The 71,585-nt window shown below is 38.7% G+C and overlaps 4 protein-coding genes across 7 annotated transcripts; 3 read left to right on the plus strand and 1 right to left on the minus strand.

The window, feature by feature from the left end:
- Positions 1-221: 221 nt before the first annotated feature.
- On the plus strand, positions 222-18,217 carry HORMAD1 (HORMA domain containing 1; the record flags this gene model as incomplete). Its single annotated transcript, XM_081025693.1, has 14 exons — positions 222-278; positions 1,248-1,392; positions 2,762-2,825; positions 3,245-3,281; positions 5,093-5,113; positions 5,370-5,396; positions 6,868-6,935; positions 7,445-7,596; positions 11,809-12,068; positions 13,862-13,928; positions 14,008-14,084; positions 14,783-14,899; positions 16,792-16,863; positions 18,137-18,217. The coding sequence occupies exons 1-14, from the start codon at positions 246-248 to the stop codon at positions 18,215-18,217; spliced, it is 1,221 nt and encodes a 406-aa protein (XP_080881819.1). The 5' UTR covers positions 222-245.
- Positions 18,218-20,131: 1,914 nt separating this feature from the next.
- Positions 20,132-47,526, plus strand: GOLPH3L (golgi phosphoprotein 3 like). Of its 2 annotated transcripts, XM_081026573.1 has the most exons (5): positions 20,132-20,328; positions 22,119-22,316; positions 37,181-37,312; positions 38,476-38,590; positions 45,344-47,526. In XM_081026573.1, the coding sequence occupies exons 2-5, from the start codon at positions 22,131-22,133 to the stop codon at positions 45,769-45,771; spliced, it is 861 nt and encodes a 286-aa protein (XP_080882699.1). In that variant the 5' UTR covers positions 20,132-20,328; positions 22,119-22,130; the 3' UTR covers positions 45,772-47,526. The 2 variants fall into 2 exon arrangements, with proteins under 2 accessions (XP_080882699.1, XP_080882700.1); XM_081026574.1 differs by lacking the exon at positions 37,181-37,312 and having other exon boundaries at positions 20,141-20,328.
- Positions 47,527-54,003: 6,477 nt separating this feature from the next.
- LOC308487825 (ubiquitin-conjugating enzyme E2 E3-like) lies at positions 54,004-54,639 on the minus strand (the record flags this gene model as incomplete). The annotated part of the gene is made up of 1 exon (XM_081026575.1): positions 54,004-54,639. The coding sequence occupies one exon, from the start codon at positions 54,637-54,639 to the stop codon at positions 54,004-54,006; it is 636 nt and encodes a 211-aa protein (XP_080882701.1).
- Positions 54,640-61,300: 6,661 nt separating this feature from the next.
- On the plus strand, positions 61,301-69,206 carry ENSA (endosulfine alpha). 3 transcript variants are annotated; one of them, XM_081026576.1, is made up of 4 exons: positions 61,301-61,499; positions 63,225-63,350; positions 64,598-64,764; positions 67,395-69,206. In XM_081026576.1, the coding sequence occupies exons 1-4, from the start codon at positions 61,443-61,445 to the stop codon at positions 67,408-67,410; spliced, it is 366 nt and encodes a 121-aa protein (XP_080882702.1). In that variant the 5' UTR covers positions 61,301-61,442; the 3' UTR covers positions 67,411-69,206. The 3 variants fall into 3 exon arrangements, with proteins under 3 accessions (XP_080882702.1, XP_080882703.1, XP_080882704.1); XM_081026577.1 differs by lacking the exon at positions 67,395-69,206 and having other exon boundaries at positions 64,598-66,665; XM_081026578.1 differs by lacking the exons at positions 61,301-61,499; positions 67,395-69,206 and adding an exon at positions 61,984-62,181 and having other exon boundaries at positions 64,598-66,653.
- The last annotated feature ends 2,379 nt before the right edge of the window (positions 69,207-71,585 follow it).

Below are 71,585 nucleotides of genomic sequence, written 5' to 3' on the forward strand. Positions count from 1 at the left end.
TAACCCATTTATGTAAGGCTCACTAGTCAACTGGCTTAAAATTTGGACCTTCCTCAAAGGAGTGGTACAGCAAAATGACAATGTTTTTGAGATTCCGTTTTCAGTAAAGGCATCCTCTCATTTAGTCACAGAAAGTTCTTTCTGACTTTACGTGTAGTAAATTAGAATATTAGGGGTAAAAATACCTGAAGTTAAAGCGTGTGTTTGTGTCACAGGTTGAATTAAAGAAAATACTTTATCAGAAGATGGCCACTGCACAACTGAAGAGAACTTCCATGGTATGGTTTCTTGTATTTTAATATATTTTAATTTAGCTAATTTTTTGGTTTCTTGAAGTCTCAACTATTTTTATATTTGAAAGTTAGAGTCAACTATTGGAGGGTTTAGTGATATGAAGAAATGCCATGTTTTAGGAAATGAAGATTTTTGCTAAATGGTTTTGAATTAATGGAGAATTCTATTGGCTGTTTGATGCATTGCATTAAATCACTGGTTCAGATTCAATTTACATTAGTCATTAATGAATGCTGTTCTGTTGCTTTGATGAAATTATCATTCATACCAGCCCACTCCTAGCAAATGAATATCCGTGCTCCACAAAGATAAAATTATCATTTTTGCACAGATCTTGCATTAAGGATGTTATCTTTCCATGTATTATGCATTTACAAACAGTTAACCTGCGAGGGGATATTTTTAAAGATTTTTTTAAAATTAAAATTTATTGGGGTGACAATGGTTAGTAAAGTTACATAGGTTTCAAGTGTACAATTCTGTAATCTATACATCATCTATATATCACATTGTGTTCACCACCCAGAGTCAGTTCTCCTTCCATCACCCATGTATTTGATCCCCTTTACCCTCATCAACCACCCCCCTCCCCCCTTACCCTCATCTACCACCCTCCACACCCCTCCTCCATTACTAAACTACTGTCTGTGTCTATGAGTTTTTGTTTCTTTCTTTGTTTGTCTTGTTCCTTTGTTGCTTTCAGTTTTATATCCCATGTATCAGTAAAATCATAAAAAGATTCTTAAGCACTTCTTGCATATTACCTTTAGGCTGCTATCTTGGAAACACCCTCATATCTTAGAAGCCGTACTGACTTTCTGGGGATTTCTAAGCACTGTTGTTAGAAATTCTTTGGGAGAGTACCATGCTTCTGCAGAATTAGATTTACAAGTTCAGGAAGACTTTGTTTTTAGCAAATCTAAGTAAAATGTTTTAATTTCCCTTGAATTTAGAGTGCATTAATATTTCCCAGTAAGATATCAACCGAGCAGCAGTCTTTGGTGTTAGTGAAGAGGCTCCTAGCAGTTTCAGTATCCTGCATCACGTATTTGAGAGGAATTTTTCCAGAATGTGCTTATGGAACAAGATATGTAGATGGTAATGTTTATTTTAAAACTTTCAACATAGTTATTTTTACTGGCTTGCTCTAAAACTATAATTTTTGACTTAAAGATTTCGTTTTTTTAGTAACAGCTCTATTCACACACCTGACAATTCACTTATTTCAAGTGCACAATTCAGTGATTTTTAGCATAGTCAAAGATGTGCAAACATCACCACTATCCATTTTAGAATATTTTCATCACTCTAAAAGGAAACCCATACCCATGAAGTCACTCTCATTTCCCTCAACCTCCCCAGTCCTAAGCAATCACCAGCCTGCTTTCCATCTCTATGGGTTTTTCTATTCTGGACATTTTATATGAATGGAATCATACAATATGTGGCCCTTTGTGATTGGCTTCTTCCACTTAGCATCATGTTTTCAAGATTCATCCATACTGGAGCATGGATTAGTACTTCATTTTTTATTGCTGAATAATATTCCATATAGATATACACCACAGTTTATCCATTCATCAGTCGATGAACATTTGAGTTGTTTCCACTTTTTGGTCATTATAAATAATGCCACATACATGTACAAGTTTTTGTGTGGACATCTAAGTGGTTTTTAAAAAGTATATTCAATGCCTTTGAAAGCACTTAATCATAAAAATTTTTCTTCATTTTCTCAAGTATAACTTCATCTCACATTACTCTTACAATAGTGAAGTAAACAGATAAAAATATTCTATTATTTATAGCTGTTTATAGTGGTGGTGTATGTTCTTATGTGAAAATAGTCCATTTATATATACTACAATAACAACTTACTGCCCAGCACACAATATATACATAATATTATGCATGATAATGTGCGCAACTATGTGCTAGGTGAAATGCAAAGCTCTATGTTATGTGTGATATCTTCTCATTCACATTACAGACCTATGAGTTAGATATTAATCCCTAATTTTCAGATAAGGAACCCGAGACAGAGAGATCTTCTCAGTCCTTTACATGGTATTACATATTGCTTCTTTGCAGGGCTCTATCCAGTTAATTTCTTGGCCTTTTACAAGTATTTTACTAGGATAAGCGTCCATAGCAAACATTCTAAGACTTTTGGATAACAATGGCATAAAAACATTATATCTAACTTTAAGTATTCTAGCTTTTAAAAATGAAAATTTCTATCTATTGACATGCATACTAATCATTTATGATGCCATTTTGTAATAAGGATAAAAAGATTGTTTCCATTTTGTTTAATTATATTAATACTGATTACTTGGAAGTTAATTGCCATTAATAATATAATGATAATAAATACACAGCTAAAGAAAATAATCTTCATTTTAAATTTCTAGTTGTTTACTAATCTTAAGTAGCTCTATATTTATATTGTCATTTTTGTGTGTAGATCTTTGTGTCAAAATTCTGAGAGAAGATAAAAATTGTCCAGGATCTACACAGTTAGTAAAGTGGTAAGTAAAAGAATACCTAACAACAGAATATTCTTAAATCACATTTTTTTGTACCTTGGATATGTTTCAGTGTTTAACCCAGTTTTAGTGATTGCTCCTTTAACACTGGATACCATTTTTGCAGCTCTTTGGATTTTTGCATTAAAATTTTCCACATGCTCCATGTGAGCAGGCTTCATTTTCCCATTATTGTCCCCCACAAATACTAGCAGTCACACATTTTATATCTTTCCTCCATCCCTATCAACATTTTTTCTATTTCTGCCACATTGTTTTATTTTAATCTAGTTGACAAAGAGGGAGCTTTAATAAGAACATTTTATATATTATTTAGTAATGAGATAATATGGAAATTTATTACAAGAACTATTTGCTGGAAATGCACTCACTCTAAAAATGAATCCTTGATTATTTTTCAGGATGCTAGGATGCTATGATGCTTTACAGAAAAAATATGTAAGTCAGTATCTCTTCATCCTTTTTTTCCAAGTTTATATTCTACAAATGTAATATCAATGACCATACACTAAAACATTGATTTAAACTAACTTGGGCATAGGCCAGTCCAATTTACTGAAAAGTCTGAACATTTGAATATTTTAAAGACTAATATTCAGCTCACTTAAAGCCAACAGAACTAATACTTAAATTTTGCCAAGACAGTTTGGGTTAATAGTTAACACTCATTTGTATTAACAACACATATTAACGTACAAAAACTTAATTAAAAAGTCAAAATAGTTTATTCATTAGTTTCATTTGCCTTCTATAATCTTTTTTATAATAATTTAATAAATTATTTCTTCACAAGCATTCAAAAATAAATTTCCATTTAGTCTAGGTTAAATTGTCACAAATTCTGAATTAATGAAATTTCAATTAATAAGGTTTCAGTATAGAGTATACGCCTTTTTGTATGCTTAGCATATGTATATGTCAACATATATAAAGATGTTAAACAAATTGTGAAAAAAATTAATTTTATCTATGGTCACTAACCTCCCTCATTAAAGCATTAAGTATTTAATGTTCATTAAATATTGAGTACCTGTTACATGCTAGGCACATATTCTAGCATGTAAGCTAACAGTGATCAACAAGACAAAGAGAATCCCTTCTATGGGTGGAAAACAGACAATAAAACAAGTCAGATTAATTTACAATAGTGTTAAAGTGCCATTGAATTTTTAGAAAAAGTATGTGACAAATGGGGAGGTGGGGTAACTTTAGACGAGGTGGTCAGAGGAGCTACTGGAGGAGGTGACATTTAAACTGACACTTAAATGAGAAGAAACCAGCCAGGCATTCATTTTTGGGAGGGAATACTCCTAGCAGAGCAGCAAATGGGAAGAGTTGGAAAGGAGTTTGGAGAGCTCAAAGCCAGTATGATTGAAGTGCAGTGAGCAGTAGGGGTGAGTGGCATGAGATGAGCCTGGGGAGATAGGCTGGGCCAGAGCATATAGGGCCGTGTAAGTAAGGAGTTTGGGTTTTATGTTAGGTGCAAGGAAGTCCTTTGAAGGTTTTTAATAAAAATGTAACAACAGCATTTGATTTATATGTTAAATTAAAAGAAAAATCACTCTGGCTGCTATTTAAAGAATGTACTGTAAAAAAAAAAAAGAATGTACTGTAGAAGAACAAATTGGAATTAAGGAGACTTGAACTTAATTTGTTACTGCAGTACTAGTAAAAAAAAAAAAACGATGGCTTAGAACAGGATGGCAGAGGAGGAGGAGAAAAGAAAAGATTTAGGATAAGATTGGCAGTAGATCTGATTGGACCTGTTGATGGATTGGTTGTGGAGTATAAGCAAAAGATCCAAATCAAGGACGGCTCTTAGATTTTGGCAGGTTACCTGAGTGACTATTGCCTGTGAGTCTCTGTTCCTATGGTCTCCAGAGCCTCTTCCCTTTATTAAATGAGCGGGGCTCTGAACTCTGTACTTTTTCTCCTTTCAAAATCAGTTATATTGATAAGCTTTAATGTGTTCTTTCACAATATGTATTTTTCCTTATAACTGGCAGTAATCCCATTTGCTTAACTAAACGATATGAATTTCAATCTTCAGTAAATCAACTAGAAATAGATATTTTGGGAAAAAGAGACAAATATCTATTGCTTTATGTGCATCATACAAAGTCTATATGTTGCAAGATTATTTCTTTCTAGGAATAAATGTTGAAATAGGACAAAATTCTTATAATCCTTCATGAAAAAAGTATTTTACACAGTAAAAGTAAGGTTGTTTTTTTTTTGTTGTATTTCAGCTAAGGATGGTTGTGCTAGCTGTAAGTATTTTTAAATTGTATATTTATTAAAGACTGTCAAATTCAGCTTTGCTTAATTAAATAATACTAAAACCATCAATTATGTCATTTTTTTCAAACTATTGATCTGTTCAATGGAAAAAAGTAACAAATTAGTACTTGGAGGTGTCATTTTGTATTTTATTTTGCTGAGTTCGTTTAATAGTTTAGCCTAAACCTTTAGTTCTCCTTGACTAGTTAGCCTGGTATAACGCAATTATAAATTATTTTTAATTAGGTATACACCAATCCAGAAGACCCTCGGGTAAGTGTGCTTAAGTTAATAAAGAAACGCAATGCCTCTAATATCTAAAATTAACTTAAAAATTAGAATATAATATGCTTTTAATTATGCTTTCATCAATGTACTTTTACGGTTGAATCTCAGACTTTTGAGGTAAGACAGGGCTTGTATTGTTATTTTTAAACAGATTAATACACTGACTACAAGAGACATTATGTGACTGATTCTAGGCTACAAAGCCACAGACCACCAGAAATAACCTAAATCTCCTGACTTCTAGTTCTTTACAATATTCTTTTTAATTAGAATTATGAAAGGAGTTGAGTTTGAGAAAAATAAGAAACTCATCCTTAAACTTTGAATATTCATCCCAGTCCAGTCATATCCACCTGTTCATGTAACAATTAAAGTAGAGATTACAAGAACCCATAAGACAAGACACAAAGGGGGAAAATCGATTGAATCCTTACTGTTATTAGGATCTGTTCTTTGGGGCTTTCTGTGCATTATCTCATTGATTCATCACAACCTTCATGAGGTAACTACCATTATCATCTCTACTTTATAGATAAGGAAACCTAGGTACAAGGTTTTTTACCTGTGTTCACAGTGGCAGAACTAGAATTTGGATCTAAGAAGGCCAGTTCATGATCTGGGTGCTTAACCATTACACGAGGTGTTACAGTGTTTCATTCAGTCAGGGAGAAGCAGATTTTTTAAAAAGAAAGAGCTGATCCCCATTCCTATCTGAGCACTGAAATGTAAAGAAAGCAATATTAGAGCCTCAAGAGGGCTGGGAATGTCTTTTCTTTGATACTCATGCCTGCAATTAATGCTTAATATATATCCATGGCGACAAAAGAAAATCATATGGGCAAAGGCCTATGAATTAGTTGATTGTTCAGAAATTGATTGTTCAGGAAAGTGTTCGCTTATTTTCAGATGTTTTACAGTTGCATGTTTTTTCTTTCAGTAAAAGATAAACCTTGCTGATGAACTAATATTTACTGAATGCTTGGTGTGCCAGGCCCTTTATTAAGGACTCTGTATAAATTATCCCATTTGATAAGTATTCACAACCACTAATGAGATAGGTACTATTTTTATTAGCTGGGGAAACTGAGACTTAGAAAGCTTAAATGACTTGCTTGTGGTTACAGCACAGCAAGGATTTAAGCCCTGTGCTTAGTTATTTTACTAAAGTAGGAGAAGAGATATGCTTCCTTCCTTACCTGCCTGCTAAGGAGTTCCTTCTGTCTGGTATACATGATTGCAATGAGTAAGAGAATAAATCTCTCTCCAAGATTGAAGCCCCAATCCCAAACCATGGGAATTGACTATTAGGACTTGAAAGTTTCAGTGGACCAATAGGGATTAACATAGCAGAAAAAAATTGTTAAGCAAATGTTAAGAGTTCTACAAAAATAGTATATAACTACTTGGCTGCCAGTTCTGTATACCAGATATGTAACTGCAATGCTTTCTATTTAAGACAATTTCAGAATGTTACCAATTTAAATTCAAGTATACCAATAATGGACCAGTCATGGACTTCTTAAGGTATTGTTCTATAGTTTTCTTTTTTATATAGCAGATTACCATGTATTTGTATTAATACTATATAGCTAAACTTCAGGATTAATTCTGAAACTCCTCAGACATCCCCAATTAACCATCAAGGTATAGATGTATTAAATATCCTTGGAGTAGCTGCGAGCTAGTAGTCTGGCTAATTATATTCTATTTTAATTGAGAAACACAGAGTAGGAAAACTATTGTATGCTTGAGTGATTATAAATGTAACTAAAAGGCTTCATTTGTTTCCTTTAAACATCTTATATAAAATGCATATTAATTTATTTAAAATTAAGTTATTAGTTTATAATAATAATATTAAGAGTGATATAGTGATATTAAAATTTTTGTAATAATGACATTAAAACACATTTTAGGGTAGCTTTCAACTTAATGCTATAATAGAAATAAGAATCTCAAATAGTAAAATATGAAGTTATGTTATTAGAAGCTACAGGTGTCATAAAAGAAATCAATGTATGATTCTCTTCTAGTAAAAACCAAAGCAGTGAATCTAGTATGTCATCTTCTGACACCAAGAAAGCAAGTATTCTCCTCATTCGCAAGATTTATGTTCTAATGCAAAATCTAGGACCTTTACCTAATGATGTTTGTTTGACCATGAAACTTTTTTACTACGATGAAGGTACTATTTGCAATTCATTCTGTTTCACTTGTGTGTATGTTTTATTACCATTGAAACAATTGATTTCTATACCAAATGTATTTAAGAACCTAAATTGTTATATATATTTCTTATTATTATTTCAGGTGTGCAAAACTACATAGTGATTAGACAATTCCACACCTCACAGAGTGATAAGCCCAACAGGTCTACTACCCATCTGACACCATATAGAGCTATTACAATACCATTGATTATATTCCCTATGCCATACTTTATATCCTGTGACTATATATTTTTTAATTATAGTTGACATTCAGTATTATATCATATTAGTTTCAGGTGTACAGCATAGTGGTTAGGCATTTATGTAATTTATGAAGTGATCCCTCTGCTAAGTCTAGAACTCATCTGACACTATATGTAGTTTTTAACCACATTATTGATTATATTCTCCATATGGTATTTTATATCCCTGTGACTATTTTGTTTGTAACTGCCAATTTGTACTTCCTAATTCCTTCCTAATTCTGAAACTCCTCAGACATCCCCAATTAACCCATCTTTCTCACCCATCCCCCCAAAACCCTCCCATCTAGCAACCGTCAGTTTGTTCTCTGTATCTATGAGTCTATTTCTGTTTTGTTTGTTCATTTATTCTGTTCTTTAGATTCCACATATAACTGAGATCATATGGTATTTGTCTTTCTCAGTCTGACTTATTTCACTAGGTCCATCCACGTTGTTGCAAATGTTAAGATTTCATTCTTTTTTATGACAGAGTAATACTCTATTGTATAAATGTACCACAATTTCTTTATCCATTCTTCTTACTGATGGGCATTTTGGTTTTTTTCCATGTCTTGGCTATTGTGAATAGCGCTGCAGTAAACGTAGGGGTGCATACATCTTTTTGAATTAGTGTTTTGAGTTTCTTTGGATAAACACCCAGAAGTGGATAAACACCCATAAGGTAGTTCTATGTTTAATTTTGGGGAGGAACTTCCATTCTGTTTTCCATAGTGGCTGCACCAATTTGCAGTGCTACCAATAGTACCTGAGAGTTCCCTTTTCTCCACATCCTCGCCAACATTTGTTGTATGTTGAGTTATACATATATTTTGAAATTATATAATTTACATTTAATATCGGTATTTGAAAACGATTTGAAAGAATGGGCTTTAAAATATACACAAACATCTCCAGTGATATGAACCTATCCATGAGAGGTACAGTCTCACTTATATTTAAAGAAATGAAACAGTGAGATACTATTTTTCACTTACCAGATCGGTAAAACTTGTAAACCCGGATGTTATTGACTAGGGTACAGGGGTGGGGAAAGGAGGCACTTTTATACACTTGTAAGTGTATGGGTGTAGGTGCAACATTTTTAGAGGACAGTTTGGCAGTATCAAAATGTTAAATCCAGATTCTCTTTAATCCAGAAAGTCTATAGCGAGAAAGAATCTTGGGACTATACTAACACAAATATGTGAGGTTATATGTACATAAGGATTTTCATTATAGCATTGGTTAAAATAGGAACAAACTGGAAAGAGCCTTGAGTGTCCTTCATTGGAGGATTGAGTAAATAAATTATGGTGCATCTATATAATAGAATACTATGCAAGCTGTTAAAAAGAATGTGCTGATAAGTTATCCAAGAAATATTAAAACATTTAAAAAAGATGTTAAAAACACATAGGTACAGAACAATATGATCTCATTCATGTTTTTTAAGGACCTATATATAAAAATTACATATTTTACAAGCACAATGTCTTCTAGGAGAACATAACAGCTAACAATTACTGAATACTTACTATGTGCCAGTTCTGTTCTGAGCATTTTACACAATTGAATTTATTTATACTCACAATGACCCTAATGTGGTACCATATTTCCCCGAAAATAAGACCGGGTCTTATATTACTTTTTGCTCCAAAAGACCCATTAGGGCTTATTTTCAGGGGATGTCTTATTTTTTCGTGTACAACCATCTACATTTGTTCATGTACAACAATCTGCATTTATTCATGTACAACAATCTATATTCATTTATTCATGTACAAAAATCTACAATTATTCAAATACAGTCATGTCATCTTCTTCTGGAACATGGTCATAACTCTTCAAACCCCGAATTCCAGCTTGAATTTCTTGCGACGCCATTTCCTGTAGAACCATTGGCCCCAATCTCTCATGTCCAGCAATAGAGCTCTCCTCAAATGAGCCCTTCTTGTCGATGTAGCCTCCCCGTAGTGCATTGGCAACACGGCTGTCAGTGATTTTATCCCATGAATTCTTCACCCACGTCACGACCTCTTGCAGGCCAGGCTTCACCAAGTTTCCACGCTGATTTCTCTCCTTTCTATTTACAGTGGAGTCATTGATTTCCATGCGCCAATCCTCCTTGAATGCCTTGTTCATTGCAATATCAAGAGTCTGGAGATAGGCAGTCCTTCCTGCAGAATCATTATTTGACCTATTCTTCTCTCTGCAAGGAAGTTCATGTCTTTAGTGCAGTGCGTGCTGGCTGAATCCCAGACTAGCAGACCTCTTTGGCCACCTCACAAAACAAGTGGCAGCATTAAATTGACCTACTTCTTTATAACTCCTTGTTTGCACCTGGCTTTTCGGTTTCAAGAACATAAATGCCTGAAACACGTTCAACCTTATCTTTCTTGCCTTTAGTGATGATTAGAAGTGAGGCTTTCTTTCCATCCAGACGAATTGCCAAAATACAGGTAACATGTGCACTTTTGTAACCAGTGGAAGGAATGTAGATTGACGAGGCAGCCCTCTATCATTTGTCGTTTGAGATCCTTGGCCCAGAAACACTGCAGTTTCATCCGTAGCAATCCTGTTGGAGAGTTGGTGTTTAGAAAAGTCGATGCCATCGACAAAGGACTTGAATAAAAGTGCACGTTTAACAATAACTTCAACATCTTCCAGCTTGAACAGTGTTGTCGATCTTAGAGGCTGTTCATATCGCTAAAGGAAGCCGTCCAGCCAGTGTTGTGATGCTTTGAATTCTTCTGGGGATATTTCTAACTGTGGTGCCATTGCCTTTGCTCTCCTGTCAGCAATCCATTCACAAATGATGCCTTCCAGCTCAGGAAATAATGGTTGCCGACTGATCCACACTTGTGCTTCTTAACATTTCCCTCATCCACTTGTTGACTGAGGTTACTGTACTCTGCTCGCCATTTTCAGACCATTCAGAGATCCAACTTCTCTTTGCAGAAAGCCGTAAGATTCTTGCCCCGGGAATCCTGCACGATTCCTTTCTTGTACTCGATGGAATAGCTCTTTCTTTTTGCACTCATCTTGTCTGGGGGTCAAAATTTTAATCTCTTTAAATCAAGTGTTAATTGAAGACTTATGAGACAGGCGTGGCAAAAAAATGATGACAGTTAAGAATGATGGTCCACACATAAAAGCAACGAAAAATTGCAGGCATCAAAATTCAGAAAACATTTCTTTATTTCACACAAGTGCATTAAGTACGTCCCTTACAACACATGGCATATTGAATTATGAAGATTCATGTTAGACACAACCATGTCCATTGGTTATCAAGTGTGCACATTATTCGTGCGTTGTGTCTGTACTCCGATTGGTCATACAGCAGTAAGTCTTGAGTTCATCTGTTTACCTCTCATCCAAAGGCTCCCACTTGGGTATTTACAAATAATTATAACTTACATTATCATCTATTTTACGTATTGATGTCAATAATAGTATTTATTTATATTTAATTATATGTTAGCATTATTATTTTATAATTGAATATGTCCGTCGTATGTTGCAACAGACATACTAAATGCATCTGTCTGGCTGATGATCTTAACTTGGGTTCATTTTTGTGGTAGGGCTTATATTACACGCATCCTGAAAAATCATGCTAGGGCTTATTTTCCGGTTAGGTCTTATTTTCGGGCAAATACGGTAGGCGGGATTATTTTCCCCATTTGACAGATCAGGAAACCGAATTAAGGCTGATCAATAATTTCCTCAAGGTCACACAGCCAGTCAAGTGAAGAGAAAGAAAAGGTTACCTTTAGGGAATAAAACAAGAACTTGGAGATGGTAGGAGAGTGATTTTTCCTTTTTTATCGTATGCCGTTTCAGAAGTACTAGTGGAATTTCTTCAATCTGCATATATTTTTATAATAATATTTTCTTTAATTTCATGAAAAGCGCAGTTTATACTTAACTCTTTTGCAGTCACACCTGCAGATTACCAGCCTCCTGGTTTTAAGGATGGTGATTGTGAAGGAGTGATATTTGATGGGGAGCCTATGTACTTAAATGTGGGAGAAGTCCCAACTCCTTTTCACACCTTCAAAGTAAAAGTGACTACTGAGAAAGAACGAATGGAAAATATTGATTCATCTGTATTATCACCAAAACGATTAAAAACACCACTTCAGAAAATTCTAGTGGACAAAGATGAGGCAGAATATGAAAAGGAGCAGTATATAAATGTAAGTATATTTAAAGAAATATAAAGTCCAGTAGTAATAAATGTTTGACTCAATTTTGAGGACTTTCTTCACAGCTCTCATTAATACCTGTATAAATACTGTCTCATAACCATAAACTCAAGATTGGAAGGGACGTTGAAGGTATAGGCTGATTTTAAAGAACAAATGATAACAAAATACAATTTTCTCAAAACGCATGATGGTTGTGAGAACCCTTAGATCCTACGGTTGTTAGAGGGCACTGAACTAGACATGTCCAACAAATCTGGAATTTCCATACAGATGTTAGCGTATGCTCTGAAGATGCCGCAACCCAGTTTAAAACGTCAGTTTCAGAGGTTTTTATCTGGGTGCAAACAACATTATTCTCAGAAATTTAAAAGCGCAAACTACTGTGAATGAAGCAGGGAATGGTCGTGGAGACCGAGCCACTGTCCAGGTCACCACCTGACCTGCCCTCATAGTGGACTCTGCAGAGACCCCTTGGTCTGCAGCATAGTTTGAAAACCTACTCCAGTCCCCCAGCTAATGCTAGAACCCTTTTTACAACACCCCTACTAACTGTGCTTGAACTTCTTCAGGGCCTGGACAGTCAGTTCTGGAAGGCGAACTGTGCCTACCACTTAGATTTACAAGTGTGCATTCTCAGTATTGGTTGAATGAATGGATGAATGTAAGTATAAAGCTTTTGTTGTTTACTCCCGGAAAATCTTTCATCATTAACATGATTGTTCCTTAATCTCATCTTTGTTTTATCTCATTTCATTCTAAATGATGACCACAGTACACATATAGAGAGAGACTGACAATTTTGATTGAGGCTCTGTGGCTACACCCTTACAAAGAGAGAATTCAATTTCGACCAATACAGTCAAAAAAGAAATCTTTTTCCTAAAACCTAAACTCCAGTCTTGCTTTATAAACAAATATGTCTGGGATTTATGTAGCATTCTCATATTTAAAGATCTTTGACACATCACAAGAGAATACTAATTATAAAGTAGACATTAGGGACCGGCCTGGTGGCTCAGGCAGTTGGAGCTCCGTGCTCCTAACGCTGAAGGCTGCCGGTTCGATTCCCACATGGGCCAGTGGGCTCTCAACCACAAGGTTGCCAGTTCAACTCCTGCAAGGGATAGTGGGCTACGCCCCCTGCAACTAACAATGGCAACTGGACCTGGAGCTGAGCTGCGCCCTCCACAACTAAGAAGGACAACAACTTGACTTGGAAAAAAGTCCTGGAAGTACACACTGTTCCCCAATAAAGTCCTGTTCCCCTTCCCCAATAAAATCTTTTAATAAATAAATAAAACAAAGTAGACATTAAATCTGTTGCTATTTCTACCATACCACAAGTGAGTTTATCCTTCGCTAACTCCCTGAAGAGGGCTGGGACATATTAAGAGCGTACGCTAACATCTGTATGGACATTCCAGAGTGAAGTGGCGGCTTGTTGTGTGAACGTGTCTAATTCAGTGCCCTCTAACAACAGTAGGAGCTAAGGGTTCTTACAACCATCATGCATTTTGAGAAAGTTGTATATTTTTATCATTTGTCCTTAAAGCCATCCTCCAAAGTAAAGCAATGTAGTATTTTATACTTTGGGTAAATAAATTGACTTGTTATTGTGATTATAGAACCATTTTATTTCTAGCAAGCATAAGGTAGTTTGTAGTGTTATGTCATATTTAGCCTTCATAGAAAACAAATTTTGTTCATAAATATTTTTACCAAATTGTTTTAGGGTTTTTTTTGAAATGTATCCATTATTGGTTTTTCATGTAATTACGTAGGGTGATTCTGACATTGAAACTAAAATGGAAGAGCAGGAAAAAAAGTCTGGATCTTCTGAACTTGAAGGTGAGAAGTTAATGAAAATGTAGATTAATTCACTTCCCATTCAGTTTTATACTATTTTAACTCTTTTTTTAAATTTCAGAACCAAGTTTAGTTTGTGAGGAAGATGAAATTATGAATTGTAAAGAAAGTCTAGATCTTTCAAGTTCTCATTCTCAGGTATAAACTTGATAGTTCCATCTTACTTTTAACTTGTTGTTTTCAAAAAAACTGTTGCTTGCATGGTTAGTTATTTCTCCGATTTTATTATTATATTCTAGGTCTTTTAGAAGAAAATTAGGTAGTAAGAATGCTTATTAACAAAATCTGGGAATTATATGTTGGAAAGTTTTAAGTATATTATTGGTAGATTTGCTTAGTAATAAATCTGAATACTGTTCATGGAATCTGTGTATTTCAGAGCTAGATAGTCTATCTTCAGCAATTATTTATTCCACCACCCTTTGTATTTACAATTTGGTTGCTTTGGAGCAGAACATGTTTAATTTGTTTTCCATAGACAGTACAATCTTGAAGTGACATTTAGATCAAATGAACTTGAAAATAATGGGATAGATGATTGTTCCCCTTTGCACAGCCCCTTTCCCCAGTGGGGGTGGACAAAAGTTTTTATCTTCTGGAAGAGCAGTACCTGACGATCACTTGGGGCTTTCTCAGTTTAGTGAACGATCAGCTGTGTAGTGTCAGTTTCACTGTCTTTAGCTTTGTGCTTTCTTGTGACAACCAACTCAAAATTATCGGTTTCATTAAATCAACATAACAAGACCCTAAATGTGATGTGATTGAATTTTTGAACTCCATGATTGTGTTATGAGAAGCTTCTATTATGTGGTTTTGTTTAATTATTTCTTTTCTAGGTTGAGCACTTAGTCAATAAAACACTTGAACTTGGTGTGTCTGAAGTCAGTAAAACTTCTGAACTTGATGTGTCTGAAAGCAAAACAAGAAGTGGGAAAATCTTTCAGAATAAAACGGTAAGTGACTCTTTAGATTTGTTTTCCATTCCAACCTTGTAATTTTTCCCCATACGTGAGTTTGTTTTGCTTAATTAACACTTCATGTATTAGACCAATATTTAATAAGCGCCTACTATGTGTCAGGTGTTTTACTAGGTGCTGGAGACATAACATGAATAACACACAGTTGCTGTTCTTAGCTAAAAATTTAGTAATCGGAGGTCACTAAGCAGTGACAAGGGGCTATGATAGCAATCTTAATAGACTGCATCAAGGCACAAAGGAAAGACTGGTTAATCTTACTGAAGGTACATTAGAGTGGGGAATCCAGAAAAGGCTTTGAGAAGTGACACCTCTAGACTACCAAGGAAATGTCAAAATGTTTCCATGTTCTATCCTGTAAATGGATTATCTTGTTAACAAGACATTAAAAATGAGTGTTTTGTATATATCTTGCATAAAATGAATCTCATGTTCTTAAGCAAAAAAAAAAACCACACACACACACACACTGCCTTATTTCAGTTTTTGGTATGAACTGTACTAAATAGAAATTTGTATTTTATTTTAGACCTTTAAGTTACTCTCAAAGGTTTGGAGGTAAAGAAAAAGCATTCTGTAAAATATTCAAAACATTATAACCAAGGCTAGGAAACAAACAGCATACTAACAGTGGTGGGCTGGAGCGTTTCTTCCCAAGTCCTCATTCAGTGACATGCTGGCACCTGGGAACTGGAGGTATTCACCGCATGGAAATCAGCAAATGCCTCAACTCCCAGAGAACCAGTTGTCAAACATTTAACAAGTCACCGCTGATTATAGAGCCATTTTCAGGTGTCCCTCCGAACCCCCCACATTCTTAATGGAAGTTAGAAATGGCAGAAGGCAGCATTCAAACTAGTATGCTGATGAAAGCAAGAGATAAAATAATTTCAAAAATTAGTATCTCTAAGCAGCAAAATATTCTTTCTAGGCAGCTTCTCTTTAGGATGAGTATCCTGTACTAGGATATAGGGAGAAGAGCAAGCATTAAAAAATGATTAGGCAAGATTTCCTTCTAATGGAACATTAGGATGCTTTGGGAACATAAATTCACTTCTGAAATTGCCTGTGTTTTTGGATATGATTTCTTTGCCAAAGTACCCTAATTTTGAGAATCATGACTGAATTATGGTTAGGAAAGGGCAAGAAATGAAAATATTCAATAATACATACTAAGGAAGTTATTGAAGAGTACATTTGAAGTATCAGAAGATAAATACGTCCTTTTAGACAGTAGTAGTAGGACAGCTAATAATTTGTCATCATCCAATATTCATTTTAAAAACCTGAATATAGAGCATTATTCACAATAGCCAAAAGGTGGAAAAAACCTAAATGTCTACCAACAGATGAATGGATAAACAAAATGTGGTCTATCCACACAATAGACTATTTATTAGGCCATAAAAAGAAATGAAGTACCAATCCTACAATGCTACAACTTGGATTAACCTTGGAAACATCATGCTAGTGAAAAGAAGCCGGTCACAAAAGCCCATATATTATATGACTCCATTCATGTGAAAGTCCAGAATAGGGATTTCTATAGAGATATGAAATTGTAGGGCTGGTGGGAGAATGGAGAAATAGAGAAGTGATAGCTCTAAGGGTCCAGGGTTTCTTTTTAGAGTGATTGAAAGTGTTCTAAAATTGACTGATGGTGGTTGCCCATCTCTGTGAATATACTTGAAAATCATTGAATTGTACACTTTTAAATAGCGAATTGTATGGTATATGAATTACATCTCAGTAAAGCTGTTTTTTTTTTAAAAAAAACTTCATGTAGTTACCCATGGTTAAACATCATTGGTTAAAATTGGTTGGTCTTTGAGAAATAACCAATTAGTAATTATTCTATCTTTGTGGAGGCTAATGGAAATCAACCAGTAAAGTCTTCTAAAGACAAGTGGAAGAGAAATGAACTCAAATCTGTGAAAACAGTAAGTCTCATGATAATATATAGGTTGAATAAAATGGCAAGTATTAGAATATCATTATTATAGATTAAATTTAAGATGATAAATATGATAATATCCCTGGATATACCTCAGAGCTTTTATATCCAAATCTTTTAAAAATATTTGGTTCCAAAAAATCTGACTCTGAAATAAGATGTGCTATGTTGGTTTATTAATTTTTTCCATGTAAATATTTAATGTGTAATTCTGTGAATGATTTGAAGTAGTTGAAGGAATTTATAAAATAAATAAAAATCAGTGTCAGGAAACCGGGAATAGAATGACAAAATGAGAGTACAAGAATATTCAGCCCCTTTTATTTATGTAGAGCTAAAATTGGGCCACAAATTTGAACTGAGCTTTCTGCAGACAAAACAGAAGTAGAAAGAGACGTTACCAAAACAACGTGTTCCTTAAAAATACAGCATTTCCTCCTAGTACCTTAGAAAAAAATTTTTCCTCACCTAAATCCTATAATAATTGTTTTCTATTTGGAAACTTACTTTACTAAATCAGATAATGTGTAAGACTATTTTTAAAAATCAAATGTTAAAAGGGTAATCTCAAAAATATAGTTGACTAATACTATTATCATTTTACGTATCTTAAAAAGAGAATGGAGTAACCTGCCATTTAATTAATGTACTAGGTTCTTTTCATTTTTCCCAATGTAGTAAGCCTTGATTTTTTTTTCAGCAAAATCATAATCAAGTTTGTATTCTTAGTGATTTTTTTCCCCAGAAGAATCAAAGTTCAGTAACTCATGGAATCTTGTGAGGAATTTTCCTACTTCGTCACCCTTTTCATGCAAAAGTGTACATTGAATGTCTACTAGTAGGCACTGCTCGGGAGCAGGATACAAAAACAAAACATGATTTAAATCTTACATTGTGCCAGGTAGAATGTTTCTCAATTTGCATCTGGTTTTTAAATCGTTTTTCTCCTTTCATCCCCCCAAAATATTTTACTATTTTGAGGGCATAACGTTAAATCTGTCTACTCCAACAACTCTAATGAGGACCTTACACTTTGCAAGTGTATACTTTCTGCGGCCCTGAGAAGATATAAATATGTCAGTAATAAAATTTACCGTACTTTTCAAGAACCCAGGTAACCTATCTTAGTAGAAAAATAGGTATGCTAGGTATAATTTAAAGAAAGAAAGAAAGAAACCTCAGAGACATGAAAAAGATCTAAAGTTAAAGACATTTAAACTGGAAATTACCTATTCTTAGTAGTTGTTTTCTTTTAACAGGTCCGTCCTCACTTTGATTCTCCCAGTCAAGAGTCAGTGCCAAAAAGAAGAAAGTTTAGTGAACCAAAGGAACATACATAAAAATTATTTTTCTTCTTCATGTTTGCACAGTTCATTGCAACATTTAAAGGAAGCTATATTACTGTTTTAAGGTGTGTTTGCCCTACCTCTGAAAACTTAGATGTAGTTATGCAGTTAGTGATAAAATTGAATTCTTAGCTGACTTACGACGTTGTGATCCTGAACGTTACCTGAGACAAATCCAAGAGAACTTTTGAATAAAATCAAAAGCACCAGTGTCATAATTATCTACTCAATATTGATCTATCTTCCATTTTGGTGGATACTTCCTTTAAAAAATATATTAATTTTTAAGGCCTTCTAAAGCCATTTTGAAACAATGTTTATTTTGGTGTTAAATTTTGGAAGGAATTCATTTTTTACTTATGTTAAAACTATACCAATTAACTAGCTGTGTTTGCAATTGTTATTAAAACAGTGTTCTTCAGTACTTTGATACAGTGTATTAACAGTATGTAGTGTACAATTAAACATATATGCTTTACCTTTTTTAAAACATTTTTTACTATAAGACGAAATGATGACTAAGATTGTGAAAGTGGCATTTTGGGGAGCATAAATAAAATATTATCCAGCATCTAAACTCTTTCATGGCTTCTAATTTTTATTTAATTAGCAGAAAATATTTAGGCACTAATTTTGAAATCATTTTGGTAGATGTTACTTTGCAAGAGTAGAACTGTCATGCAGGGTGTCATGCGGAGTCTCTAGTGCCGCTCCCCACATAAGAACACAGGACACAGTGAGGCCAAACACCCACGGAGCCATAGATAGGGGAGTCATACCACTATAGTCTCACTGGAGGCTGGGTTCACACGACGATGGGCGACCTAGTGTCCGCTTTTCTGCCAACCGACCGACTCCCTATTTGCTAGCTCAGCCACCATCTACTTGCTAGCCCCCATTTTTCTGCTAGTGTAGCCACGGCAGTTATATTAGTGGCCAATGGCTCACTGGTTACAGTTGACAGCCAACTAGCCACAGCTGATGGCCATCCAATCACAGCTGATGGCCATTTACTACCCGAGTGAGCACCTTTCCAGTGAGGGCGAGAGCCTGGAAACTGCACTCCTGGTTCTGTCCCCACAAGAACTTTTGAGTGAAAGATGTGCTTCTGCTGAGAAACCTGGGACCTGGTTCCAACTTTGACTGTTTCCTTTGCTTTAAAAAAGCAAGACTTAAAACTTGCGCTGTTTGCCTTTTGAGGTTTCAGTAACCACGTTCTAAAAACATACATTATCCATGAGTTTGCCAGAACAGGCGCTAATAGAGAATGTCGGTATGTATGCGATGGTAGAAATGCATACCGTTTAACGTAAACCAAATAAACATCCACAGACTGACCCAGATCGGGTTTTTCTGGAACAGGAAAGTTAGGAATAAGCTAATTGTCGCAAACAACCAATTTAAAAATGTTTATTCTTTTTCAATTACAGCTGACACTCAATGTTATTTTATATTAGCTTCAGGTGTACAGCATAGTTAGACATTTATATAATTTACGAAGTAATCCCCCTGGTAAGTCTATTACCCACCTGTACAAACGTTTATTCCTAGCTTTATTGTACCCCAACACATATCACCTAATTGTCCCAGTATACACTGCTACAGTAACACACCTGCTACAACTGAGATTGACCAACCGAAACCTTTGTAGATGGGCAGCTGCTGTTAGCTCGCCGAACGCTTGGATTGGCCGGCTTGATGGGGGTGGGAGCGCAGCCCTTTTTCCTCCCGTCTACCAACCTTCCTTCATTGGATTGACCAGCTGTCAGGTTGAACTCAAACCTGCCTCCTTTTGGTGGTTGTCTGGATCGCAACACAATACCCGGGGAGAGCCTCCCCTCGTAATCTCCGATTGGCTGGAATCAACCTTGGCGGTTTCTGATTGGTCCAATGAAAAAACACCAAGGTAGGTTGCCTAGTGATCCTAAGGAAGCTGATGTGTTATTCCTTCTCTGCATCGAAGGATCAGGAAGTTGGTGCTCTCTGCGTGGCTGAGAAGTTTTTTTACCTCCTAGAACGGGGTGGGGGGTGGGGGGACGGGTTTCCTCCTGAAATAGAGCGCAAGCTGCTGCCTGCGTCTGGCCGGAACCCAGGAGGAACGCCAGGTAAGCAATGGGGAAATACATTTCCTACCGTCCGAAAAAAACTCCCAATTTTTTATTTTATGGGGAGAGGGAGGTTTTTATTTATTTAATTTTTTGGCCTTTTTTATTTCAAATAGGATTTTTAACTCGTAAATGTACAGGGGGATTCATTTCTTAAAGAAAATCCCCCTTTATTTTTTCCCCCGAAGATTTAAAGTTTCTTGGATTAGGTTAGGACATAAGCCCTCTTCACAGTGCCAGGTAGGCTAAGTGGGGTTCCTCCACTCTTCTTCCCACCTCCCACCAAGAATTGCATTAGAAATATAGTGCCCGTACAAAGAGTCTTTTTTTTTTTTTTTTTTTACAAAGAGTCTTTTGTTAAGTCATTTCATTTGTATTTCCATTTTAAATGTTCATATGCATTTCTGAGCATTCATTTTAATCAGTGTATATTTATCGAGCAGTTAAACCACGTTAAAAACATTGTGCTAGTTGCTATGGAGAATTAAAAAACCCAAGAAGATAATATCCCTGCCCTCAAGAAGTTTACAGTTGAGAGACAGCCATACCAAAAGAAAGACTAATAATTATACTGTAAAGGAAGTAAGTATAAATAAAGTTCTGTGAAAGTACAGCTGAGAGACCAGTTCTGGCCATGGGACATGGGTAGTGGAGAAGGAGATTCATTTAAGCCTTTGCAAAGACCTCAATAGGTCTTCGAAGGATGGGTAGAATTTAAAGAGTAAGGGAAAGGGAGAATTCCTGCATGTACAAAGGAAATGGTTTGTTCCCAGTACATAAGTGGACGTAATGGAAAATAATTGCCAGAAGGTAGAACGGGATCCAGTCACAGAGACTCTTGAATGCATTCTTTTGATATTGAAAAATATATTCTTTTAAATAATTGCTGATTAAAAATATGCATTGTCTATGATCTTAAAAACTGGCATTTATTTTTATCTAAAATGAAGTATGCTAACTTTAAACTTTATCATAGCTATTTTAGTGCATTTCTCTTGACTGTCGATTTTTAAAACTAGTGCATGGAATAAAAGGTCATGTGCTTTGATTTTTTTTTTTTTTTTTTTTTGTAGTTGAGAAAGAATTTGCTAATCTTTTATCATTCTCTTGCCAGTATTTTGTATTGGAAGCTCTTAGTGTATTTACAGGATGGCTAGCTAGGGACTGAAATGAAAGTGTTCTGGCTATCTGGAATTACTACATGAACTTCTGAACATTATTCTCTAGACTAGTGATCTCAATGAGTGCATGACATGAGTCATTAGGGTTTGGGGAAGAAATATTAGAACCTGTATTTCTATTTAGATTTTTACAGCATTTTACTTTATAATATTTGTGTATGTTTTATAATGTACCATCGAATGTTTATAGAAGTTATATATAAATTATGTGCATTTTGGGGCTGGATGCTGACAACTTTTTGCTGTCCCATATTATTTAACTTGGGGAGGATCCATTTCGTGAAACAGGAGTCACACTGATTGACAGTCACTCCTCGGTTATAGATGATGCCCAAGAAATCAACAGGTTTAAAAGACGACCATTTCTACTGGTCTTTAAAATTACTGATTTGATTTCTTGTCAATGCCTTCTGTGGATTTTGTCTGTCGCAATTTGGAAAGATAATGCGTTACCGACCTAATTTTTGATCATTACTCCTTCCTTTCTGTATTTCAGTTCATGAATATTGTTTATTTGTGTACATTTTCAGTATGCATGTGTGAATATCTGTGTGTGTTTATTTCCATAAGCACACATATAGATTTTGGGTTTTTTTGTCACTCCTCCAGAAACAGTTCAGAATGACCACTTTAACTCACCGGGCCCATCGCACTCAAGTAGGCCAGAACTCTGAAAAGAAGGTAGACAGTGAAGAAGACATTATTAATCAAGACAAGAGTCCAGAGAGTGAAGATTTTGGAGACTCCAAGGACATCCGCCTCACCCTTATGGAAGAAGTTCTGCTCCTGGGACTAAAAGATAAAGAGGTAATGTGGTTAGGTCCGCCGGGCCGTCTCAGAGACTCTTACATAGTGGAATGTTTTCAGGAAGTAATACAATAGAATATTTTGATTCATGTGAAATTGGCCTTAGAATTATGCCATAGCCATCTGGGGGCCGGATGGGGAGTTTAGGAGGGTGGCTGATCCTTGGAGGGTAAAATCAGCAGTGTAATTACCTAAAGTGTAACTTCATTACAGAAGTATTCCAAAATTTGAGAGGATCCAAGAGAGGATACAACACAGTGTAAAATTTTTGTGCTTAACAGTTTTCCAAGGGAGCTTGATGCCGAAACAAAGAGGGCCCACACATTGAAGTCTTCTTGAGCTTTGGGGGAAAAAGTCTTTTAAATGATAAGATAAGGAAACAGGTCTGATTAGCTGTCTTACAAAACTAAACGGTAGGTAGGTTTCTTACATGTAAAGAAATAGCTCTTTCATTTTAGTCTGTGACTCTTTAGAAGTGAAGTATCAACAGTTGATGAGGATTATTTTAATTTTAGAAAATGTTTTATTTCAACTCTTGCTAAGTTTTCCCTTATTAATAGAACATTTATTTTATAATAGAATTAGGCTGAAGGTAACAAGTCTTGTGATATAAACCAATATTTTCTTAGCTTTTCTAATTAGTAGTATACATTGTCCTTCATTCGGAATTTAACTTTTTGTGATGTTTTCCCATCACTTTCTTCCCTTATGAAGAGGTTATGAAGTTACATAAATGTAATATTTTAAACAGTCTACTTCCTTTCCAAGAAAGTCTTTAGTAAGTAAATAAATAAACAAATAAATAAAGGCATATTTATTATTGGTCTCAGTTTTAAAAACTTATCAAATTGAAATGTTACTTTATATTTTACTCAGTCTGGCTTTGATAATTGTCTTTAGGTAGACATGAATTGGCTACATATTCCTAGTAAGATCTTTTCTACATTGATTCCTCAACTTAAGAATACCCTTGTTTCTTAAACTTTGCTTTTATTTTTTACCACTTGTCCCTTTTTTATTTTTTGTCATTTCAAATTACCAACTTGAACAAAACTTACAAGGCTTGTTATAGCCTGTATTTTATTAAAACTGGTGTTAGAGACATGCCCACATATACTTGGTCAAGAAATACTGTGTTTCCCCGAAAATAAGACCTAGCCAGACCATCAGCTCTAATGCGTGTTTTACAGTAAAAATTAATATAAGACCTGGTCTTATTTAAATATAAGACCGGGTATAATATAATATAATATAATATAATATAACATACCAGGATGAATATAATATAATGAGACCAGGTCTGATATTAATTTTTACTCCAATAGACACATTAGAACGATGATCCAGCCAGGTCTTATATTGGGGGAAACATGGTAGATATATCAGAAAATCTTGCCTGGAAGTAAGTTTTCCCGTTTGGTGAGAAAGTTGATGAGGCTCTAGTTTTGTAAAAGTTAAATAAATGAAAAAGCAACACTGCCTTTCTAAGAGAATGTCAGAGTAGGTCTGAAGATTAGGTGGCATGCAATACTGTTTTGAGATGTTAACACAGTGCCCAGGAAACATCACTGACTGTAGAAGAGCATGTTAGAACTAAAAAGCCATTTTGTTTGTTTTAGTTTTGAACAGAAATGATTAATTTCCTGCCGATCCTAGATACTAGAATTTTTGCTTCTGTTCTGTAGGGAAACTGCCTTTGGACTTGTCTTTGTGTGTTTCCAAATTTATAATGGTTAATATAAATTTAAGGAAATAGAATAGAACAATAAAGGAACCTCCTCTTAGAGCTGTAATCATAGTGGGTACTCGGCATATTGGTAAGATACTGGACACAAATGGCATCATTTTAATTGCTTTAATTTTATTTTTCAAGATAGTTGATACATTAAGTTTTTAGCTATGAGTTGGCTCAGGAAGACTAAGAAATTATAAATTCTTAAATACACAGGAGAGGTCAAACCTTCTGATATATTAAAGCAGTAGTAGTAGTTTTTCCAAAATGCCTCTTAACTATCTCTAAAAGTATGACAGTGATTTCCAGCTCTACTTATTCTCATTTCCCAAACTACTTGTAGATTTACTTAATCAATATGTAGTGTGATTAGGAACACCCATTATGTGCTTTAGTAGCATTATGTAAATACTAAAGTAAATATCAAGTAGTGTAAATATGGTGCCTGCCTTCAAGTAACTTGCATTCTAGCTGGGGAGACAAGACATACATACTTTTTTTTTTTTTTTTTTTTTTTTTTTTTTGAGAGCCCACTGGCCCATGTGGGAATCGAACCGGCAGCCTTCGGAGTTAGGAGCATGGAGCTCTAACCACCTGAGCCACTGGGCCGGCCCCGACATACATACTTTTTAAAAGTTAAAAAAAATGTCCATCAACAGCAGGATGAATAAAAATCATCTATTTATTTAAAAGAGTATAAATATATTTTCTGTTCAGAATGAAAGTGAAGATTGTTACAAAGTACGTATAATTCTCATATGTTCAGTAAAGGAAGCCAGACACAAAAGAATACATACTGTATGGTTCTATGTATATAAAATTCAAAACACTGTAGTATTTGGGGTTGCATATTTAGATGGTAAAACTATAAAGAAAAGCAGGAAAGGGATAACCATAGTGGTTACCTTTTTATGAGGGGTAGGGAAGAAGGTGGGTGTTAGTGATTAGAAAAGAGAATGAGGGGGCCTTCTGGGTACTACTAACAGTTTTCTCTTTCTGTACTTGGGAGATGTTTCATGAATATTCACTTAGAAATAATTCATTGAGCTTTTCACTTTTGTGCACTCTTCTGGGTGTGCATTATATTTCATAATTCAAAAGATTTTTAAAGAAGTAAACAACAATAAAAAAGTTTTTCCATGTTACGACATTAAGAGCTGAGGGAGTTGAACGGAGGAGAGATCATTGTGGGGTTGGAATAATCTGGGGAAGAATAGAAAAGTAAAACAAACTTGGCCTTTAAAAGTGGGTGGGATAAAAAAAAAAAAAAAAGAATGGGTGGGATTAATAGAAAAGCCAAGAAGGGAATATGTCCTGGATGAAGGAACCTGAGTAAGCAACAGTATCAGGAGCTTCTTGAGTTTGGGAGATAACCAAGTAACCAGCATGCCTGAAGTAAGGAGGTGGTGTTCTTGGGGGACAGTGAGAATCAAAATTGACAAATTAGATCCGACCAGAGGATGGAGGATTTTGGTGCCAGGCACAGACATTTGGACTGTTTCCTTTAAGTAAAAGAGGATCAGTCTAATACAAGCAGTAAAACCCACTTCGTTTTTGTGTCCGTATTAAGGACTTGGTGATATTTTTGCTCTGTTTTTTGTGAGCATGAGTTTTGATATGTATATATTCCTTGTTTTGCATCATTTGAGTCTGTGACATTTCAAAAAAATCATAAATGTTAAACTTGGTGTCCCAAAGAAATCTTCACTGAAGATTTCCATAAGATTCTCAGTGTAGAACCCAATACTATAATTTTAAAAAATTATCTCTTTCAAAAACATGTAAGTAGAAGATAATACAACGAGGTTAATACTTCAAGAATTGTAGGCCTAGAAAGGAATGACAATAGGTCATATAGTCACAATTGCTTGTGAAACATTACTGTCATCCCCTTCTTAAGATTAGGAGTAGTTGCCACATGCTGGCTTAAAATGTTGAGCTTCATTGTCTTGGGAAAATAGTCAAGGAATTTAAATATATGTTGAAGAATCTAACCTTTCAAGTACATTTAAAATTAGATATTATCTCAGTTCAATAACACTGACCTCAACTGAGAAAAGTAAACTTGAGCACCAGCCTGACCCAAATAAAATAATTTACTTCCTGTTGAAATCAAGATCCTGTTTGTCATTATTGCCTGTGATAAGAATTTTGCTATAGATATTATTGACTCATGGACAGTTAGTGCTTTAATTAAATTGCTAGTGTATTTAAAACTTGTCCTTTATGAGAATCTTTTTTATTAAATTACCTGTAAGAGGAGTAAGCCTATTAATGCTTTTGACTTGGTGATAATCTTTTTAGTTTGTAGATAGTGTTTTTTAACTCTCTTCCCTTCTTTGCAAAGCTTTCTCTTAGTAATGCCATTCATTGAATACCTACTATGCATTGGGACATAAAAGCCTTTCATCATATTTCTCATGTGACCACTGGAGTAAAAATTGACTCCAGAAGTAATTGTTCATTGGAATTATGGAAATATGTTTCCATTCATCTGTTTGGTCATCAAAAATGTATTGAATGTCTCATATATATCAAGTGCTGGATATTAAAAGAGAACAAAGACAACAGTCCCTGCTTTTGAGGTCATCTATAGTCTAGTGGTATGGGAGTGGCTGAGAAGGTGGGGGAGAGGGGAGTCAGCAGACCATTGCGGTAAGGTGTGATGTATGTCTGGGTAGTGAGGGAAGGAAGAGGAAAGACCTAACTCGGATGCGTGGTGGAAAGTGATAGTGGAAGAGGGAAGGACAAGAGATATTGGGAAGGATTTCTGGGAGATGATAACTCTTAACCTGAATTCTGAAGGTGAACAAGAGTTAGTCTGTGAAGAGAGACATCTTGGAAAAGAGACAGCAGCTGGATGTTTGTGATCATTTCAGTGATTTGAAAGCATCCTAGCCCCTTTAAATGAACTCAGGTGTTTTGAAATGTAAGTGCCAAACAGAGCTGGACATCCAATTCTGTGTTTTATTGTTGAACTTTTTTACAATTGTGAAATATGGCATATCCAGAAAAGTGTGTAAAACACATAAAATTAACAAGTAATTTTAAAGTAAACGCTCATGTAACCACCGCCAATAGCGTGTTGTCACCATCTTAGAGATGTCGTCTCGTCCCCTCCCCAGCCCCATGCTACCCTACCTGCCTGTAGTTTTACATGGGTCCTAAACAAAGCTATTTTAGTTTTGCCCATTTTTAAACTTAGTGTTATTAGGTTAATACTTTTATGTATTTTTTTTATTCAATATGATATTTGAGATTCACCCAAGTTGTCACATATACTTTAATTCAGGTCATTGCAATATAGTATTTCATTATCTGAAGATACCACTATTCATTCATTCATTCGACTGGCTAATGGACATTCAGGAATCCATTATGATCAGTGCTGCTGGAATATTCTAGTACTTATCAGTTATGGTCTTTCAAATAATGCCACTATTCATACATCTAGAAAAATGATGAAGCAGGCTGGATAAAAATTTTAAATTATAAAATATGTTAAATTAGAAAGCATTAGCTAAGCTTTTTCAAGCTGCTAATGATTTTCCATCGGTTATAATTCACTCCTTGTAATTTATTAGCAATGGGAGATTGCAAGTGCAAGCTTTTTTAAAGCTAGGGGGAATATTGCAGTGAACTAATCAATACATTTTTATGAACCAGTCAGTCAGTCCACAACTCGTCAATGAATGGCTATAGATAGGGAAAATGTGCTCCTCTTTGAAAGTTGCTCAGTCCTAAAGCATTTTAAAATTAAAAAATTAAAAGTTTGATTTAGGTCACTCCCTGGCCTTTTAGTTTCCTGATTGCACAAAATGAACAATAAATCACTTGTCAGTAGTTATGTCAAGTGAATAGGGCAAGTGTATCGGAGGGACTCGTTTGTCAGGTTTTGTGGTTTTTATTAACAGACTGTTAAAAAAAAAAACCAAAACTTGTTTTTATTATATCCGGTCATACAACCCCAGATAATTATTTACTATTGGTACAAAAGGAAATAAACTGAGAGACCAAAGTCCTATTTTAGTAGTCAGAAAAGAGAGTTTAGGCTACTTCATTGAGAACCTGCCTTTCCCTGGACCCTCTTTCCCCCCTGAATTAGCACACTGTTCTCATCTGAATTATCTGGTATTGATACTAAGTCAAAAAGGACCCACTTCAATTTGGACTTTTGGCTGTAACCACTGAGGCTATAAACTTGATGTGAGCCATTTCATCTCTTTTGTTTCCTTCATATGTTGTGTTTGTAGTTTTCAGAACATTTTGCGCTTTTCTCTTCTTGATCTTCAAAGCAAATATCATCCTCTCTTTATGGGAGTCAAAGTTAAATGGTTAAATGGACAATAAGTTTTAGAATTTACGTTCAAAGTGACTCTGAGGTTAGAAAAAGACCTGCTCACAAAATGGGTATCACATATTTTTCTTCATTTCTTGCTGAGTATTCTTCAGGATTATTAATTGCTTAGTGTGACCCCAAGAATTCCATCTCCTAGGATAGCTTTATGTGGAGTTTAACGTAAAACCCCCTTTTAAGATAAAAGATTATTATTTTCTGTGGTAATATTTAACACAAGTTATTTTTTTCAAGTCTTATCTATGACTTTCTTATTCTAATGTGTAGTACCCTAACGAAGTTCACTCCTAAAGATTTTGGGATCCCATAAAAATGAGTGAGTGGACATCAGTAATGTCAGAATAGGGAAAAGTACCACTGTAAGCAATTCCCAATGATATAATTTTGTTAGTTGTATGTTTCATCCCATTACTTCAGATTTTAATGAAGAACTATGAAAGTTCTCAACTTTTTATTTTTTCTCGTTCTTCCCTCAAATACGGTATTCTGCTCATAAGGAACAATACATCCAAGTAAATAAGAAGTTTAAATAACCCAGTTGGCAAAACGAAAAATGTTTAAAGACACAATAAGTAATATTTAATTTATTATAACCATATCTTTAGACTCTGGTGTAGAAATAAATAGGCATTATATTTTTCTGCTCAGTTTACTCTGACAGCCATCAATTAGAACCCCTGTCATATATCTTCCTTATAGGAGGAGGAGACTATTATTATACTAAAAAGAGATAAATATGAGTAAGTAGTATTCTTCTTGAATCTTAAAGCTTAAGAAAATAAATAGACAAGTCTCCTAGATTTTTCTGTGAGAGTATGATTATATTAAGCTTGCTAGAGCTGCCATAACAAGATACCAGACGGGTGGCTTAAACAACAGAAATTCATTTTCTCCCAATTTTAGAGGCCAGAAGTCCAAGATTTGGTTTCTCCTGAGGCCTCTCTCCTGGCTTGCAGATGGCCATCTTCTCACACTGTCCACACTGTGGTTTTTCCTCTGTGTTCCCATCCCTGGTGTCTCTGTGTGTCCAGCCAATCAAATTGGGTTAGGGCCCACCTTAGCCTCATCTTAACTTACCTCTTTGAAGGTCCTATCTCCAAATGCAGCCACAATCTGAGGTTAGGGCTTCAACATAGGAAATTTGGGGGGACACAATTTAGCCCATAACAATGATATAGAAAAGTTTTAGAGATAATTATGTAACATTTACTTATGTCCGCCTGGAAGGGCAGTTCAACCTCAGCAAGTGTCATTAAAATCGTGTAGTGATATTTTTCCTTCAGTTCATATCAGCCAACATTTATTGAGAACCAGCTCTATGCAAGGCACTGAGAAAAATAAGGAAAACAGAAGTAACTTCAGATGTGTTTATCTTCCCTCAAGGAGCGTATGACTCTGCGGTGGGAGAAAAGATGTGTATATAATAACCATACTACTAGACACTATATGCAAATGCTATGAGAAAGATACAGAAAGTGCTAGAAGAACCTGGAAGAGGAAGAAATGCCTTGGAGGTTATTCTTGACTTTCTCTGTTTGCCCTCACCTATTTAGTTATCCAAAAGGTTTAAGGTGGGAATGGCAAATGGAAAAAGGTACTGAATCAAGGTTTTTGAGGTTTATATGTTCCTTGGTAGATTGTGGTAACGCTTTTTGGGTATCATTGACATTTTTTGTTTAAATTTGTCTATGATATAAAAATAGCTTCATTACCTTTTATTATTTTTAGAATAAAATGTGTTTATACTAAGAAATTCAGGAAAAGATCTACATGAGAGATCTTACTGGTATGATAAACATACCAGTAAGGTGTGTTTGTCAAACACACTCTATATAAATATACCTCCGTTTATTTTTTAAAAAAAGGTTTAAAGAAGAAAATAAAAGTCACTCTTAATCTCACCACTGAACGATAACTACTGTTAAAATTTTGGTATATATTCTTATAGACTTTTTTCTATGCATATTTCTACACAGACATAATTACAACAAAAATTGACCACATCGGATAAGTTATTTTATAGCCTTTTTTAAATTTAATATAAACTGGACATCTTTCATGTAAATAAATAAAACGGCTTCATATCATTTTAATGGCTTCATAGGATTCCATTGACTAAATGTATATTGTTAACTTCTAAAGCTTGTCTGCAACTTCCCAGAGGGCGGGACAGTGTTTTCCTGGCTTTCTAGCCCCACCGTATCTGCTTGCCCTTATTTCTCATTGCTCCAGTCAACATGCCATTCCAGTTCTATTTATCTTTTTTCTTCCAATTTTTTTATTGTGATAAATAAACGTAACATAAAAGTTACCATTTTAACCATTTTTAAGTGTACATTTCAGTGGTATTCACATACATTCATATTTTTTTGCATCATCACTACCATTCCTCTGTGGAACTGAAAGTTTATACCCATTGTCCAATAACTCCCCATTCCCCACTCTCTCCAACTCCTGGTGACCACCATTCTACTTTCTGTCTAATTTTGACTAATGTAGGAAGGTACCTCATATAAGTGGAATCATACAATATTTGTCTTTTCATGATTGACATTTTATTTAGGAAGCATAATGTTTCCAAGGTTCATCCATGTTATAGCAAATGTCAGAATTTCCTTTTTTTTTAAAAAAAATTTTTTTAAGTAAATTTTATTGGTGAATATTGGGGAACAGTGTGTTTCTGTAGGGCCCATCAGCTCCAAGTTGTTGTCCTTTTAATCTAGCTGTGGAGGGCGCAACTCAGCTCCAAGTCGAGTTGCTGTTTTCAATCTTTAGTTGCAGGGGGTGCAGCCCACCATGTGGGAATTGAACCGGCAACCTTGTCGTTGAGAGCTCGTGCTCTAACCAACTGAGCCATCTGGCTGCCCCTCCGGAAGCTCAGCAGCAGCTCTTTGTCTTCAATCTAGTTGTGGAGGGTGCAGCTCACTGGCCCATGTAGGAATCTAACTGGCAACCCTGTTTTTCAGACCCTTGCTCTCTAACCAACTGAGCCATCTGGTCGCCCCAGTATTTCCTTCCTTTTTAAGGTTGAATTGTTATAATCTTGCTGTATTGAAACTTATTAATATACATTGCGTTTCTTTGTCTCTTGTAACCTTATTTGATTTAAAATATATTTTGTGTGATGTTAGTATAGCTACCCCTGCTCTTTTTTGGTTACTATCTGCGTGGAATATCTTTTTCCATCCGGAATATCTTTTTCCATCCGTGCACTTTTAACCACTCTGTATCTTTGGATTTAAAGTGAGTCTTCTGTAAACAGCACATAGTTTGAACACGTTTTCAGTCTTTTTGCTAGTCTCTGTCTTTTGATTGGAGAGTTTAATCCATTAACGTTTAAAGTATATTTACTCACAAGGGGGAACTTCTGTCATTTGCTCTTTGTTTTCTGCATTGTCTTAAAGCTTTTCTGTCCCTTATTTTGTGTTTCGTTAATTTTTTTGTAGCAAAACATTTTAATTCTCATTTCCTTTTCTGTTTGTTCTATAGTATTTTCTCTGTTATCACCATGAGGATTACATTTAACATCCTAAAGTTATAACACTTTAATTTGAATTTATCCCAATTTAACTTCAGTAATGTACAAAAACTCTGCTTCTATACAGCTTCATGCCACTGCTTTCAGGTTTTGATGTTACAAACTTATATCTTTATAAAATGTGTGTCCCAAAACATAAATAATTGTTTTTATAATGCATTGATCTCTTAAATTATGTACAAAACAGAATATAGAGTAACAAACCAAAGTCACACTAATGCTAACTTTCAGACTAGTAGTTTTTTAATGTCTTAGTCTCTTAAATCATGTAGAAAACAAAAAGAGTTACAAACTATGTATACTATAATAGTAGCTTTTATAATTGCCCATGTGTTTATTTTTACTGACATCTTTGTCTTTTCATACTGCTTTGGGTTACTATCTACTGTCCTTTCATTTCAACCTCTAGGACTCCCTTTAGCATTTCTTTTGTACAGGGCAAGTCTAGTTGTAAGGAACTCCCTCAGCTTTTGTTTCTCTAGGAATGTCTTAATTTTTTTCACTTTTGAAAGACAGTTTTGCTGAATATGGGATTCTTGGTTGACAGGTTTATTTTTCTTTTAGCACTTTGAATATCTCAGCGTACTGCCCTCTAGTCTCCAAAGTTTATGGTGAGAAAACTGTGAATAATCTTATTGAGGAGCTCTTGTATATGACAAGTGGCTTCTCTCTTGCTGGTTTTCAAGATTCTCTTTGTCTTTGTCTTTCAGCAGTTTGGTTTTAACGGATTCATTGTGCTCCTCTTTCAGTTCATTGAACTTTTGGATTTTTATGTTCATGTCTTTTATCAAATGGGAAGGTTTTAACCATTGTGTCTTCACATAATCTCTCTGCCCCTTTTACGCTCTCTTCTCCTTCTGGGAGTCCCACAGTGTGTATGTTGGCTCACTGTTATTGATGTCCCACAGGTCCCTGGGCTCTCTTCATTCTTTAATCTTTTTTCTTTCTGTTCCTCAATCTCAATAATTTCCATTGTACTGTCTTCAAGACTGTTCATTCTTTTTTCTCAACTCTGCCTTTGAATCCCTCTAGTGAATTCTGTATTTCAGTTATACCTTTAGTTCTAGAATTTAAATTTTCTGTCTCTTTATTGACATTCCCATTTTGTTCAGACATCATTTTCTTGATTTTTCTCCCCACACCTTTTCTTAGTTCTTTGAGAATCTTGCAGATAGTTTTAAAGTCTTTGTTTGCTGGGTATACCATCTGGTCTTTCTCTGAGACAGTTTCTGTTGGTTTATTTTTTCCTTTGACAATATGACTTCTCTATCACTGAAACGAAAACTATATGATCGGGAAGAGATGAGAAAACAAAGAAAACTTTCTTTTAATTGCTTTAATACTAGCTGAAATGTTTGCACACCTGTTGAGATTCATAAAGTCACCAGGATTATATAAAAGTAGTTATGCCTAAGTAAATTATATATTCTGAGGTAAGTTATAGTTTAACCTTCATTAGGCAGTTAAGTTGTATAAAACTAAGTATTAATCAAAAATGAAAAAAAGCTTACTCCCTCCTTAAAGAGAAGTTACAAATATGACTCGAAATAACCATGAGGCGGGCAGTGGAGGGAACTATTCCCAGTGTTGAGTCTAAGATCAGGCCCTCAGGAAATTTGGCTATGTCTGTGGATATTTATGGTTCGAGGTGAGCTTTTGCCAGGTTATCATATTTCATAATAAATGTATGCTTTCAAGAAACATTTAATGAGAAACACTATGTCTCAGTCAGGTACTCTCTTCTTAAGGAATTTATAGTCTACCGAGGGTAAACAGTTTATTGCAGTGGGATATGAAAAAATGACGGGAAACGTATATATACACAGGCACACCCAGGTGAGGAGCCTAACCCAGGGGTGGAGTGGAGAGAATGACAAGTTAGAGAAGGTAACACAGAAGATGTGAGCCCTGTACTTAATCCTCAAGAACAAGAAGGGTTTGGGAGAAGAAAGAGTACTGGGTCTTTTAGACAGAACTGTGTTCAAAGGCCAGTAGGCAAAAAGGATGCATTAAGAGTACTTAAAATAGTTCCGGACAGGTAAAGCACAATGTTCTAGGGGAAAGAGGCCAGAGAGAGACTAGCAAGCAGTGTTCTGGTGTGAGTCCTACACTGAGGAATTTGGACTTGACTGAAAGGAGCATTTGAAGATTTTTAAGCAGAGGGGAAGGGAGTTACATAATTAGATTGGAGCTTAAAAGATCATCCTGGCTATGGGAAAAATGGATTGGAAGACCTCTACCTCTTGCAGTATGGTTGTCAGATATTAAGTCGTGAGTAAACTTATTTTTAATGTATCGTTGGGCCTTTGGACAGTAAAGGAAATCTTCAGGCCCCCCCCAAACAAACACCAAAATTAAAATCCTGAAGGTGAGAAATAAACAGACATGAAATCCAGATTGCTCTGGAGCAAACTGCCAAATCAGTCCAGAGATTCAGGAATTGAGTGGTCAAGAATAAACTTTGGGATTGAGATAAAATGGGAAACTAGGCATAAATGTGGTCCCAGTTGTGTGGCGTTCCTCCATGGCTGCCTTTCAAGAGAAACAAATACAGATCTTCCTCTCTGGAGGAAAACATCCTCAGTTTAGGCCTCCAGAATCACACATACGCACAAAATATGGACCTCTTAATCAAACACCAAACATACAAAGAAACAAACATCCATGAGAAAGAATCATCAGAAATAACAAATAATAGGTCTTTCAAGGACCTCAGATCAGGCACTATAAAATATCCATGACATTTTAAGAAATAAATAGAATCACAGAATGAACAACAACAAAAAAAAATGATCACAAATGACCAGGCAAATGTGAAAAATGACTACATAGAACTTTTATAAATGAAAAAATATTTGAAATCTAAATCTCAGGGTCAGTTTAACAGATGTAGATGGAGAGAGTAAGTTGGAAGCCAGATATGAAATAACTTTAGAAAGCAATATAGAGACAAAGGAAATAGAAAATATAAAAGAGGTTAAAAGACATGAGGTTAGAGTAAGAAAGATTGGAGTCCCAGAAGGAAAGAAATAAGAACAGAGAGGAAAGCCAAAACTTTTAGAGATAAGAACAGAATTTTTAAGAACTAAGAAATGAACCTACGGAAACAGGAAACTTGTACCAAACAGGATAAGTAAATTCACAATCACATTGTAGGCAAACTGCAAAACACCAAGAGAAGATGTTAAAGGACCAAAGAAAAAAGGCAAATCACCTACAAAGAAACCACAATCAATAAGAATGATAATTTCTCACTTGCAACAGTGGAAGCTAGAAGAGGAGGGCATAATATCTTCAGTGTGATAAGAGAAAACTATCAACCTAGAATTTTATGTCCAGAGAAACTCTCTTTCAAGAATGATGGTAAAATAAAGCCATTTCAGATAAGCAAAATAGAGTTTGCTTCCAAAAGACTTTTACTTAAGGAAATTCTGCTTTAGGAAGAAGGAAAATGGTACCACAAAGGAGGTCTGAGATGCAAGAAGGAATGGTGAGCAAGGAACTTGGTAAGCATCTGAGAAAATCTAAACAAGTGCTACCGGTGTGAAATAATGATGATGCTAATAATAATGTCTAATTTGTGAGGTTAGAAAAACAAAATATCGGTCAACTAGGAGAGTGGAGTGGTTAATATATTGATTCATTTTAAAAATAGATCTTTTATTAAGTTTAAGTTAATTGTCATGCATGTTAAAATGTCACGGGTAACTTTCCTAAAGAAAAGGGAGCGTATAATTTCCAAAGCAACAGAGGAAAAAAAATACAATTAAAAAAATGTTTAATAAAAAATGATTTGCCTCTATTTAGCTTTGTGACCTCTGTCATGTTACATAGCCTCCATAAACCTTAGTTTCTCATCTTTAAAATGTGGATCCTCCCTTACAGGGTTGTTGTGAAGATATAATCAGATAATACGTGCAAAAAGCTTAGCCCAACTCTCTACATAGTAGGTGTTCAGTAAATATTAGACATCACTGCTCTTACCTGGTGATCTACTTGTCGTAATGCTTTAAAGCCATGGCAGATCCTCCCTGCCAATATTTCACCCAGCTTCTCTCCAGCGAGGGGGAATGCTACAGCCAAAGATAGCTGGGGAATGTTGAACGGTTCTGATAACTCTGATGGGTCTCCCTTGTGTCAGTCCTAACTCCTTGCTCAGAACCTTCAGGATTCAACATTGCCTTTCAGTAAAAAGTTCAGAACCTTAGGGCTGGCTCCAATCAACTTGATCTCATGGTTTCTCTTTAAATCCTTGAGTTAGATCTCTAAACATATTTGAGGTCTCCTTCCTTAACACTAGTTTAAAATGCCATTTGGAAGAATAGGTGGAATTTGGATGATTTCCTTCATCTGGAAAACCCTCCCTCTCTGCTGATTCAAACTGTTCTTCGAAAACCAGCTCAGGTCCCCAAAGAGTGCCTGTCTATTCTAGAGCAAAAGTGATTTATAGTTTGAAAAACTATCATCTAAACCAAACTTCTAGCAGTTATTTATGCCTGTCTCTTCTACTGCTTTTTCAATTGAGCTTTTATTTAAATGTTGTATTATCACCGAACTTTCCTCAAATTTTCATGGTCTTTCCAGCCAGATGTTCAGCTCTTGAAGACAGTGCCTATTTTCTTACATGTCTTTGTATCTTCTGTAGCATCTAGGGAAGGGACACTAATATTTAAGTGCCTACTGTATGCCAGGCACTGTGATAAATGCTTTCTTCTGTATAACATCTCATTTGTTCCTCACAGCAAAAGGAAAGATAGATATCGGTGTCCCCATTTTACAGATGAGGACATTGCACTTGAGACCCTTAAGTCGTCAGTGGCGGAGCTGGGTTTCTCCTACACCACCCATCAAAATAGCCTGCAAATAGTCCGTATCTTGGACGCGTAAAAGGTTCAATAGGTTTATACGTTTTTCTACTTATTCGTATCCCACTCTGAAATTCAGTGTGTCATGGAAACATTACAAAGAAGCCCAAATTCTTCTCAAAAATTAAAATTTGACATGCTTATTACTAACTAACAGCCAAACCATAGTCATACACAAAGAGCTTTAAGTCAGACAAAATCATATGGGGTAAAGGGTGGGTTAAGGGAATTAAAGAAAGATTATTTTACTCTGTGCTTCGAGTTCATGTAATATGATGCGAAACAAATCATGACAAAGTGAACCATTCTTAGGGTGCTCGCTGCAAGTCCATATCCCTTTCAGAACATTCTTTCTCTTTTCCCATTTTCCAGGGTTACACATCTTTCTGGAACGACTGCATATCATCTGGCCTGCGAGGGGGCATCCTGATAGAACTGGCCATGCGGGGTCGAATCTATCTGGAACCCCCGACCATGCGTAAGAAGCGACTCCTAGACAGAAAGGTACAGCATCTTCTGTGGACATGCTCTTAGCTTAGGAAAGGGCAGGTCCAGTGGCCCATGGTGGAGGAAGAGGAAGGCTCGAGTAGTGACTGACTCAGGTGGCCCTTTGGCTAACAGGTTTAATTACCCTACACCAAAGAGAGAAATCCAAGTATCCATAGTCTAACGAGTGGTAAGAATTTCTGGCTTTTTTCTTTTTTATGCAGAAAAATCCCAGTAGGGATGCTGTTGATCAGTCCTCCCTCCATCGCTACAGCTAGAACATTCTGCGATAGAGTATTATATGGGCGGACGCAAACACCTGGGTCACGTGCAGTCTTTGCTTAACTCTGGTCGTGCTCAGATAACCGTTCAATGTCTCGCCTCCCACTTACTGTTCTCTCCAACACAGGAACTATACTCCATATTCTCACTCTTCCTCTGTTCCGCTGACAACTTCACTGCCATACTCGGCACTCTACTGAAACTACATTCTTAGGTGTCACCCAGCTCCTTTTCAGTCTTTAGTTTTGTCTTTTAACCTACATGTGGCATTTGACACTTTTGACCTCCTACTGGAAACTTCCTTCATTCTTGGCCCGCGTTGCAATTACATGTTCTTGCTCCTCTGGCTGCACCCTGTTTCTTTTACTTCTCCATTCCTTGCCATCTGAGTCTCAGTGTGTATACTTTGCATAATGTCTGTCCTTTTGGAGGGAGCATTTACCTTTACAGCTTCGTCTCCATGATATGAACTCACAAATCCTGGACCTGTCTTTTTTTCCTGCCTCAGGAACACATTCAATTGTTGGCTAGACAGTTCAACTTGGCTATTCCATATCAGTTAAAACCAAACTTGCCCATTTTCCCCCAAAACTGTCTTTTTTCCCTGACTTTCCTACCTTTATTAATTATTTTACAAGTAGGTTTTCCAGACTCAAAGAATTACTATGAACCTTTTCCCTATTATTATGTATATCCGGTTTGTCACTAACGCCCACTTCACATGTTATTTTGATCTCCCCACTGTCACCCCATCCTAGATTTTTAAACTTCTTGAAAACAAGGATAGTGTATTATGCTGCTCTGCATTTCCTATAACACTTTACCAATAATGTACATACGGTATAATGAGAGATTTTAATTTGAATAAATCAGGGCCGCTGTTTCTCCTTTCCTAAAAGGTACTGCTGAAGTCAGACAGTCCAACGGGTGACGTTTTACTGGATGAAACTCTCAAACACATCAGAGCCACAGAACCCACAGAAACTGTCCAGACGTGGATAGAGCTACTCACCGGTAAGATGGCTCAAAATGAGTCAGAAATCCTATACTTGTAATCTTTCTCCTACTCTTAAAGGTCCGGAAAAGAAGTACAGAAATTCAAGGTGCCAGGTAAAATATATATCTATCGTTCTTCACTGTTAACTGTATGAATGAGGGACAGAGAAGGTGTGGCTGATCAATACCGAAAGTTTTCCAAAGCCTCACCTTACCTCTGCCACCCTATCCTGTAAGTTCTTTAGTAGTATTCTTCACAAGAAAACTTTTGACATCTTTATTGGTATATAATTCACATACACATTGACCCATTTAAAGCATACGGTTAAATGGATTTTAGTATATTCACACAATCGTGAAACCATCCATCACAATCTTCAGTTTAGAATATTTTCATCACCCCCAAGATAAACCCCATACTCAATAGCAGTTTTCCCTAATTTCCCCTAACCCTCTTGCCCAGCTCTAGGCAACCACTGATTTACATTTTGTCTCTATAGATTTGCTTATTCCAGATATTTTGTATAAATGAAATCATACAACTTGTGGGTTTTGTGACTGGTTTCTCAAGATAATGTTTTCAAGGTTCATCCATGTTTCAATACTTTCTTTTTTCTTTTCTTTTTTTTTTAAGAAGGGCGCAGTTCACATTGGTCCATGCGGGGATCAAACCAGCAACCTTGGTGTTCTTAGCACCACGCTCTAACCAACTGAGCTAACCGGCCACCCCCCCTTTTTTCTTTTTTAAGAACAAGTTCAAAACCTTTTTTTTTATAATTAAAGTTTATTGGGGTGACAATTGTTAGTAAAGTTACATAGATTTCAGGTGTACAATTCTGTATTACATCATCTATAAATCACATTGTGTGTTCACCACCCAGAATCAGTTCTCTTTCTATCGCCATATATTTGATTCCCTTTACCCTCATTTAGCACCCTCGTACCCCCTTACTCTCTGGTAACCACTAAACTATTCTCTGTGTCTATGAGTTTTCTCATTTGTTTGTCTTGTTCTTTTGTTGTTTTTTGTTTATATACCACGTATCAGTAAAATATGGTTCTCTACTTTTTCTGTCTGACTTATTTCGTTTAGCATTATAATCTCAAGATCCATCCATGTTGTCACAAATGGTCCTATTTCATCTTTTCTTACCGCCGAATAGTATTCCATTGTGTATATATACCACAACTTCTTTATCCATTCATCTATCGAAGGACATTTTGGTTGTTTCCATGTCTTGACCACCATAAATAAAGCTGCAATGAACAATGGAGCACACGTGTCTGTGGATAAATGCTTTCAGGTGTTCAAAAACTTTAATGTGAGTCACAAGATCTATGGCATAACATTTTAGGAAACTCGTCCACAGGACACTTTGTCATAGCCACTGTCACCTGCTGGGACCTTTTTATTTTTTTTAATTGAAATTTTTATTGAGGTATTTGTAGATACACATATGGTTGTCAGAAATAATACAGAGAGATCTCTTCTATGCTTTGCCCAGAATCCCCCATTGTTAACATTTTATAAAACTATAGTATCATATGGAAACCAAGATATTGGCATTGATACAATCCACCAGTCTTACTAGAATTTCCTCCAGTTTTAAGTTGACTCCTTTATGTTGCTGGATAATATTTCATTGTACGGATGTACCACATTTGTTTATCCACTCTCCACTTGATGGACATTTGGGTCATTTGCACTTTTGGGGTATTATGAATACCGCTGTTATGAATATTCCTGGGCAAGTTTTCGTGTGGACATGTTTTAATTACTTTTGGGTATTTAGTAAACTTTTTGTTGTGATAAAATATGCAAAACATGTACCTATGGGCTATCTGTATGTCTTTGGAAAAATGTCTATTCAGGTTCTTGCCCCATTTGATTTTCTTATGTTCCATTCTTGGGATAAATTTCACTTGATCATACTGTTAGATTCAATTTGCTAATATTTTATTAAGTATTTTTGCTTCTATATTCATAAAGGTTATTGGTGTGTAATTTGATCTAAAGAGAGTCTTATAAGACAGCATGCAGTTGGATCATTTTTTTTTTTTTTAGTTGGATCATATTTTTAATCCATTCTTCTAGTCTTTGTCTTGTAATTGTCCTCTTTTCAAGTTTGCTAATTCATTCTTCTGCCTCTTTAAATCTGTTTTTGAGCTGTATAGTATATTTTTCATTTCAGTTATTGTATGAGTATTTAAGCTCCGGGTTTTCATTTTGGTTCCTTTTTAGAATTTCTGTCTTTTTATTAATATTCTCATTTTGTTCATACTTTGTTTTCCTGTCTTTGTCCACGTCTTCCTTTAGCTCTTTGAGCAACTGTAAGATAGTTTTCAGATCTTTGTCTAGTAAATCTGGCATCTGTGCTTTCTCAGGTACTTATTATGTCAGTAGCTTTTGTTCCTATGAGTGGGTCATGCTTCCCTGTTTCTTTGTGTGTCTTGTGATTTTTGTTGTTGTTGAAAACTGGACATTTGAATCTTATAATATGGCAACCCTGGAAATCAGATTCTCCCCGTTCCTCAGGATTTGCTGGGCTTTTTGTTTTGTTTCGTTTTTAATATTGTTTTATGGTGTCTCTGTGCCATGGATTAGATGAGATGAAAGCTTCAGACTCACGTCTTTTCTGAGGTTTCTTTTCCTGAGCAAGCACTGTGGCTTTCTAATATACAGTATATATCCAGTTGTTTTTTAATATAAAAGAACAACAACAATGCTTATTCTCTAAATCTCCCTGGAAGCTGCTTTAGCTGGTGGGGATTGGAACAATGGCAGCCAACCTTTACCTGTATGTCGGCCACCAGAAGCTGGAATCCATAATCAGAACAGAGATCTTGATATTTCAAAGACAAGGTCTTTATTGCCCACCCTGCCTCCAGCAAGTGGCACCAAAACCACAGATTGCTGTCCCCACAGCTGCCTGTCGTGGCTGGGAGCTAAAGGCTGAAATTGACCGATATTAACCACAATCTGCCAGCCAAACCTTGCCCTGGAACCTACAAACATTCAAATAGACTGCAGAGTTCCAAAATAATTATTTAAAAAATAGATTCTACTTGTACAGCTGTTGTCTAGGTGGAGAGATGGATTTCTGGCGCTTCCTACTCTGCCATCATTCCTGGCGTCATACGTCAATGATCAACATTTTAAAGAATCATATCGTTTGTCATTAGGATCCACTTCACATATTATTTTTGTCTCCCCACTATCATTCCATACTAGAGTTTAAACTTCCGGGGGCCGTGAATAGGGAGTGTTTTTCACAGTGGCAGCACCGTTTTACACTCACTTCTGCCACCAATATGTGAGAGTTTTAGTTCCTCCATTCTCATCAACACTTAACTATTTTCTCTTTTTTTTTTTTTTTTTAATTTTTGCCATCCTAGTCTGTGGTCGTATTTTACTGTGATTTTTATTTGCAGTTCTCTAATGACTAATGATGTTGAATTTCTTTGTATGTGCTTATTGGCCATTTGTATATCTTCTTTGGAGAATTGTCTACTCAAATTCTTTACCCGTTTTTTAAATTGATTTTATCTTTTGCTATTGAGTTGTACTTTCTATATATTCTCGATATAAATCTCTATCTGATACATGAAGTGCGACATTTTTCTTCCATTCTGTGAATTGTCTTTTTATTTCCTTGACGGTATTCTTTGAAGCACAAAAGTCTTCAATTTGGGTACATTTCAATTTTTTTTCTTTTGTTGCTTTTGCTTTTGATGTAATATCTAAGAAAGCATTACTAACGCAACAGCATGAAGATTTTTTCTGTATTTTCTTCTAAGAGTTTTATAGCTTTAGCTGTTGTTACATATGGTGTGAGGTCGGGCTCCAGCTTCATTCTTTCACATGAGGCTATACATATTGTGACCTAGTTGTCCTAGCACTATTTGTTGAAAAGAGTGTTCTTTCTTCCATGAATTACCTTGGTACCATTGTCAAAAATCATTTAACCATGTATGGGTTTATTTCTGGACTCTTGCATTGATCTATATGTCTATTCTTATAGACACTCTAAGTGTCTTATAGACACTATCTTGATTATTGCAGTTTTTTAGTGATTTTGAAATCAGCAAGTGTGAGTCCTCCAACTTTGTTCTTTCTCACGATTATTTTGGCTATTCTGGGTCCTTTGCATTTCCACATAAATTATGGGATCAGCTTGTCAATTTCTGCAACAGAGCAAGTTAGGATTTTAATAGGGATTATGTTGACTGTAGATGAATTTGGGGAATATTGCTGTCTCAATAATAATACGTCTTCCAATCCATGAACATGGAATGTCTCCCCATTTATTTAGATCTTTTTAAATTTTCACCAATATTTTGTAATTTTCAGTGCATAAGTCTTGAACTTCTTTTGTCAAATTTATTCCTAAGTATTTTGCTCTTTTTGATGCTGTTGTAAATGTAATTGTTTTCTTAGTTTTGTTTTCAGGTTCATTACGAATGTACAGAAATTCAGTTGACTTTTATATGTTAATCTTGTATCCTGCCACCTTGCTGAACTTGATTATTAGCTGTAATAGTTTTTAAGTGTATTCCTTAGATTTTTCTATATGCAAGATCATGTCACCTGAAAATAAAAATAGTTTAACTTCTTCCTGTCTAATCGGGGTACCTTTATTTCTTATTCTTGCCTAATTGCCCTGGTTAGTACCTCCAGGTCAGTTCTAAATAGAAGTGATGAACATGGATATCCTTGTCCTGTTTCTGATCTTAGCAGTTCAATATTCAGTCTTTCACCATTAAGTATGATGCTAGCTGTGGGTTTTTCATAAATGCCCTCTTCAAGTTGAGAAAGTTCCACCTATTCATACTGTGTTGAGTGTTATCGTCATATAAGGATGTTGGATTTTGTCAAATACTTTTTCTGTGTATATTGAATTGATCATTTGGTTTTGCTTTTATATTACAGAATTGAATTTTTGGATGTTAAAACAAACTAGCATTTCTGGTATAAGCCACCTGATCCTGTTATATAGTCTTTATTATATTTGTTTTGCTAGTATTTTGTTTTGCTAGTATTTTGTTGAATATTTTTGTACCTATATTCATAAGGGATATTGGTTTGTAGTTTTCTTGGGATGTCTGTCTGGTTTTGGCATCAGAGTAATATTTACTGTATGGATTACGGAAGTATTCCTCTGTTTTTGGTTTGTTTGTTTTTGTTTTTTGTGGTTTTATTTGTTTTGATTTGATTTTGAAAGAGTTCGTGAAGGACTGGTATTAATTCCTCTTTAAATGTTTGGTAGAGTTACCAGTAAAGTCGTGTTGGCCACACTTTTCATTGTGGGGAGTTTTAAAATTATTTATTCAATCTGTTTACTTGTTGTAGATCTATTCAAATTTTATCTTTCTTCTTGAGTCAATTTAGATAATTTTTGTGTTTCAAGGAATTTATCTGTTTCTGCTAGGTTATCTAATTTGTTGGCATAGTGTTATTTATTGTATTATGCCCTTATCACCCTTTTTATTTCTTCAAGGTCATAATTTTAGTAATTTGAGTCTTCTCTCTTTTTCTCTTGGTCTAGGCTTATCAGTTTTATTAATCTTTTCAATGAGCCAGCTTTTACTGATTTTCTCTATTGTTTTTATTTTCTTGATTTCCACTCTAATTTTTATTATTTATTTTCTTCTGCTTGCTTTGGATTTAGCATGCCCTTTTTTTCCCCCTAGTTTTTTAAGGTAGGTTAGGTTAGGTTATTGATTTGGCATATCCTTTTCTACATAGCAGTTAGAGTCACAAATTTCCCTCTTGGCACTGCTTTAAGCTGCAACCATAGGTTTTGGTATGTGGTGTTTTCATTTTTATTAAACTCAAAGTGGTTTTTAAATTTCCCTTGTGATTTCTTTGACCTACTAGCTATTTAGGAATGTATTGTTTTATTTCCACATTTTTTTAAATTTTCTCAATTTCCTTCTGTTACTAATTTTTAATTTAATTCCATTGTGCTTGGATATAACATAGGTGTGATCAAAAAATATGGTGAATGTTTAAATATTTTTTAAAAAATTATTACAGTAAAAGACACATTGCCATTAATTCCCTTCAAAATATTCCCACTCGCTTCAAACACACTTATCCCATCGTTCTTGCCACTTTCTGAAGCACAAGTACTCTTTTGTGAGTGTCTTTAGTTGCTCATAAAACTGGCTGCCTCGATGTCTTGAATCATTCTGACTTTGGGGAAGAGCCAGAAGTCACACGGTGCCAGATCCAGTGAATGAGGTGGATGAGGACACACCGTAATGTTTTTATTTGACAGAAACTGCCATATATCAGAATCAGTGTGTGAAACGGAGCATTGTCATCATGGAGGATGAAACCATTTGCCCATTTCACGTTAGTGCATTGTTCGTGATCCATGATTTATGGCACACTTTAAAACACACCTTCTCTCAACCGTGGCTCACGCCCGACTACACGGAACAAGTTGAAACTTGTCACATACTGTCACTAAGGTTCGACGCACCACTTCTAGTACTGAAGATCCCTGCCTTTCCGTTGGATGGCACTTGGTAGCAGCATTCATCATATTTCTTGATCACACCTTGTACTTTGTATGTTTTCAGTCCTTTTAAATTTATTAAGGCTTGTTTTGTGGCCTAGCATATGGTCTGTCCTGGAGAATGTTCCATGTACACTTGAGAAGAATGTACATTCTGCTGTTAGAGGGTGGAATGTTCTATAGATGTCTTGTTAGATCTAGTTGGTTCACAGCGTTGTTCCAAGTTTTCTGTTTCTTTTTCCTATAGGCGAGACCTGGAATCCCTTCAAATTACAGTACCAGCTGAGAAATGTAAGAGAGCGCATTGCAAAGAACCTAGTAGAGAAGGGTATTCTAACCACTGAGAAGCAGAATTTCCTCCTATTTGACATGACTACTCATCCAGTGACCAATACAACAGAGAAACAGCGACTAATGAAAAAACTTCAAGATAGTGTCCTAGAGCGGTGGGTAAATGACCCTCAGCGTATGGACAGACGAACTCTAGCACTCCTGGTGCTAGCCCACTCCTCCGACGTGCTGGAGAATGTCTTCTCCTCTCTGGCAGATGACAAGTATGATGTGGCAATGAATCGAGCCAAAGACCTAGTAGAACTGGACCCTGAAGTGGAGGGGACAAAGCACAGTGCCACAGAGATGATCTGGGCGGTGCTGGCAGCTTTCAATAAATCCTAAGGCCAGCAGGTGGGTTTTTCCTTCTTTCCCTGCTGGCTTGGTGACTGTCAGAGACACCGTCACTGAGTTTTGTGCGATGAGATGTTGTTCATCATCTTTCTTTCCTTCTCTTGAATCAGACTTGTGATTTGGGGAGAGCAACTTGAGGGCTTCTCCATAGACCTTGCCTGTTATAAGCAGACTGTGTTTCTCCCTAGACTTCCACTCCAGGGGTGACTAAACTAGGTGAGCCCACACATGCCCAATAAACATTTTCTCTCATTTCCTGGTTTACTTCCCATCTAGTGTGCTTTGGGATAAGCAAGATTATCTAAGTGGGATGTGGAGTTCTCTAGCCACAGAAGGTGAATGAGACGTAAAAACAAACCATTGATTACATTGTTTAAAGTCTTGCTTTCCATCTTAAATACATGTTTTCAGTCTTTGTCTCTCAGACTCTGCTGTAGCCTCATGTAGCTTATGGAAATAACTGTCTCTTTGAATAAAGGTCAATAGAAACAAAACTAGTTTATGGAGCAGGTGGTCTCTGGGATTGTATATCCCACTAGTGATTTTCTCACGTTCCTATTCTAGCCTAATGAGAATATTCCAAACTTGAGTATCTGGTTCTCACAGCCGTAGAAGCAGAAGTATATTCTCTACTCTTTCTTAGTATTATCCTACTCCATTATTCATTAGGACAGAAGTCGAAATGGAAAAAATATATTTATCTCTCAGCCACCTCTTTCATGCAGGAAGTGGCATCAGAACTTGCACACGACTGTCCTGATTCCTCCAGACTACTTTAATCTCTCTACTCTGACCGAATCAAGAGGGTTATAAATTTCAATTGCTGAATAGCACCGTCCTGAGTCTAGATAGTATCTCTAAACTCCAGGTCTTCTTGTTCCCTGTTTTTGGCTTCCTACATAAATTGATAGATGCTGTCTACCTGTAAGAGTTCTGGAAGTAGTTTTGTCTATATTTAATTCACAGATACCCTCCTAGTCCTTCGTCTTGTGTCAACACAACCATCCTTCTCGCCAAATCTCTAAAATGTTTTTCTGTTGAGGTAGTGCAAAGAGAAGCTTATTAAGAAAAACCCTAGTTGGAACGTCAATTTGGTATCTAAAGCATGCTGATACGAAGTTTAGTATTTGGACTAGGGGAAAGGCACCAAGTTGTGCTAACGTCAAGCGTTTATTATACCAATACTAGAAGGGCATCCTGCCTCTTGACCATTAGAGAGAAATCGGCTGTCAAAGAGTTAATGCAGGTGACTGGCCCTGAAATTAAATCTTCCCGATCAGAGGTAATTCAATGAATGATTATCATTTTCATCTCCCCAAACCTGTCTAGGCCCACAAAATTCCCCAATTAACTTTTTGTTGTTGTCTTTATTTTTCACTTCAGGTACCACGTAGGTAGCTAGAGATACAAATTTTAACATGAAACAAATTCTCAATGTGAGGTTGAGTAGAGCTTTAGTCTGGCTCTCTGAAAATACAAAAACCAGTCCATGTGTTGACTCTGCCTGATTTAGTTTTTCTTTCCATTTGAACAATTTGGCAGGAATTGAAACCAGGTTTTCCTGTGGAAAGTTTTAGCTTGATTGAGGGTGTGCAAGTTGAGTTCTTTCTTGCAACTTTGGGTCATGTTTATATTGTTAAGATGAGGATGTCTTCAGTTTGAATCTGCATAATGTTCATTTCAAAACACTTTCTCGTTTAACGCATATGACCTTCACGTTTCTGTATAATAAAGATAATTATTGGCTCTCTGGTCTCTGTGCAGTTTTACAATTTCAGTTATTTTAACAGAAAACAAGAACTTTCCACAAAAGGCCAGTAAGGCTCCCTCATTACAGGATACCAGCCTCTGTTTCATACTGTATAAGAAAATTAGAATATACAAATATTATAATTCTCACAGACGTAGCCTGAGGGTGGGGCAGGGCACATCAGCATGGACACTAGCTAATGTAAGGTCCAAATAACATCTCCATCTGAATCAAAATAAGTTACCCAATTATACCATTATTACCACGAAGAGAATGAGTATACATTCTGTCCTATTAATACCTACTTGCAAGTGGCACCCGGAACTTACCTAAGAGCTCAAAGTTTTCAGTTCCAAATGTTGGTAACACCTAACAGTTAACGTGAAAAGATAACTGTGCTTGTAATTAGCTTATTCCCCTCTTTATAATGTTTCCAGCACAAGGGACAATAGGAAATGTAGTTAGAATGGTTTATACTTCCCTGTTATTTTCACTTCAGACAATGCAGTGTTCCCGCAATTCATCCTTTATACAGTGTTTCTATAAATGTGGTGGGAAAACCACTGCACCAAAATAATTTGGAGGAGGAGAGGAATATACTTGCAAAAATGCAAGTTCCCAGTAAATCAGCCTCTGGGGTTGGGGGCTTAGGAACCTACATTTTAAACACAGTCTTGAAAGGCTTGCATGTTAAAAGCTTTGTGTTTTATTGCCTATAATTCATTCATTCAAAAAATATTGAATACGTTCAAAGTAACTGGCACTTGCTAGGTGCTAACAATAAAAAGTTGCAGAAGATACAGTTTCAGCTCCTAAGATCACACCGAAGTGGACAAATAAGATTCATTGTGAGCAAGTATCTTATTTATGGTCAAATAGAAGTGTAAACGTAGTATGTGAAACACAAAGAAAAGTAACATTCTTCCTGGGGACATTATTATAGCTTTCCTGTATTAACCACTTTTCTGGTGAGGTACCATGCTAACTGCTTTCTATATTATAGTGGTACCTCGGTTTTCGAATGTAATCTGTTCCGGAAGACCGTTTGGTACCTCGGTTTTCGAATGTAATCTGTTCCGGAAGACCGTTTGAGTTCTGAAGCGTTCGAAAACAGCCAACAGCTAGGCGTCAGAATCTTGCACTCAGTGGAAGCCACGTGACATGTTCGGCTTCCTAGGCATGTTCAAAAACTGAAGCATTTACTTCTGGGTTTATGGCATTCATAAACCGAAATGTTCATCAACAGAGATGTTCAAAAACTGAGGTACTACTGTATCTCATGTATTTTTCGCAACTCTCAAAATCCTATAAGGATATCTTAAAGAAAACTCCGGTAATGAGGCCTGCCTAAGGACAGTACAGAGTTCAGAAACATACTTTTAATCACTACTCTCGCCTCCATTTAAACTCATTCTTGAAGAATCTTTTCAGATTGAGAAGGAAGAGCGGAGGCTGTTCTAGGCAGAGGAACCAATGTGTACAAAATAATTTGTTATGTGTTTCATGCTTTTCACCTATCTCTAGATTTCTAAAAGATATCATTCAAAGAGAATATGTATAGTTAAGTTGTAGACTAAGGTTTTCGAATCAAATTGTTTTTGTTTGCCTTCCATTGTTCCTTTTTTGATGCTTTTCTTTATATAAAACTGAGTTTCTGACATTCCATTTTTATTCTCCCTTAATAGTTTAACATTTCTTACAGAACAAGTCTGCTGGACAAAAATTCCCTTAGTTTTTGTCTCAGAAAGTCTTTACTTATCCTTCACTTTTGAAGGATAATTTCACTCAATATAGAATTCTGGATTGATGGGTTATTTTTGTTTGGGGGATATTTCAACAACACTTTAAATATTTCACACTACTCTCTTCTTGCATTCATGTTTTCTGTCATCAAATTTTAACAAAACTATAAAGAAGATTCTAATTTTTTTATTTGTACTTCTCCTTTTCCACATAGCTAAAATGTCCATAGGTATGTGTTCATATGATTTCTAAAAATGTCTTACTCCCTAAAGAATAAAAACAATTGCTTTAATGCTTAAATAAGTTAGGTAGAACTAGGTTTTTCTGTATTTTCCTATTGTCTTTTACACCTGTGCATGACTCTTCCTTCCTGTATCTCCAATGCTTCTCAAGGCTTTGATCTGTCTTCCTTTCTCCTCGGTGAGTTCTAGATGTCTACGTAATTTGAGAGAGACCAGACATGACTTCTTATTGATAAATGACAAAGGGAGCCATCTGTCCCAGAAAGCAGTAAAATTCTCACGCAGTAAAATTTTCACGGAATGCAAATCAAAGTAAGGATCACTCCCTGGCAGAAATCACCTTTTTCTAGCAGCCCAACTCACTGCTATTAGTTTTCCTCTACATTCCAGATCGTAAAAAAGTAGGTTCAACTGGGGGTGGGGGGATCAAACACTCCCTAAGAGCTCCACAAATAGACATGTTTTGTGTAGGAATATTTTCCCCTGAGTATCAATCTGACTCACGTTTCCTCAACCAAATTGAACCTCCCTAAATATAACAGCATATTTTATCTGAACTTATTTAGAAACTCAGCTAGGAATCTCGGGGCTTCTTCAGAAGGGCTTCTTGACCAAATCCACATTTTTCAGCCACATAAGGAAGCCTAGTAGATATACATTATTTTCCTGATTTGGTGGGAAAAAAATTCAAAGCCAAAGTTATTTTCACATTGCAGAGATGTTAAAATTCCACCACCACCACCACCCTGCACCAATCTAAAGATGAAGGCTACTTCAAAGAATTCTAAATAAAGCCATAATAGCTCAAAATATTTGTAGGTTAATAATAATAAAGCTTCCCCCACCCCCAAGCTCCGTCACCACAGCTTTTCTTGTACTCTCAGGTGGAGGCCAAAAAGGTCTTAGGTAACTTACGTTAAACTGACATATTAAACTAAATTAGATTTCTTTCTATTTGGGAGCAGAGAGGAAGAGATGGTTATGATCAAAAAGGGAAGACTGGAGAAGGTAACGGAGTAGCGGACTGGATTCTTAAAGAACCTTTAAGAATTATGAAGCTTTAAAAGACTTTTTTAAAATGTTCAAGGTAATATGAGGCATGTTTTAAAAAATAGATGACTCCTTTTAATTCAGTCTTTTACTCCTCTGCTCCATCTTTTTCTTCATATTAGATACCTTTTCTTTGTAAACTTTTTATGGAACCATAACATAAAAAGAGAAAGTGGATAAATCAAAATAAATGAAAATGTACAACTCACTGAATAGTGAGCCGACCTGTGTAACCAGCACCCAGCTCAAGAAACATTATCAGCTCCCCAAAAACCCCCTTCATACCTTCTCCCAATCACTATCTTCCCCATTAGAAGTAACCACAATCCTGATTTCTAATACAATAGATTGGTTTTGCTTTTGAACATTATAGAAATGAAATTCTACAATATGTATTTTTTGTAATCATTTGTTGTACTTTGAATGTTTGGGTTCTAGTTTGGGCAATTATAAATAGAGCTGCTTGGGTACACGTGTTTTGGTGACCATAATGCATTTCAGTTGGATATATGTATGTACCTAGGAGTGGAATTGCTCCTAGGAGGGGTTTGGATTATGTTTAGCTTTAGTATATACATAGTACCACCAGTTTTCAAAAGTAGGGTTGTACCAATTTATACTCTCACCGGCCATACTACAGATCTTTTACATGGTCAAGTCATAAATTTTGGACACAAGTGTGCTGAGCACAAATCTGAATAAATGAAGGCCACTGTTCATTCTTGTGATAGTGCTTGAATTTTTAGAAACTGTACTTCTTGGGTAGGCTTCCAAGAGTCTCTGTACATCTGAAAACATATACAATATTTTTGTATGTATACGGATGTGCATTTATGCATTTGGGAGAGAAGAAACATAGCTTGCATCAGATTCTCCAAGATGAAATTTCCACACTTTGGAAAACTGGTGGCAATATATATGTGGGGACAGAGCCAGGAGTGCAGTTTCCAGGCTCTCGGCCTCACGTGAAAAGGTGCTGGCTCAAGTAGTAAATGGCCATCAACTGTGATTGGATGGCCATCAGCCATTGGCCACTAATATAACTGCTGTGGCTTCGCTAGCAGCAAATGGGGGCTAGCAAGAAGATGCAGATTGCAGAGAAGTGGACAGCAGGTTGCAGATTCTCTTGGCTGGCAAGCGCGTACTGCACTTAGCACGGCGGAGTGTGGGTTGCAGATTCTCTTGGCTGGCAAGCGCGGACTGCAGTTAGCACGGCGGAGTGTGGGTTGCAGATTGCAAAGAAGTGGACAGCAGGTTCCAGATAGTGTGGCTCCTGCTTCCTGTGTCTCCAACCCAGCCACCAGCGAGACTACAGTGGTGTGACTCCCCTGTCTATGGCTCCGTGGATGTTCCTTTTTGGCCTCACCATATCCTGTGTTCTTGTGTGGGGAGCGGGAGCTGAGACCCCGCAGGCTACCCCGCATGACAATATACTAAAGCTAAACTAATATAATCCAATCCTTGACACACACACACAAATGAAGAATGACTGCTTTATGGGAGGTCAGCAGTCAAGCAGCTGTTATTCCTCAGAATTACTTTGCTTATTATTAGCAAACACTTTCTAGGTGGGTGGTGGTGTGTTGACAGTCTGAATAGCCAGTTTTCCTGCAGTTAATTAACAGGATTAGCACCTTTGGCCATTTAATTTTCCTTTTATTTTTAGTAGGTTTAAAATCCTTTATTAAAATAGCTCCATAATGTTTTGATAACTATAATTTTATAACAGCTTTGTTGAGTGAGATATAATTCCCATGCCATATCATGTGTCTAATTGAATAATTAGATGGTTTTGGGGTTGTTTTGTATATTTACAGCGTGGTGCTGTCACAGTCCATTTTAGAACATTTCATCACTCCAGAAAAAGACCCCACACCCGTCAGCGGTCATTCCCCATTTCCCCCAGTCCTAAGCAAACATGTACCTTCTGTCTCTCTAGATTTGCCTGTTCTGGACATGTCACATAAATGGAATCATACAACATGTGACTGTTGTCACTTCTGCTTTCACTTGGCGTAACATTTTCAAGGTTCACCCACGCTGTAGTACGTGCGAGCGCTTCAATTATTTTTATTGCCAGATGCTATTCCACTGTATGTATCTATCAGATGACAGACTTGATAACCGTTTTAAACGATGCCTGAATAGAATGGGATGTGTCTGAAAGGAAGTCTACATTTCCTCTCCTAAACCTCCTCCTTCAGATGTTTCCCTACCAGTAAATGATGCCATCTCTCACCTCATTGTTCAGGCCCAGAACTTGGCCGTTATCCCTGCTTCTCACAACAGCAGATTCTGTTGTTTGTACCTTCAAAGTAGATTCTACCTCCACCTCTTTTAACTTTCTCTGTAGCCACTACCCCCTAATCCAGCCACCAGCGTCTCTTCCTTGAACTGTTACAGAAGCCTGACGGGTTTCCAGCTGCTTCTTCCACTCGTGGCCCCACAGAGCGGCCGGAGCGATCAGTTTCATACTTGAAATCAGCTTGTGTTTCTCCTCTGCTCAACACCATCTCATAAACGCCCGTCACACACAAAATAAAATCCAGGCGCGGCCGGTTAGCTCAGTAGGTTAGAGCGCAGTGCTCTTAACCAAGGTTAGTGGTTCGATCCCCACATGGGCCACTGTGAGCTGCGCCCTCCCCAACTAGATTGAAACAACTACTTGACTTGGAGCTGATGGGTCCTGGAAGAACACACTTAAATAAATAAAAGTTTTAAAAAAGAAAAAAAAAGGTAGCTGTGTCTTCAAAAAATAAAAAAATAAAATAAAATGCAAAGTCTTCATCATGGCCTTAAAAAACCAGAAGTGATCTGACCTTTGCCTACACCTCCTCCTTTATTCTGGCTCTAGCTACACTGACCTTGCTGCTTCTCAAATACACTGACATGTCCCCACTTCGGGAGCTTTGCGTCTGCCCCTCCCTCTGCCTGGACCACTTTTCCTCCAGACAGCTGCCTGGCTCAGCCCGCACCTCATCCAGACCTCTGCTCACACATCTCGGCCCTCCCTAATCACGCTAAGGTGTCACCTCCCCCCACCAGTCACAAATAGAATAATCACTGAGCACATCTTACACCCCAGACACTGGGCTAGTTTTAGTAACCCCCACCTTTTTTATCGGCTTTCCTCTCATTCTAAGTTCCACCCTCCCTCATGCTCAGCAGTGCCGCTATGTCAAGGGCCGAAGGGTAATTTAAACCACCCCCTTAGCAATCGTCGGTTTTCTACATTACTCATTTTTTTTAAAATGCTTGCAGGAGCATGTTTATTGTGTTTGAGATGATACACCAGGTGCTCCCTGAGCTTTTGGGGGAGTCTCCCATTCTCCCAAGGATAAAAACTGGTGGAATCGGTATAACATATGCCCAGACATCCTTATGGTAAACCTGTGTAGCACAAGGAGAAGACGCCTCCCAGACGTGCCTTCACACAGCTTACAAATGGCGTGATCCTGTTGCGTATCTCTTGGTCCACAGCCTGGCTATCCTGTCATGTTCTTCTCTGTTGGTCAAATACTGAGTAGCTATGCTTCTAACCAGAGGGTCCTCGGGGTTGCAATCGGTCAAAAGAGAACAAATGGACAGCAGAACCTTTGAAACCGTCAGAGCCGGGCTCCAGTTGTCTTTCAGGATGTCCAGGCAGATGACACCCTGGCTGTTGATGTTGCAGTGATAGATTCTGGTGCGGAATGTCACCTTCGGTGGCTTAAATGGATAATTGGGCGAAAATGTGATGTCCAGAAGAAATACACCACCTTCGTACACGGACCCTGGGGGACCAAGGATAGTCGACCTCCATTCGTAGATGTTACGTGCTTTAGGCCCAGCACTGCAGTTAGGAAGCCCATCCAGAGTCATTTCAGCCAGCTCCTTCTGAATCCTTTTCGCACTCGTGGATAACTTAGCAATGGTATTGCTAGAGAGTTTGGTGTTTCTCTTCAGCTGGGTGGCAGAAGGTTTTCTGTCTTGTTCTCCAGGCTCAGGAGCGGCTGAGTCTCGCTGGTGTGCATCTGAACGACGGCCACTGGTGCCAGGGCTCTCATCTTCGGACCGTCGCCTGTCACCGGACATTATTTCTTGGAAAACTCAGCCGCCTGCCCGCCCACTGGCGCACCACTATGGTGTGTGGGAGAAGGAGCCAGAAAAAATACATACATTAGCAGAGCTTGGAGGTAGAAATATCTTAGCTTATATCAGAAAATGTTTTCCAAGAGAACTTGTCCATCTTTTAGATATTTAATCTCTTATTAAACACATGCATACTACATTTTTACTGTCACTGCCCAAACCTGATTTGACCAGTAGTTTCCATTTTCTTTCCACACATGACCTAGCTTACACTTAACCTACTCAAAGTATCCTTTATTCTGTCCAACTGAGCCATACATTCAACCGGTTATTAAGTTCTGTCAACCTCAGTTCTTAATATGTCTCATTCTTCTGTGTCCTTCCATTCCTACTGCCACTCCCCCTTGTCAATAAACCAAAACAGGAGTCATTCGACCTTGGAAAATTAGTGGCGGTTGGTGATTCTGGACAAAAAATATGAAGATGATTTTCTACCCTCCTTTATACCCCTTTGTATTGTCCACTCGCTTCCCTGCAACAGGTAAAACTTAAACGGGGTGGGTGTTTGCTTTAGCTTAAGCCTTCTACTGAAACACACACAGAATGCACATACGGTAAGTGTGCAGCTGTTTTCACAGACGGAACACACCCATGTAACCAGCACCAAGATTAAGAAACAAAACATTACAAGCACTTCAGACCCCCTCGTGCCTCTTTCCAGCCATCACCTCCAAGGGTGACAGCTTTCCTGGCTCCCATCAATACTGACCAGTTTCACCTTAACAGGATTTTGCAGGTAGATGGGAAAAGCTTAGATGGGGGCATATTTGGGGAAAAGCCCATCTTACACGTCTGAAATGAAAAGGAAAAGAAGTTGGGAAGGAGACAAGTAGACAATCTAAAAAGAAAAAGGAAGAGGAGAAGGGAGAAGGAGGAAGAAGAGGGAATGAGGAGGGGAGGGAGACAAAGTAGAAACATGAAGAGAGAGAACCATGTCCCCTGGTTGGCTTCCTGAGGAACCCAGCTCAGATAATGTTCTGAAGCTTGTCTATCCCTTTTCTCCTTGCTCCAGCCTCCACCCCCACCCCCACTGACATGATTTTTAAATTGAAAGCCCTCTGCTCCAGCTCTCCCTCACATATCTTTAGGTGGCACACTACATTTCATTAATGATCCACTCTTTGGGGTTACGATTTCCCCCTTTTGGCTGAATACTCTTAAAATACAAATACTACAACAAAGAGTAAGCTGCTTTCAGTGGCTGACACAAAACAGACGCTATGTGAATTTTCTTCCTTTCTGTGATTTTCCAAAGGCCTTCCCTGAGCCAATACTTCACAGTGCACAGTTAATTAAGGTTGATCTGATTACTTAATCCAAGTTTAAAATGGCAACTGATAATACTGACTTGGTATCTTCTGGTAATATAGTTACACTTTAACCAGAACTTCAATGCAATGGAAGGCAGATGTGAGATATTTATGAAAAAGAGAGGCTTTGAACTGGTTTACAGTTTGTAAGTTGAGAAAACTGGTGGCATTGTAAATGATTCTTATACAAGAGACAAATGAATTTTGTCCAGTGAAATGTAATTGATTTCCACCCTGTGGAAAAATAATCTAACATTATATTTTATGCCCTGTAGATATTGACCAACTATATACATCTATCAGCAAATTCATTTCAGCATTCTTAAATGCCTACATATGTGTCTGTCTTCAGATTCTCTTTTGAACCAGTTTAACCTCTTACTAGTTCCCTCATTTGTATGGGTTATGATTTTACTCTTTTGAAAATTGTCTTTTAACACTGCATTATTCTGGTCACCTGGCTACTTTCTCTGGGCTACACTTAAGGCCAGTCCTAAGAGTATAAATTTATAAAGGGAGGCGAGGAGAGGACAAAACTTGGTTAATTTCCTGGTATTCTCAGTCTGGCCCATCAGAGGGTGCTCATGGCATGTGTCTTAAACCCACATAGTTCTCCAGTCTCCTTTTTTTTTTTAAACGGCCATTCTTCTGTAGAATGTTGCTTAAGCACCAACAAATTGTACATTGTTATTCCAAGATATCTCATCTCATATTCAAAAGATTTCATTCCTGCCCTGGAAAATTCAAAGCTAAGCAAGAGAAGAGACTGAAAGACTAGGAATAAACATGTAAGAAATTCAGGTCCTCTTCTCTCCTTCCTTTCTCCCCTCCAGTCTGCTCTTCTCCCTGTATTTGCTTTTCTGCAAATGGCACCACCCTTCACTCAGGATCTGGGGGTTCATCCTTGCTTCTCCCATTCACGGCCTCTGCCTTTGAGCAGGCCTCCCGAGTGTCTCCTAGATGACCAGGCGTAGAGATCCAGCTGGTCTCCCTCTCCACTCCAATCCAATCTTCACATGGCTACCACAGTAAGATCTTTCCAAATCCCACATTGAACAATACCATTTCCCTGCTTGAAATCCGAGGTTCCCCCCTTTGTCTTCATGATACCCCAGCTCTTCAGCATGACTTACAGTTCTCCTGGGGACCCCAGCAACCCCAACAGTGTCATGTCTTGCTGCCCCGACACGGGTTCCCAGGTCAGCCTATGTCTCTCCTTAGGGAGCTTTTCAAAAATACAGATTTCCAGTCCTCAGCCTAGAAATGCTGATTTAATTGGGGTAAAATAGGACTAAGGAAATCTGTATTTTTATAAAGTTCCCTGGGGAATTACTAATCAAACAAGTTTGCGAACAAGGATCTAGTACACAGAGTCTTACAGTTCTCTTGTCTTTTCACACGAGGCTCCTTCTGCCTGAAAAGGGTTCCTCCACCTTTTTTTACCTTGCATATTCCTACACTTCCTTCAGATGTCATTTCCTCCAGGAAGCTGCCCTGAATTCCCAGTTCCAGTGTAAATTGTGTTTATGTTTTATCTCCTCACTCATCTCTGAATAACTTAAAGACAGACCCTGTCCTTTATCTTCACATCCGAGGTCCCTGGCACAATACCTAGTACATAATGAGTGCTCAGTAAAGTTTGCTGGATGAAAGAGGAGTCTTGCTAGGTTAGCAGGATCTCACACCCTCTGGGAAGGTCTCTCGTTATAGTTTCTCTCTCCTTTTTCCATTGTCCTCAGTCAGGGGTCAGCTACCCTCTAAGCTTTCATAAGGTAACATGGACCTCTAAATTATCTTCCTTTCCTCCCTCCCCCTGCCAATTTCCAACCTTCCTATTTATCCTCATAGCCCCAGCACAGGTTCTACCTTGCCTGAAATATTCCTTGACCAGCTCAGCCAGAAATGATCTTTTCAATATTTGCACGTACAACTCATTTGGTATCATACATTATCTAATATTGTAGTTATTCCTACACAACGTAAGGCTCGAATGTGTTAGAGACCTACAGCTCACTCCCAATATATGGGTCCCAGCTACCCTGTCCTAACCTCCTTCCCTATTATTATGTTCTAGAACTTCAACATTTGTGACTTCACATTTACTTGATTACATCACCGTCCGTGACTTTTTATGGCCATACCATATCTGCCACCAATTATAATTATCCCAGGCTCGAGCTCATCATAACCTATAATTTCTCCACCTTCCTAGATACAGACCGAAATCTCCCTCTCACGGCAACCTCCCACTCTCCTGCCTCTCTGTCATTCCCACCAAATCTCAGCTTCATCTGTCTCAGGACCACTTCGTCAACTTTCTATTCTCCCAGTTCATCAATCGCATTCTGTCTTTCCTAAAGAGCCTGGATGCCGAGGTCAGCCATTTCAACACACCGGCAAAGCAATCTAGACTTCCTCATTCTCCTCCCTCCTTTGTTCTTTCTTTACCAGTCCTGGGTCGCCGTGAACTCTGGCCATTTGGTGTCTCTACTCCAAGGCGGACAGGAATTACTGACCAAAGTCACAAAGCCATGCTGATTGGGACTACCACAAATTCATACTTATCTAATCTCACATAGATCTTCCTTGCTGTTTTGGAATTATTGCTATTTTTATACTGCTGTTTCTACCCTCATTTTTCCTAGATCCTCTATCCCACCCAATCATCCTTTATGTTCTCAAAAGATAAACCTCAGAAAAGCAAGGCCAAAAAAGAAAGAAAAAAAGAGAGATAAAGAGAAATTAGGAAGGACGGAAGGAAGGGAAGGAAGAAGGAACGAAGGAAGGAAGGGAAAGAGGAAGGAAGGAAGGTAGAAAAGAAAGAAGGAAGGAAGGAACATAGGAAGAAAAGAAGGAAGGTAGGAAGGAACATAGGAAGAAAGGAAGGAAGGGGGAGAGGAAGGAAAGGTCATTCAATGTGACTTTCCTAAATGTTTAGCCCCTTCAGAATCTCTCTGTAGGTTCCCCTCCCTCCCACTCTTCCTTTCACTTGCCAAAACTAACCTGTCTGCCTCTCTCCCTCTTGATCTAATGATCCCCTGAGACTTTTTTTCATTATCTCCTCTTTAGATAATTGTTTTTTAGTTTCTCTCCATTAACCCCTTCCCCTTTTCTGAAAACATACTTGAGCCTTGCCTACCATCCAAAAAAGAAAATCCTTTCCTGCTTCCTCTTCAATTCATTGCCCTAATTTCTTTCTTTACCATTAAATATTGCTACCACCTCTTCACTCTTTAACCACCTGCAATTAACTTTTTTGCCCTCCATCTTTACCTTCTCTGTCACTTCTCTCCTTACCACTCTGATCATTTGTCTCTAAGTTCCTTGCCAACTTTCCCCCAAGTTTCTGTTTTGGGACCTCTTTTTCCTACTTTCTCCTTTGCTGATGCCACATACTTCCACAACTTCACTAATATTTAGATAAACTTCAAATTTTATTCATATTTAGCTAACACTTTTCTCCAAAATTGCAGATCTACATTTCCTAGAACCCTAAAATTTCAGATATGGAGGAGAACTCAGCGGTCATTTATACTAAGTCTTCATTGCCTAGGTATGGCTACCAAATGGCTCACTGGCTTTTAAAAAGGCAATATTTCCAAGATGGAGCACCTCAATTTCCGTCTGCATCCAGTTCCATTCCCAAAACAACTCCTCTTCTTGAATTTATTGTTTCTCCAATAGTCACCCTGAGGCACATGGCTTCCTCATTGCCTATATTGTCAATTGCTAATCTAGTAGATTCCACTGCCACAGACTCTGTCAATTAGGTTCACTGTTTTTCTAAACTACCACATTTTTAGTTTAAATCCTAATTATCTCCCACCTAGAGTATTGCAGTGGACCCCTGGGCCGACTGCCCACCTCTCGTCTAGCATCTTTCTGCTTGGAATTCTGAATTATTTTTGTTCATTACCACCAAATTAATCTTCCTAAAGAGCAGTTTTGATCTGCCACTCTCTGACCTAAAAACCTTAAGTGTCTCTCATGGATTATTAAAGTATTCACAAGTCCCTTATGCTGGCATTCAAAGGTCTCCATGTCCTAGACTCAGTTCTATTTTTGTAGCCTTCATACTGTGCTAATTTCCTGGAATACCCTTCCTTCCTTCATCTTTACCTGGCAAACTCCTAAGTTCTTTAAAGCTATTTCAAATAAATAAAGGTATTTGAAATAAATACCACTTCCATCCCGAAGCCTTTTATCCTAAACTATGAGCCTTCCTTTGAATCCCGATAGCACTTTATTAACACTTTTATTTCAATGCTCACTGGATTTTGCCTTGTACGATAATCTGTGGATTCCAGTGCTTCTCAAACTTTTCCATTAGAAGTGCACCCAATTATATAGAGAAATAAACAGGTAGCCAAGGCTATCTTGTTACAAAATCTGCCTGGAAAGTTAAAATTTAATCGAAATTTTGCAGTGTTATTAGTATTAGACTAATGTTCGTTGTTAATATAAAAAGCACATGACTAACACTCCAGGAAGGTGGTCCTATTTAATCTTGAGGATTTAGGGTCCACCTGGCACACTGTGAAAACTCTCCCCATGCGCCCACTAAACTAAACTTTCTAAGGGCAGAGGCTGCCTTACTATACATGTAACCCCTGTAAAACTAATACAATACCATCTGCAGATGCTCAAGAAATATCGTTGGACTGTGACCCAGGATAGGTTAATTAGTGATAACTATTTACTAAACGTTTCCCGTGTACCTAGAACTGTGCTGTTTCAAGGAGCTTAGTCCATGGGATGACCATGAACTAGTCTAGAACTATACATAAGAGTTAAACCGTGGAACGTAAGCCATTTATGTTCCTCCAGACAACTCAGGTTGGGGACTCAGTCTCTCGGTTCCACACACCAAGATACACACCCGAATCGTGTTGAGTACCACTTTCAAGTCCACTCTGACCTCCAAATAATTTTCTGGAGGTCGATAATTTTCTGCTAACACTGCGCAAAGCTTAATCCTCTCCACCTGAAAATGAAAGGTTTACATCCTTTCGCTCGCCAGAAACGCCTCCTGGGCACCTGGCGGTGGGAGCTGAAGGAAGTCTGATCCCACCAACGGAGCAAAAAATGCCAAAGCTAGCAGCACCGCCCCCTAACGTCCTCCACGGGCTTCCAATTGGTCTTTGTGTCTCACTCTCTTTCCAAATTGGTGTTCCAGCTTGTCCGTCACCTCCATAGAACCCACCTTTCGCCATCGACTATTGGCAGATCGTTACGTCATTGCCCCATCTACCCCACTCCTATTGGCTCCCATAGGAAGGGGCGGTGGCAACGTCACAGCCTCGGGCCGCCATTTTGACTGAGCAACCCTAGTGACAGGAGCCGAAGGAGCAGCTCAGGTTGTCCCCGTTTCCCCTCCCCCTTCCCTTCTCCGGTTGACTTCCCGGGCCCCCTACACTCCACAGCCCCGGTCCCGCCATGTCCCAGAAACAAGAAGAGGAGAACCCTGCGGAGGAGACCGGCGAGGAGAAGCAGGTGAAATGGTGGGGGTGCGGGCGGGCGAGCCGGGGGCGACCGTGATGGGGCGGGAGACGATCTCCCACAAGTGCGGATTGGTCGCCATGGTCTCAGGCTCTGCAGAGGTTGGCCACTTTTTGCGTCACGCAGGGTGAGCTTCAACACGGCTTGCTGCTTTGGTGCTGGTTAGTTGAGTCCATTGTCAGTCAGTGCCGTAGCCTTCCTGATTGGCCAATAGGCCTACCGCTCAACTCATTGAAGCTGTGCTGTAATTGGCTGAGTTGGGGTGCGGGGTGGGTGTTTGGAAAGACTGGGTGAATGAAAGGGGGCTGGTGGTCCCGGGATGCGTTGTGTGTTATTAGTTATTAGGGGTAAATAAACAACGCATCCACCAGGCTGACTCCGGCCATCTAAATCCTCCGAAAGATACAGGTCTAGATAAAAGACGTTTAAAAAGGACTGGCGTTGGGGGAAGGGAGAAGAGTAATAATTATTATGGCTAGCTAAAGGCGGCAACTTTCTCAAGAAACCTATTTTAACGGTTAGGGATGGTCTGTTGCCCACCTTCAGTGAGGACCGAACAAGACTGAAGAGGGCTAGAGTTCCATACAGAATAATGGAGGTTAATCCTAGAAAAGACACCGAGCGAGTCGTGACAAGAAAGACGCCACCCTGTTCCCTCCTCCCCCAGACTTCCAAGGCAGTGGGACTTAGTTCACCCGCAATTCTGTGATGAAAACACGCCAAATACACCTCTCCTTGGGGTTTGTATTTGACTTACGAGATTTAGTATTGGGCTCGGGGGTTCATGAAATACAGCTGGTGTTATATCTGTGCCGGATTTCCGAGAGAAGGGAATGTAACTCCACTAAAAAGAGCTACAGATTGGCTTTAGGTCCATTTAAAAAGTCACTTAGAAAAAAAAGGGCAGCAGGGCCTACTAAAATCAAGAGGAGGGTAACAACAGCGAGAGCCCCTGCAAGTCAGTTGAGCTCTTGGCAGCTTCCCCAAACTTCCATCACTTGCCCCTCTAGGGAAGGTGTTGACTTTTTGGCAAAAATTGTGGGTAAATACTAGTGAACCTACTGTATCTCAATTTTCCTGAGCTTAAAAATAGTGTCATTTTCATCTCTGTTTATCACCTTCCTACCACATGTTTATGGAAATGCTGAAGCAATGTTGTCCCATTACTAAGGTGGAGATCTTTGGAGAAGGCCCCATAGCTCTAGCCTCCTCCAGGGAGAGACTTCTCAGATTACTATCTTAGACTCTGAATGAGAAAGGAAAAAAAAAGAAAGGAACATCTCAGCAGAATCATCCTGTTTGCTTTCCCATTTGACTGGTACTGCCTGTTAGGGACAGCCTGGGAACTTTTCCTACTCATCCTGCATCACCAGAAGCTCTTTTCTCTTTGTCTTTCCTGGCTTCTGTGCCGAGTACACTATGGCTCGCTCTGTGATTGAAGTATTGTGTTTAGTTGTTACCTTTAACCCCGTTCTCACAGGTAACCGAGGTAGTTCTCTGGGCGTAGTATGAAAAGCACCTGTCTTTTTCTTCTCTCAATACAGTCATCTTGAGCTTTAGGGATTTGAACAAAGGTCTAGCTTTATTTAAGAGTAGGGTGGAGATAGCGTGTTCACACCTGGGTGAATCGTCAGGAAAGTTGATAATATAAAAGTTATCAAATATTAGAAGCAGTGTCTTCTCAGTCTTTAATTTTATTGGCCCATTTGTTCCCTCCAGGACACACAGGAGAAAGAAGGTATTCTCCCTGAGAGAGCCGAGGAGGCAAAGCTGAAGGCCAAATATCCAAGCCTAGGACAAAAGCCTGGAGGCTCCGACTTCCTCATGAAGAGACTCCAGAAAGGGGTATGGGGCACAATCTCTTACCCTCTTACTTTGGAGCCAAAGGGGATGGGACCTGTAGAGGCTCTACTAATGCTGACCTGGAGGATTGTCATCGGGCAGCCGTGGAGAGGAGGTAGAAACGTGTAAAGAGCAAGGCAAAGTGTTGTAAATCTCTGATACGGTACCAGTTCTCTTCTTATATCCCGTGTGGGATATTAAGGCTTAATGTAGGGGCATTGGGGTGTGGGAGCTTGGGGGAAGGAGGGGAGGATGTTAGAGCCTGGCTGGCTGCCTTCCCCAGGCACTTGCCTGTGTGGATGGTGGGAATTTCAGGATTGGAGCTACATTTGGGGATGCATCATTTCAGAAGAAGATCAAACCGTGTGTCCTACAGGTTTCCTCAACTGGAAACGAATAGATTTCGTCAAACTCTTGAAGTGAGCACTAGCCATTTCCTCCCTCAAGAGGCTTGGTTCTCCTCCCCCAGGGAGACTCTGCCTTCATAGCCATCGAGCTCCTGTTCCGGTTTAGCGGCCCCCAGAGGTTCCTAAAGCTGACTGAGGGATGATAAGTCATTGAACTCGAGCGTATTCCTCGGTGTGGATGAAACGGAGAGCGATGCAGCCCCTGTGGACAATCCCGGTTATCGAGGCTTAGTCACAGATGGCGACGGGATGCTGACTTACAGTTTACCTCGCTGTGGGCGAGGCAGGCGTGGGCAGGCTGTCACAGCCCTGGGACGTGTGGGAGCAGTGGGAGTCGGGCAAAGCCCTTTATCTTCATGAACAAGCCCAGTTTCTGTCCGTGGTCTGGGGGAACAGTTTCCATGTTTGCGGTTGTTGGCTGGAGGTTGAACTCCTGCTGGTTGCTGGGTGGCCCCAGATGGCCTTTCTACTTACCGCTTTCTGTGTGCCCAGCACCAAGCCCGCTGGAGACTAACAGTTCCTCCGTCAGCCTTTAGCAGTGAAGTTAGTCATTTTGTTGAATCATCATGTAACGCTGAGGCCACAAAGGATGTAGGGGCTAGCTCTTAACTCCAAAAATCGGTACTCTAGCTGGGAAACGGCGTACATACGTGCAAAAGTCAGACCACATGTGTGGAGGAGACGTAAATACACGTAACGGACGCGAAGCTATGTATGCATGGGGTGACTCAAGGAAGGCTTGAAAGATCTCAGCCCGGAGGAGGGTTTATAATGGATGTGGGTCTCCTTCCTTTTGCAGAAGGCCAGCGCTTCACTCACCTCCCCCTCCCTCTTGTCTCTTAGCAAAAGTACTTTGACTCAGGAGACTACAACATGGCCAAAGCCAAGATGAAGAATAAGCAGCTGCCAAGTGCAGGACCAGACAAGAACCTGGTGACTGGCGACCACATCCCCACCCCACAGGATCTGCCCCAGAGAAAGTCCTCGCTCGTCACCAGCAAGCTTGCGGGGTAACCTGGGCCCCCCTTCTCCTCCCCTTCCTCACCCACTGGACGTTGACATATCATAGGCAGGGATGGCACGGGCACCTAGTGAGACCTTGTCAGCTTGCTAGCCAGAAATGACAGTGATTCTGCGGGGGGCTGCTGCGAAGGGGTGTGCATCATTTGTTGCAGAGGGGCTCTGAGTTCGTGTCTTTGCTTACATTGAGATTTCCATACCGTCACTGTAGCCCAGGTAGGGGCCCGGAAGCAGGAGACTAGGATTGGGTCGTACCGCAGACTCTTTTCCTCCATACGAGAAACGGGGGCGATGTGATTCCTCCGTTTGGAAGAGACTATCCCCTCACGGGTTAGGCTAAGCTTCAGGGACACCACCGCAGGTGTCACGTCCCCAGGCTAACCTGACGTCACTGGGAAAGGTAGATGGAATGAGGTCTGTTTTCTGTGCTTCTAAGTGTTGTGTCCCTCAGGCTGCTCTTGCTTCGTGTTTGCTTTATGGCAGGTTTAGAGAATCCTCCCAAAGAAAAACCGATTTGCTTGCCTAAAACTACAGTGCCCACTTCACCTCTGTGTCTCTTACAGTTTGCCCTGAGTGGGAACGTTATTCACACAAAATGGGCGCCTTCTCTCTCTCTCCCAGCACTTGGAGAGTATCGTGGATTAGTGGAAAGAGCACTGGTTTAGGAATCAAGATCCGTGGGTTCTAGTTCCACTCAGTCTCGGCAGACGTGTTGTATAACTTTGGTCAAGTCGTTTAACCTCTCAGGATTTCTTATTTCCTAGTCTGTAAAATAGAGTTGACTATGGAGAAGATTCTGGTTTTAAAATCCTTTAACTGCCACCCGAACTCTGCTATTCACTGTAAAACTAGAAGTGAGGCAGGCCCATGGGTGAGCCTGCAGACGGGAACCATTTGAAGACTAGATGAGTAGAGCGGAAGCGGACATTTCGGGGGTTATAAATTCAGACAAGAGGGCCTCATAAGTATGGTCGTAGGATCAAGAGAAAACTTGTAAGAAGCTAACCTGGAAGCTTCTTGCCTCTGCCCTGACCCTCTCTCCTGGCCTGTCATCTGGGCCTTCGCTGCTCAAAGGCTGCTGTGGCAGCTGAGCTGTGGGCCTGAGGAGGCATGCTCGGTCACGCACATGGAGTCCCACAGTTCAGATGTAATCAGACGCCAGGTGTGTTGTTAGGGAGACAAGAAGAAAAGGAAAGAACTGAGCTGGCCTCTGGGGCAGGTTCTTAGGAAATGATTCACCTGGGAGGAAGGGGGGTGGGGAGCGGGAGAGAACACTGAGCCATCTCCGCCTTCCACGAGCTCAGCAGCCAGCTCCTGTGTGATGAGAAGGAGTAGCGCTGATTCATGAACGGGCGGAGGAAAGGGGTTGTGGTGGCCAGTGATCCCCAGCTTGGCCTGAAGCTTACGGAACGCAGCTCGCTCATTTCCACAGAGAGGGTCAGGGTGAGAACTGTGATCCTCCTGTGCCCTCTCACCTCACAGGTTCTGATAGGCCAGACATTTGGCCCAAAGCGAATGACTGATGAACTTGCCAGTATGTGGGGGGAGGGGAGGGTGTGTATATGCCTCTCTCCTGACTGGTCATTCACTTTTAGGCATCATTCAGATGGGGTAGGAAAAGGTTGGTGAGGAAGGAATGGAGAGAGCAGGATCCCTGGGTTCCCTGGCCCCCAGTCCCCTTGACTGTCACTTGTAATTGTATATAATTTTTGTGTTTCTTGCTCCATTTCCTCATGCTGTCTTCCTTAGTCTAAAGTCCATGTGGGGAGGGGAAGATGACAAGCAGCCTTGTATAGGTTCCTCAACTGTCCCAGCCATGTTGTACATAGATATGTCATGTTATTATATATATAAATATATATATAATTTTGTACGTTTTCTTCATCTCCGATCTTCTCGAATTTTGTACTTTTTTCTTTTCTGTCTGAGCCGCTTTCTCTATTAGTCCATTTGAACCTTCAAAACTGAGGTTCCTATGAGTCTGGTTTTAGGAAGGAATAGAAGAAATAGGGAAACCAGAAAACTGTTGGTCCCGCTCTCTCTCCACCTGGTCATCGTCAAGGCTAAGAAACAAAGAAACAAGCTATATTCTGTATTTACCACGTTTCCACTGCATGAAGTATCTGAGTCCCACAGCCAAGAAGGGTCATTTCCAAGCCCAAATCACAATTGCTTTGATTAAACCTAAATTATTAAATGCACTCAGAACAAGTGTGTCATCCAGCCCTGGCCTCACACAGCCCCCACCTCACTGTGCCCTCGGCTGTCTCTGCTGCTGTACGTGGCTGTGGCCATGCCTGTGAAACCGAGCCTCCTCCAAGCCAGGAGGCAGCTTGCACTCCTGCAAGCCTCCGGTTATTTTGTTCGCGTCTAACGAATTGTTTCTCTGTCTTTGTTTTCATGGGTATCTCCAAAAAGGCAGAGAACCTTTTGTTTCATGGATAAGACTGAAATTCTCTCTCTCTCAGTAATTCTCTCTGGATAGGATTGAAGCCTATGCCAGACAGCCTAATGATTGTTACGTGTGGACAAGTCAGGGGTTGAGACTGGGATGGAATTTAGGGTTCTTCCCTTATTACTTGACAGTGTTTTCTTTTTCTTCTTCTGTGTTCGTCCGCAGTGGCCAAGTTGAATGATGCTGCCAGGGGCTCCGCCAGATCCTGAGACGCTGCCCCCGGGTCCTGTGCTGGCTCCTGCCCCTCCCTGCTTTGGCAGCCAGGGGTCAGGAGGTGGCTCGGGCGGGCGCGGGCTGCAGAGGCGGAAGCCCCTGCCCGTCGGTGTCCCAGCGCATGGAGCCCCTTGGGCTGAGCACCAAGACCTTGAACCTTTTTTGTTTTACCTTTTTTTCCAAATAACTGTTGGGAGAAGTCTCAGTGAAATCCTGGGGGTGCCGGGTGGGGGGGTGGTGCTTGAGAGTGTGGGGTGGGAGATTTGGGGGAATATGAATTAGGGCTTGGAACTGAACAAAACATTCCTGACTGTCCTCCCCCTTAACCATGTGGCTAGTGTGGAGTGGGAGTGAGGGGGAATAAATGGAAAAAACTAAAGATGAGAGGTTCCCATTTAGCTCTGTAGGAAAATGCCATGTTTGCTTGGATGTGGCTGGGGACCTGGTGCCAGAGAAAAGCAGCTGTCTATCTAAATATTACAATGCAAACAGCTCCTCTGGTTCTGCAGAGGAAGCTGAGAACGCAATGTTAATTGTTTATTTAAAAAAAAAAGTCCTTGAAACAGATATGCTGTGGGGAGAAGGGCAGTGAGTGTGGGGAGCCCCACAGAGCCCAGGGAACTTTTTCAGTATTTGAAATAAAAAAGAAAAAAGAAAAAAACCCACAAAAAACCCAACCCAGAAATACTCTGAAGCAGTTGGTGTGTTTTATTGGGGTTTGGGGAAAGGGAAGAAAAGACTGAAGACACCAATGAGGGGAGAAGCTGGTGTGGGGCCCTGAGTATCTAAAGAACAGGGTTCCTTAATAGGGGAGATGGCTGGGCTCCCCACTTCTATCACTCGAGAGGGAGCAGCGATGTTGTCATACAGAGCAGGGTTTTTCCTGACTCCTGTCCATCCTTTGGTTCCCATAGCGAATGCAGGTTTGGGCTCAAAATGAGGGAGGTGAGGATGTTTGATGTAAATGGTTTATTCACACCGAAAGCGTAGTCCAGCCTCAGCAAAGAAGGAAGCCCTCTCTTCCTTTTCCCTTTGTCTTACCTTCCTTCACAAGTCCGCATGTCTGAAGGAGAAATGTGACCTCTAGCAATAAGACAGGGAACTCAAGCCTTACTGCGTGTGGCCAGCAGGAGGCAGAGTGACTTTTTCCTCACCATGTCCAGACCATCCTGGAATCCTGCCACTGAAGTTAAAAACGAGTTGTGAATGTATTATAATATGCAAAAGAAACGTCACCAGAGGGCAAGCAAACACACCTGCCTGTCCCCGGCCTCACCAACACTCACACTGGTAGACTGAAACCGCTTGCCCATTTTGCCCAGGTTTGCTTGGGAGAGTGTATCAAGGTCTTTTCCCAAGTGGATTGGCTTCTCAAATGAGTACTCATCAAGGAAGATAAACAAGGTCCAGGAGACAGATGTTCCAGAGAACTCGCCATCTTATTGAGAGGGAGGGGTACTTCTAATCTGGAGAAGGAAGCTTCTCAGTATCTCACTCGTTTTTTCTCCTTAATCAGAAGCTCTCCAAAGACGTTTTCAATTACTCGGCATGTTGGTGACTTGCTCTCCTGATTTAGCTGGGGGGCTGGGATGCCTCCTAAGTATTGGCCTTTCTGAATAGCATAGATGTGGAGCTGGTCTGGAGATATATTCAAGAAAGGCATTGGCTACCTTTGTGGGGTGCATTGTGTAGCTGGAAGAAAATATGAAAAAGTTCATGTATTTCAAAAAGTATAAACCCATATTAAAGCTAGGGTACACACACAAATACAAATGAGTAGACTTTATTGTGGTGGGGTTAGTGAGCCTTAAACCAATCCCATGGCTTCTCTGAGCCTGTTGTCCCTAGTTTGTTTGCCACGTAGTCACAGCTGGGGAATGAGATCTGGGAGTCTGAGTGTGGGGCCATTCAAAGCAGTCTCATTTTAATACAGGTAAGGAAGTTGAGGGATGGAAATAAGTTACTCATAAAGTAACGCACAAGTAACTGGCAAAGCTAGTTTACTGAAGAGCTTGAGTAAATATCTAGGCTTTTATGTGATTTTCCCATTATTCCTGATTTCCCTGCTCCTTAGTTTTAAGCTGCAGCCTTAGGAATCCTGGGAAGCCAAGAAATGTTTGTGGCTGACTTTCAGTTTTTAAAGCTTGCCAGTTCGTTCCTTCTCCTTCACTCCCCATAACTGCAGGGCTAGGCAGCCAGGGCAGAGCGGCTGTGCAGAGCTTCCCGTGCTAGCTCTTCCTGCCGGGTGGCTGAGCTAGGTGTTTTCTAAAATCGTCATCGGTTCTTCCACGCCTCCCACGTGGCTGAGTGATGATTGTGTTGACACTCCTCTCAGTCACCGGATACGCAGGGTTTCAGGGATGAAGTGGCCGTTGTTACTGCCCAGCAGCATGAATTTTAAGCCGGTGTGGCCTGGGCACGGAAAATGCAGGCAAAAGAAAAGTAACTCACAGTTGCCATTGAGTTGAATAAATACAGAGAGCCCGCGGCAGTCGCACTGCAGCCCTCGTGTGTGTGTGTGTGTGGCGCCCTCTACCGGGCCTCGACGGAGGTTAACAAGGAAAAGGGAAGATTTCTTCCCCTGGGGAAGTGAAGACAGGACAATGGCATACAAATAAAAGCAAATTCATGTAGTTCCGAGCAGAATTTCAAGAACTAAGGGAGAGTAAGGAAACGAGTTGTTAGCTGAACTTTCTTAGAAGCGGGTGAGTTACTAATAAGGGGGGGTGACTCCCGTGCTTCCGCAGAAATATTGTAATTCACAAGAGAGTCCTGAATATTCACTCTGCAGCTAGACAAATTAGCTGTTCTTGGGAAGAGAAGCAGTGTATGCCCTGGAAGAACTTGAAGCCTCATTGAGACGACACTTCTACATAGAATATAATGCAAGATAGCAGACGCTTCGTCAGGCAGTGGTGAAAATTCTGAGAAGGGAAAATCCAGAGGGCTGCAGTCATTAGGGAAGTATTAGTGGAGGAAATGGAAACTGAATTGGGCCTTGAAAGATGGGTAGTATTTAAAGTGCAGTTCGATTATCATTGAGTAAGTTGCCACTATATGCCAGGCACTGCTCTAAAATGTAAGATGTGTGATATGTGGGAGCTTCTCTCAAGGCGATTATACTCTGGTGGAGAAACTACACATGAAGACGTATTAGTGTTAAACTTGCATTGGGAGAGGCCTAGCTACAGAGAGGAATAGGGACACGTAATCAATAATTGCTAAATGTTTTGAGTGCTTACTGTGTGTCAAGTCCCATGCTGAGGGTTTAATTTACATCATCTCATTTAATCACAACAATTCTGTGAAGTAGGTTGTCTTTCCATTGCCATTATATAAATGAGAAAACGAAAACAGTAACTTGCCCAAGTCTCACAGCTTCTGCGAGTGAAGATGGGGGTCAGGAACGGTTTCATTTCGTGGAGTAAGTTCTGAAGAATGAACAGGATTTCTCTGGAAAGGGAAAGGGGCATTTTTTTAGTAGAGGGACGAAAACTTGGAGAAGGATGAGAACCTGTGGTATTAGGTTGGTGTAAAAGTCATTGCGGTTTTTGCAATTATTTTTAACCTTTTAAACCGCAATGACTTTTGCACCAACCTAATATTTCTGCAGTAGCAGTAATCCTGGGCAGTGGCTGGAGAGCAGGCCAGGAAGGGACAGGAGCCAGGTCAGAGGGTAGGGCATGCAGCAGGCCCAGAACCACCGAGGGGATTACAAAGAGGAGGCCCGGCCAGATCTGTGTTTTAGATAAGTCACTGTCAAATCATGTGGAGAAGGGACTTCAAGGTGATGGAGTTAGTGATGGACTGACTGACTGGTTCTGGTGGCAAGCCGCCTGGTATCAAATCCTGGTTTGATACATTTTTGATAACTCAGGACAAGTTTCTTAAACTCTCTTTGCTTTCATTTACTTATTTGTAAAATAGGAATGATTGGTACCTACCACAAAGGGTGGCTGTGATGGTGAAACAAAATGAAGCAGGTAAAGCCCTTACTTCGGAGGCTACAACAGCACCTAAGGTATGGTTCCTGCCCTCAAGGAGCTTACAGACTATAGGGGACCTAATAAAGATAGGTAGACAGACAATTAGAATAGGGATGTGGGGCTCAGATGGGGCTCAGCAGAAAATGCTGTGGCAGAG

This window comes from Rhinolophus hipposideros (genome assembly GCF_964194185.1).
Source record: "Rhinolophus hipposideros genome assembly, chromosome: 19".
Lineage (NCBI taxonomy): Eukaryota > Metazoa > Chordata > Mammalia > Chiroptera > Rhinolophidae > Rhinolophus > Rhinolophus hipposideros.

Bases quoted from the DNA above. Each gene is read 5' to 3' on its own strand.
- GOLPH3L (XM_081026573.1), top strand. From the start codon at position 22,131: ATGACCACTTTAACTCACCGGGCCCATCGCACTCAAGTAGGCCAGAAC. The intron at 37,313-38,475 runs GTACAGCATCTT...CTTTCCTAAAAG, and splicing joins AGCGACTCCTAGACAGAAAG to GTACTGCTGAAGTCAGACAG. The intron at 38,591-45,343 runs GTAAGATGGCTC...TTTTTCCTATAG, and splicing joins GTGGATAGAGCTACTCACCG to GCGAGACCTGGAATCCCTTC.
- ENSA (XM_081026578.1), top strand. From the start codon at position 62,098: ATGGAGGTTAATCCTAGAAAAGACACCGAGCGAGTCGTGACAAGAAAG. The intron at 62,182-63,224 runs GCAGTGGGACTT...TGTTCCCTCCAG, and splicing joins TCCTCCCCCAGACTTCCAAG to GACACACAGGAGAAAGAAGG. The intron at 63,351-64,597 runs GTATGGGGCACA...CTTGTCTCTTAG, and splicing joins TGAAGAGACTCCAGAAAGGG to CAAAAGTACTTTGACTCAGG.